Source organism: Pinus tabuliformis, chromosome 5_1 (assembly GCF_031772625.1).
Source record: "Pinus tabuliformis cultivar Carrire ecotype Pingquan chromosome 5_1, CPIR1, whole genome shotgun sequence".
NCBI lineage: Eukaryota > Viridiplantae > Streptophyta > Pinopsida > Pinales > Pinaceae > Pinus > Pinus tabuliformis.
In genome coordinates, this window is record NC_142305.1 from 616,888,362 (window position 1) to 616,960,450 (window position 72,089).

General features: G+C 33.9%; 1 protein-coding gene and 2 long non-coding RNA genes across 6 annotated transcripts; 2 read left to right on the forward strand and 1 right to left on the reverse strand.

Annotated features, from left to right (window-relative positions):
* Positions 1–19,120: 19,120 nt before the first annotated feature.
* On the forward strand, positions 19,121–24,971 carry LOC149166434 (uncharacterized). Its single transcript, XR_016260859.1, has 5 exons — positions 19,121–19,256; positions 19,422–19,458; positions 19,584–19,655; positions 23,732–23,810; positions 23,965–24,971. It is a non-coding gene; the product is annotated as an uncharacterized LOC149166434 (long non-coding RNA).
* Positions 24,972–42,616: 17,645 nt separating this feature from the next.
* Positions 42,617–50,786, forward strand: LOC149166435 (2,3-bisphosphoglycerate-dependent phosphoglycerate mutase 1-like). 3 transcript variants are annotated; one of them, XM_089432591.1, is made up of 8 exons: positions 42,617–42,864; positions 43,900–44,177; positions 44,906–45,129; positions 48,815–48,933; positions 49,060–49,216; positions 49,587–49,688; positions 49,824–49,943; positions 50,112–50,786. In XM_089432591.1, the coding sequence occupies exons 2-8, from the start codon at positions 43,901–43,903 to the stop codon at positions 50,154–50,156; spliced, it is 1,044 nt and encodes a 347-aa protein (XP_089288717.1). In that variant the 5' UTR covers positions 42,617–42,864; position 43,900; the 3' UTR covers positions 50,157–50,786. The 3 variants fall into 3 exon arrangements, with proteins under 3 accessions (XP_089288717.1, XP_089288718.1, XP_089288716.1); XM_089432592.1 differs by lacking the exon at positions 42,617–42,864 and adding an exon at positions 43,014–43,188; XM_089432590.1 differs by lacking the exon at positions 42,617–42,864 and having other exon boundaries at positions 43,871–44,177.
* Positions 50,787–60,627: 9,841 nt separating this feature from the next.
* LOC149166436 (uncharacterized) lies at positions 60,628–62,322 on the reverse strand. 2 transcript variants are annotated; one of them, XR_016260420.1, is made up of 3 exons: positions 61,981–62,322; positions 61,670–61,868; positions 60,628–61,578 (listed from the first exon to the last, which is right to left on the reverse strand). It is a non-coding gene; the product is annotated as an uncharacterized LOC149166436 (long non-coding RNA). The 2 variants fall into 2 exon arrangements; XR_016260419.1 differs by having other exon boundaries at positions 60,628–61,868.
* Between the last annotated feature and the right edge of the window lie 9,767 nt (positions 62,323–72,089).

The following is a 72,089-nucleotide window of genomic DNA, read 5'->3' on the forward strand; positions in this document are numbered from 1 at the left end:
CCAATGACCTCTTAGGAGGAAACACATGCTCTTAACCATTAGACCCACTCAAGCTATATAATTATAATCCATTTAAACAATACTAGATTCATCTTAAATTCTTAATTATGGATCTACCAAATTCCCAAAGGGATTAAATCCCTTGATATGCAAACCTCTTTTAGAGTGAAAAGAGATTTGATTCTAGTTGGAACTTTGTAAATTTGTAGTTAAGATGGATCTAGGCTCATTTATTACTGTCATTATTACATCTAGAGGAACTCTACAACTTGTAAAACTTTATGTAAGACTTTATATAATGTAATGATATGTTGACTCTGTCAACATTAAAATTAAAAAAAATTAAACGTTATGTAATGTAATATTATGTTGACTTGGTCAATATTAAAATTAAAAAATAATAATTACATATAAGTTTGACTTAGTTCACGGTATGTGTCTACGGTATTGCATAAACCATGGTATTTGTTATGATGAAGGCTATTTAAAGGCTTGAGGAAATCTATTATGGAATGCAAGGGTGACCATTTAGATCCATCTTAACTCCATACTTAATCCCTTTTATCCCTTGGCAAGTTTAATATAAATCTAGGCCAATTATTAATAATTTTAAAATAATTTATTTATTTTCATTATCAATAAAACATTATAAAAATAACCATTATCATTTTTAAACATTATATTTATATAATATTTTTTTATAAAGTTTTTAATAATAGAATCCAATTTTCAATAATAGTTGTATTTTAGGTTTGGATGTTCAATTAACCACTGTTATTATTTTGTAGCAAAATTAATAGAAAAATGTAGATATATTAATATTATTATTATATAGAATAATAATATTATTGTTTTTAATATTTCTACCAATATTAATTTAGTAGCCCCCGATCGGAGTGTAGCATAATGGAGGAAGTGGGACAGGGGAGATGGGGCCGAGAAACAGGAGGCAGCATCCAAGCGAGTGAAAGGATAGGAGAGGGAAGTGGAGGGAGAGGTCAGGAGAAAGGGCAAGTGGACAGACAGGGCAGGGAAGGAACAGACCCCGAGAGAAGGTTGGTGGAGATGGGTAAGGAGGAAAGCGAGGATGGCAGAGGGCCAATGGGAAGGCAGGTAGAAGGATGGGAGAAAGTGGCAGGACGAGGGACGAGATCATATGGCAAGAGCAGCCGAGAGTAAGTGAGTGTTAATGAGAGAAAGTGTTAGACATGTCGAAGGGTCACCATTCCAAGGTGACGGCATAGGGATCAGTGAGGGGAGTAATGATGACAGACAGGTGGACGAAAATGGAAAGGACAGGAAGGGGAGGGGAATAAAACATAAGGGAAAACAGTCCATAGATAGACACATGCAGAGGGAGGAGACGAGAATTAGAGAGAGGAAAGGTGGCCAAAGAACAACGTTGCAGCTTGAGGACAGAAGCGGAACCAGTTCTGCAAGTTGGTATGTTGCTCCTCTGGCCCTCATCATCTTAAGGAATAGGATGTATTTCTGCATTAATCTAGGAAATTGTACATGATAGGGATTGATTCTGGTAGGGAGGAACCCAGGAATTCATGGGTCCCTGGATAGTCGAAACTTATAAAATGTGTAATGAAAATCTTGGGGAGTAAGTTAGGAGAGGAGGGGGTAGAAACTAGGAATGGAGAGGTTGCCACCACAGTGACCCCAAGAAACGAAACACGAGAGAGCGAGGCCATAATGACTCTTGTTGGGGACTCCTCGAAAAAACCAGAGGGAAAAAATGAAGAACCTCTGAGAGTAAAAAGAATAAAGAAAAGAGGGAAACAGAAAAACAAAATTTCACTAGGGGTGGAAGAGAATAGGGCCAGGGATTTGATGCCTAGACCCCTCGAAAACATCCCCACGACCAAGCCTCCCCGCGACGTAAGGAACAACAACCTAGTCTATCCTGTGGTCGATACTAAGCGGATGCCTCTATCGTGTTGTTTGAGTGATGGATGTCGTCGAGAGAAAAAAATGGCGGTAAGAGAAGTAAGAAGTAGAAGAACCCAAAACTATGAGAGGAGATGGGAAAATCTAAAAGAAACCATGAAAAGCCTTAGTTCTGGCACTAAAAGGGATAACAAATGTGACACAGGTAAATGGGAAATTGTTTGGATGTTTGTTCATTATCAAATTGATAATCGTAATAGTTATGTGATTGGTCTCACCTCAAAATACGCCCAGTACAGTGAGGAGGAGAGCAAACAGAAAGAAGCAACCAACAATAGGTACGCAGACAGCATGGCGACCAGGAAGGGTAAGAGAGACAGAAAGATGGTAGAGGGGGCGAGCGGCTCAAGCAAAGAGGAAAGAAAGAGAGGGCGAAAGTCTTGATGCGAACACATGAAAACCCTCATCGACGCTTACATGGCAGGGAACCCTCCGGAAGTCAGAGCTCAAATTGTTGGTTGGGAGCGAGAACTAAACAACAACATAAGGAACCAAGACATCCCCATGGAGGAATGGGAGAGCATGGTTCCGGACCTAGGGAATTCCCGAGGATGTCACTCTCTATTCAGACAAACAATACAACAGTATTGGGTCATGAAGAACGTGGTGGCCTGGGCTATGACTCTCAATCGGGAACAAGCAGCAAGAAGAGGACCGAAGGTAAAGGAGGGTACCAAGGAAAAGGATCCCGTCAGGGCAGAACTCCTCGGGGAGATTGCAATAGTCTAGATACAAACCTATAGAAACAACTTGGCATTGGGGAGAATTGAACAAACACTTCAAGGCATGAAGAGGAGTGAGATGCTAGGCTTTAGTGCCAAAGCGCCAACCCCAGTAATATCCTCGGATGAGGATTGAAGCAAAGGTCCAGTACATTTTTGTTGAAGTTTTATTATGAATAGTTTATACTTGTTTAAATGGAACAATAGTATAGATAGTAAAGACAATGCTGCTAGATGGATAGAGAAAGACCTTTTTAAATTTTGGACAGGGTTTAACGCAGATAGGTGGCTACTTGGTTTCCTTCGGGTAGGCAAGACCACCTGGAACAAATGGAAGATTTGATTTTGAATAGTTAATATCAACAGAGGCAGCACCACCAAGTTTACAAAAAAAAATATTAATTAAGTAGCATATACAAACTCTATTCCACTTGGTTTTGAACTTGTAATTTTTTAAATGCTCTTAAATATTTTTATCAGAGTTGGACATTCTATTTTGACTCTTTATTTGATTTTACAAAATAAATTATGACATTTTCTTAGAAGAAGAGATTTATTATTTTGGTTGCTTTAATTAATTTACCAAGGAGTAATTTATAATTGACTATTTTAATCTAGATTTTTTTTTCTCTTTCTTATTTTTTGGTGAAGTGAATATTTAAGGTGATACAAATTTCCTTACTCTAGTCTACTTCCACCTACCATTAGGGAAACTAGACCAATGACAAAATCTTAAACTCTTAAACATGTGAGTGTGAGGTCCAAAATCAAAATCAAAATTTACAAGAAGAGAAGAATGATGCAAACCTCTTTTGGAATGCAAACTTGAGGAAAGTTTTGCACCTCCAAAAATTTGATTCATTTATGTTTGGTAAATCTAAAATTAAGATAGATATGCTAGTTCTTAACAATAGTATTTACATTTATATAAATTTCACATATCTATTATAAAAGTATTCTTTTTTTAATTATTTTTTTTATAATAAATATAGTTTTATAGATTCACATTTAACGTATTTTAATATTTTTTCATTTCTTATATGCATATATAAATTTTCTTAATTTAATTCTTTAATATTACGTGCATTTTATGTGTGTGAGAGAAAAAGAATTTATTGTAAGTATGTTTATTAACTGTAAATATTAAATTTTTTTATATGTTTATTAGTTATATGTTTTGAAATATCGTGGTTGCAATAATTATTATTTAAATTTATTTAATGTGATATACATAATTCTTCATTTTTTTGTAATTTTCTTAATAAAAACAAAATTACGATATAAAAAAATAAATAAAGTAAATATTGATTTGATTACAATTTTATTGAACTGACAATATGTTTTATTATTATTATTTGACATTGTCAAGACCTGCTACGTTTTGGATTTTTTTGTCACATTCACATAATTTTTTTGGGCCAAATTTGTAGAAATTCCTTATAGATTCAAATTACAGATTGTAATATGCTTAAACAATTGACTTGGATCTACTCTACTCATTAGCGGAAGCAATAAATGATCGATGAAATCACGAAGCATAAAAGAGAAAGAATTCAATCACACAACACAATAATTTTCTAGGAAAAATCACGGCTAAAAACCCCTGCCATATGTATATTGCATTAATCAGAAAATATGAGAAGATTACAATGCTTTGCTCAAGCTCGAGCAACCTCTGCACTATCTCAATCTATCTCATTGCTTCCTAGGCAAATTCAAGTCAATACTCAGCCAATTCTGTTGCCTGCCAAGCTCCTATTTCCTTGCACATTTTCCTAGGGAATTAGCCCATATTTAATTGGGAAATTCCTCAATTATGAATTTCGCAATCCTTATAGGCCTTCCTCTAATTGTATGCACCACCTATACAATTTAGATGATTATACAACTGATAGTACATTGTCCCTGAACTCTAATCTCAACAGGGTCTTTCTCTAATCTGACATACATGAGTTAATTATGAGTGAATCTTCAGTTTACTGGTTGAGCAATGCTGGTTACACCCCACTACTGGATATCCCACTAATTCCTCCATCAATGGTAACTAGTTTAACTAAATTTAGCTCAGTTAAACTGAATTAATTAATTACAACTCAAAAGAACTCGACCTGGGCCCCTAAAATTAAGGAAGCACTCTACCTAACTCTACACAGACTCCCAACTCAAATTAACTAAGCCAACTAAGTCAAATTAACTTAGTTAACTATTACAAGTTGCTATGAGAATTAGAATTACAATTTAATTCCTAATTTAATTCAAGAACAAAATTAAATTAGGATTTTGTTGATGTTATTTTAACATTTTCTGTTGCTAGTTTCAACAAAATCTTATTTTTTGTTGTTTAAAATAGGTTTTTTACTACATATATGGATTCAACACCCTAAAAAACCTTTGAGGCACTCAGATTGTGAAGAGTTTACAAATCGAACTTGTGATTCTAAGAAATCTCTGCAGGATTCTAGACTAGTTAGACCAAAAAATAAGTCGGAAAACCTTTCAAACTGTAGAACAAATAGACTAAAGTTGATCAATTTCAGTTCAAAGAAGTTTATAAGATTAATTGTTCATGTGGAAAGTGCTACATTGGGGAGACTGGTCGGTCGTTCAAAATAAGACTCAAGGAACATGGGGCTGACATAAAGAAAGAAAGAATTCGCTCCTCTGCTCTTGCTGAACACTCATAAAAAACTAAGCACCACTTATGCCTTGAAAACACTGAAATTATCTCTAGGGAAGATCATTATTTCAAACGCAAGTTTAGGGAAGCTTTGGAGATCATCAAACATCCCAACAATATTAATAGAGATGGAGGGGCCGAGATCAACAATAGTTGGATACCATTAATCTCGATCATTTAGCTTTTCCTTCTCCCCTCCGAATACTCTCTTCCTTGCTTTCCATTCACATTCCTCATCTTCTTTTGTTTTCTCCCTTTTCTCTTTTTCTTCTTCCCCTTGTTCTATATTAATACCTTATCATTATCCTATTTTCCTCCTATCCTTTTAATTGTGCTCTCTTCCTTCCCCCTCCCCCTCTGTGTATATGTTACTTCTTTAACTCATTATTATTCTTTATCATCTATTTATTTATTATTCTTCCTTCCGAGCTTACCCTTTTATATTTTAATGATTTATTTCATTTTAATTTTTAGTCATTGCTTGATTTTATTCTTCCTTAATCCTTTCCTTTCTTTTAAAATTTTCCCATTATTGCTTGGTTTTTATTATTCTATTCTTCTTTATTTTATTATTTTTTGTTACTTTAATTTATATTTTATTATGTCTTTCTTATTCAATTTATTTGTGTTTTTATTCAATTAACTTGTTTTGGTTTGGTTTGATTTTCTTGTATAGCTTCTTATTTTTATTATTTATTGTATTATTATTATTTTTATTATTTATTGTATTATTATTATTATTATTACTATTTTATCTTATTTTTAGTTTTAAGTGATTTTATTTTTAGTTTTATTGATTCTAATTTTATTTTTAAGCTATTTTTTTTAGTATTTTTTGTTTTTGTTTTATTGTCTTTATTTTAATTTTAATTTTATTATTAGTATTATCTAATCTTTATTGTTCTTATATATTGATTGTCTGTCTTTTAAATTGTTTTTCAGTTATTGTTTTTATCCTTTGATTTTTATTCTTATTCCTTAATTATTATAGAGTCGACCCTCAATTGTATCTCTCTTCCCTTCCTTACCCTATTTATACCCTTATTATTTTTGCTCTTCTTCTCTCATCATGACTGTTTTGATGATGAGTCCAGTTGGTGACTCGAAACATAGACCTTCAAAAAATGACACCTGTGGATTCTATTCCGAAATTTCACTCTTCAAATTCTAACCATAGAAGTCTCCAAACAACAAGACTACAACTTATTAATTTTTATTTAATTTTTCATCTTGCATGCCACTACAACATCTCCCTTATACTCTGTTGTAAAATGTCTTCCGATGCAATAAAAGAACTAGATAAAATCATTAGAGAAACAAAAACTATTCATAAGGAATGTGACAAGGTTAAAGGATTGACCTCAATTGGCTCTTTGCCATGTCGATGTGACCTTCCTAGGTTCGGTGGTAGGCCTAGATGTTCTTCAATCCTTTGCAAGTGGTAGTCCAAAGACTTCATGTGGATTTGGAGCTCATCAAGCATCAACATGATCTCCTCCTTAGCTTCATTCCAATCAAGTAGAACCAATCCCCACAAAGTTTTCATATGCCAATGAAGATCCATTATGTGCATATACTAATTTTGACGATTCAAGTATGACCTGTGTCAGGAATCCATGTTGTCATCTCCAATACAACATTCACATTCAACAAACATCCACATTCACCAATTATTTCTCATTCAACGTCACTCAACCCAATTTGAATAACCCGAGGATTCTGACAGTGATAATGTTTTGTAGAGGACTTTGCCTGTTGATGAGCCCAAACTCCTCCTTTGGCCTTGTAGTATGTGGTGGCTCATTTATAGTGTGCATGTTGTCAAGGCATCCTCAATACTGTTAATTATAACCACAACTTAGTGCCCCAAGAACGAGCAACATGCAGAGTGGAATTGCATAAGAAACTAGTGGCGTGGAGAGAAATCATTGCAACTATCTTCCAAATGGAGAGGGGTAGAATGTCAAGGCCGTTGAGAAGTCAGGTTGGGCTTAAGGAGATTGGGAGAGGAAAGCATAACAAAAACTCAACTCATAGAGTGAAATTGAATAGGGAAAAAAACCAAGAAAAGCAGCAAGAGGACTGAAGAGGCTTGATGGACGTGCATAAGTGGTTGGCTAAGAAAATGCATAAAAAATGATGAGTCGAGGCACATTATAGACATTAGTTCAAGAATCATAGTGACTATAATGTGTTGACGAAGCTCCATTACCCCCTCTTGGACAATGATTGCCAAAGTAAAACGATAGAGACCATATACAACTATACCCAAACATGATGCTTTAGTGAATTATTAAATGGAGTTTGACTTATCCCCACCTTCTATTGTAAAGTAAAATGGCTAACCAACCATTCCCTTATCTCTTCCCCTCTCACCCATACAAAATATTTTTGTCAAAAAAACCTATTGACTTTTTTTTAATAATAATAATAATAATAATATATAATTTAAGTAGATTAAAGGAATTGGTTCTTTATTAATGTGAAATATTACTCATATCTATTCGTCTTTAAAAATGTAGTGAAAACTTTAACAATCACGGATTGGACTTTTGAAACACTTCAATGTTTGTGCTTGCTCAAGCTTTAGGGATGACTGCCTCTTCACCCTAAAGTGAATTATATCCTAATGATACCAACACACCAAAAGGGAGGCACCCTCGTTTCCAACAACCCTTTTGTTCAACTACCCCACATGGTACAAGGAGTGACTTTTGTACACTAACATGACAATCTCCATTTTTAATATCATTAAATTGGTAGTTGTATTTCATCGCGTTCCTCAACTGTATTTTAAATTAAGTTCTGAATGGTAGCAACATTAAATAAACCTAATATTCAAAAGAGAAAACCTAATATTCAAAAGAGAGTGATTGAGTTAAACAAAATAATTTTAAATATTTTATAATTTATTAAAATAATTTTATACAATATATTAAATAATATTTATTTAATTTAATAAATTAAAATAATATATATTTTTATATATGGAATATTACAATAAAAATTTTAATATTTGAGTTTAGGCTTTTGTGATTCATGTTTAAATGGTTGAGAAATTTTTCGCAGTAATTATATAGGAGAAATTTTGTTGATGCTTTTTGAATTAATATAAAATCTTGTCCAATTGATGAATTACACTAATTAATTCGAAGTATAATCGAATTAAATCTTGTGTTATGGATGAATCACACTCATTAATTCGAAACAGGTCGATAAATTTTCTTTTATATAATTATTGTCAAAAATTTCTCAATAATTTTTGAAAAAATTATAATTAAATAATTTCATTTTAATTATTTAATTAAATAATTGAGATTCGATGTATTCATTATTATTTTTTTACTTTCAAAAATCAGGTTGACGTGAGTGGTTTACTATGATGGCCATAGGGAGAAAATGTTTTTCCTGATTACGAAGCATGAGGTTGAAACTATCCAATGGTTGTTTTGGCGAAATTCTATGACCTATACAAGGGATCTATATTCAAAAGTTATAGGCATTTGGTTTATTATTATTATGCTGATTATTTGAGAATATTAATGTAGAATTAATATAAAATAACATGTTTATATGATGTTATAATTTAATATTATTTTTTAATAATTATGTTTTATAATTGAGGCTTTTGTTATTTGAATTAGGTTGATTTTTTTTTAATGTCATGTTTTGAGTCAACGGGTGTAATTAATCATTACAAATAAAAGATGATAATAAAATACATTTATTGGTTCGAAATTTCAATTTTGGAACAATTTTTTTAATCTAATAGATTAGAAAAAAGAAAATCAAAACATATATATATACTGATGAGAAATTATATATAGATGAATATTTTAAAATAATGTTAAATTTTTTATTTCTATTCATATCTATAAAAGTATCATGGAAAAATACATAAATTTCTTATTTGTAATAATTTAATTTTTTTTTGTTTATTATTTTATGTGAGTCTCAAGATGATTATATGACTAATTTATGGTTTGAGTTGTTATGACCCAAGGGTATTTATGTTGTCAAAATCACTCAAGAATCGCACTCCGCCTAGGCCACTCCAACCCTTAGCATGGCTAGATTTTTTCCCACAGAGTTTTGAAGTAGTGACCTTTACACTACAAAATGCCTTAATAGTTAATAATCTAAATTATTAATTTCATGCATTTAAAAAAAATATTCTCATGCAATTAATTTTACCATCCCATAAAACTTAAACAAACCAACAAGAACCCACAAGGATCATTTGTTTTGTTATTACTCGGTAGTGGTTTGGTAGCTAAAACTGACCATGATCATTTGCTATTATTGATTAATGGTTTGGTAGCTAAAAATGGCCACAATAAAGGATTTGCAATGTGTTTTCATTTAATTCAATATTGAATAGTCATTGGTTCTTATGTTTTTTTTTTTTTGTAAGTAAAAGCTATTTGTATTATGCTTGTGGTACAAAAATTATATTCGTCGGAGCACTGAGGCTCAACAAAAATCAACCATGATCAGAAGCCATGACACTGAGAATCACGATATTAAAAAAATAGGAGGAAGCATATGCCCACAAATGAGAAACCATAAGTTCTCTTGGCATGTTCTTTGCAACCAAACATACAAAAACATTGAGGAATATGAAAACATAGAGACATTGTGATCACAAAGATAACTACCTTGAGAGATGAGCTTTGCCCAACTAGCGCTCTAGAGGGTCTTCTTGGACCACTGGGCAAGGCTTGTAATAGTTTGTGTCATCAAGAAGGAGGTGCCCTATGGAAGCAAGCTAACTTGATGGCGTTGGTTGCGCTAATTGTTGTGGGTAAAAAAGGCACGATGGTTGCTAACTTAGCCACCCTTGTTGCTATAGTGGCCCAAGCCAGCTAGAGCAGTCTTTGAGTCATTGTGAGTCTACTAACACCTTGGTAAAGGGCTACGAAGCTTGGCATGTTGCACTTCGGTCTGAGTTGGGGAGAGAAAAGAGAAATCATCCAATGAGTTGATTGAGGGAGACACAGATGCTTGGAGACATTAGAAAAATTTTGAGGTCTAAAATGGACCTCACAAGGAATATTATAACATAATAGTGGAAATAATAAAATAATATTAGATTACATCATCAAATTTTAGAGCGAAAAAAGAAAAAAACTACTTTTTCAACTCATATTTTCAACATATATCCCTAAGATTTTACTCAAATTTCGAGTAGGAGCACTTGCTCGATGCAAAATCTAATTCCTCATCCAAAGAGTACCCGTGCTGCATACTTTCGATGGGCCCTGCTACATAAAAGATGAGAAATACATGAAAAACATGATTGCAAGTATAGAACATGAGTGCTTCTTGGATAAGGAATTAAATTTTGCATCCAACGAGTGCTTCAGCTCAAAATTTAAGTAAAATCATAGGTTGAAAATATGAGTTGAAAAAATAATTTTTTATTTTTTAATATGTTTACTTTTTTACTCAAAAATGGTGAATCATCCCCCATGCTTGACATCATCATCTTGAATCCTATTGGTTTTTATAAAGTTAATTTTGGTTGTACATTTTTGTTTTGAGGCCCATTTTAGACCTTAAAATTTCTCTAATATTGCATGCCTATGAGGGTAGCAATTTGGCAATTAGCAGCTTTGACATGGTGTGGGTGAAACTCCATATCCAACATGTTTCCCTCCAACAACACATTGACGTCATCCTGGTCCTTGCTGTGGTGAATGAGGATTGCGTAGTGCCTAGAGGTGGTCTCCTCTAAGTGGAAGCTCCTGAGTTTCTTCTTAACAACCATTATGTAGTAGCGATTAGGGATATTACAACCAAAATGCTAGTCACCCTATCCATGCCAAGGTGGGGGGTGACTTCCCCTTCCCCTACCTCATATGTGGGGTGCCCTTGTTCCCTCACCATGTTTACACTTAGCTTTGTCTCAATGTTTGTCACCTTAATTTTGTCGCCCTCTGCGAGCTGTTGTGATGATGAACGACTTTTTTGTCCTAGAGCCAAAGGCTTATACCGTGGTGTTCATCTCGCTAGATGGTCGGACTAGTGTACCAAATCTCAATGCACCATAAATGCTAAGGGAGAGTGTGCTTGCCATGGCCTCCTTGTCTCAGACCCAACACTCCATGGAAGGCGTGCCAATAACGCCACCAAATTCTTGCAACAAATTCTTGCCATTGCCTCCTTGTCTTAGACCTATTTTAGAAACACGGTAAGGTGAACATAATGTTGATGAATGGAGATGTGCTTCAGAAATTTTATCCAAAGAAGTTATGGTCTCAGTTGAAAGAGGTCAACTACCAATTGAATCAAGAAATAACGATTAACTGAATGGTCGAAATACTAAAAAAGAAGAAGAAGGAAAAATCGATTCATTGTTTTCAATGGTATCAAAAGGATGACTAAACAACATTCTTCAATGATCTTCTACTTGATAAGATCAAATAATCAATTGGATTTGGACTCTTTAGAGTATCCCATCATGATGGAAGCATGACTCCTTGCATCCAATTTCTTCTTGAAATCATCAAAAATATGCACCTAAGCAATAGATCCAAAAAGTATGAGGTGACCAACTAAGGGCTTCTTACCACACTAATGTTGAACTAGAGTCATATAACTAACATCTCTAGTTGAAACAAAATTTAGGACATAATTGGCACAATAGACAACTCCATCCCACAACTTTTTCGGTAAATATTTGGCCTATTAGAGACATAGAACCATCTTGAATGAGGTTCAATTATTAGTTTTTTTCCACTCCATTCTATTGAGGAGTATGAGGGATCGACCTATATGTCAAGTGCTACCTAGTTGAACAATATTTTCTTCAAGTTGTTGATTGGCATATTCTCCTCCATTATTAGATTATGTATATTTAATAGGTTGATCATATTATTTTTCAGTCAATGCCCTAAATTCCTTGAAAATTTCAAAGACATGACTCTTATTCTTCAAGAATAGAATGAAGTAAACATTGAAAAATCATTAATAAATGTCAGAAAATGCTTCACACATGTCAACAAAGTCTTATTAATGCAACAAAGGTCATTGTGAATCAATTCTAGTGGTTTTTGCACATGCCATGCTTTCTTAGAGTCAAAAGATGCTTGATGATGTTTTCTCAAAGCACATCCCCTATAGACTCCATTAGGTGAAAGAACCTTTTGGTAAACAACAATGATGTTCTATGTTTCCATTATCTTCAAACTTTGAAAATTTAGATGTCCAAATCATTCATGCCAAAGTCTACTTTAATCATTAGTCTATGTAATAAGAGTATTCATTTCAACATCTAGTTGGGATAAGTCACGAAACTTATACTATCCATCCTTTGAGTTGAGAATCCCTTTAGAAACAATTGACTTATATTTCTTCAGGTCTTTAACAATTACCAAATTGGGAAAAATTCAACACTTTTACCAGTGTGGTTAGTTGAGAAACCAACAATAGATTCACACTCAAACTAAGCACATGATAAACAATCAATATTCTACCATGTCAACAAGGTACGTCACCGTGACTATCAATTTTAAGAGAAAAACCATCTACTAAGTAAATATTTTGCTCAATAGACTTAACTAGGGACAAAAGCAAAGAAACATCATTTTCCATGTGATGAATGCAACCAGAATCAACAACATATTCATTCTTCATGGTGTGAACGTGCAATACTTGAGTTCTGACTGAAGAAGTGGAGTTGTCAATGGATCAATTGGTCGATTTCTCAGCTGACATTTTTCCTTCAAGTATATCAACCTTTTGCTCCAACTTAGTACTCTTCTTCCAATAGGTTTTCTCCACGTGTCATGTCTTCCCATAATAATGACATGTCTTCTTCTTTCAATTCTTCTTGGTCGATTCAACCAATCATGCTTTCTTTTAACTTTCTAGTTGAGACACTCTTGTCAATTTCCATCCTCCTTCATTGATTTTCCCTTCCCTTTGAGAAAGTAAACCTAGTGTTTACCACCAAACTTCTCTTCATCAAGTAACCTCTATTGGTGCTTGATTAATAAATCATAGAGGGTATCAAAGATGTAATCCTTACCATCTTCCTTGTTTGATCTCTAGTTGGTGTGAAACATGGAACATAACAAATCATAAGATGTTCTTAGATTCTTCAGGACCAATTCAATGAGTTGTTCATCTTTCTTTGGATAGTTCTTATCACAATTGCCTAGCTTCAACTGTAGCTCTTTAACATGAGCTAGATAGTCCTCAATCTTTTCAAAGGAGTGTGGAGTTGTTCATCTTTCTTTGGATAGTTCTTATTGCAATTGCCTAGCTTCAATTGTAGCTCTTTAACATGAGCTAGATAGTCCTCAATCCTTTCAAAAGAGTGTGGATTAAGAGTGATCAACTCTTTCTCTAACTACATGACCTAAATTTCATCAACTTTGTCAAACAACAACCACTACTTCTTCCAAACCTCATGAGGACAATTGTTCCATTCACGTGAAAACAAAATTTTGAGCAATATAGGTCATAATGACCACAACAACCTCATCCTTCTTTCCATCAATGAAAAACTTCATCTAGTTGTCCTTCGGAGTAGGAATAATAATCTCTATATGTTGCTAGAGTCCTTTGCTCTTTAGAAGGATTTCAATATCTGGTGCCCAAATAGAATAATTTTGTCGCTTCAAAATAAAAGATCAACTTTGGAAGCCATTTTCAAAATTTTGATATATTTGATATATCCCAAACTCATTTCCACTCAGTAAATCAATCAACCTAGAGTCAATCACTATAAGATCTGACTCAACATGATTTGCAAATAACAAGGCTAGGTTGAAACTAATAACTTTGATACTATGTTTTCTTGTTGTTGGTAAGTTTGGGTGGGACTACATCATCATATCAAAAAGAGAGATAAACCTAAGAATAGAGAACAAATAACATAGTCTAAAATAAAAATAATAGAAGATAAATAATACTCCAAGATGATGGGTGGTGGCTAAAGACAACATCACAATGCATGATAACAAAACAGTGGTTCATGGTACTCATAATAGTACATGTCCGACCCATAAGGTCCTTTATTTATAGTTTCAAATCTAACCAACTTCCCTAAATTATAGGAGATTTGGTCCACAAAGAAGCATTAATTGTTCCAATTATTTCTATGAAATCCACATTGTTTCAACTAGTCGAATGTTCTAGTTAAATCATTTCTCGTTGGCTAATAGATTATTTGAGCTAACCCAACTATTCAATCAATTCCTTTGACCACTTAGTCAGTGGTCCCATTAGTTGATCAATCAGTCAGTGATCCAATTAGTTGACCACTCAACCAATTGTCCACTAGTTAATTACTCAAACAACTCATTGACAACTTAATAAACTACTCTTCTAGTCAACCACTTAACTGGCTATTGATTGTTAGTCAATCCGTCAATTGTCTATTTCTAAAAATTCCATAAATATAATAAATTAACCGTTACAACCTAAAAAACTAAAAAACTAAACCATTAGGTGAGAAACATTGAAATGAACTTTAAAAAAAAATACAAACTAAAACTCACAACAACAACTATTTCATATCCAATACAAAGCAAATAACATATCTATATATATATAAAACTCACAGCAACAACCATTCCATATCCAATGGAAAGCAAATAAGAGACCAAATTATGTACAAAGTCATCCTCCATGCCGATAGCATAAATTTGGACGGTGTTAAAATGATAAATGGAGAAAGAATAATGGTTTTGGATACTGAAGTAAAGGAGGCGGTGAAATAACATTGATGGTTATTTAATGAGACCAACCACAATAATGGATGACATTGAAGGTTGATAGGTATAAGGAAAAATCATCACTTATACCTACTTTAACTATTATCAATGAAATCAAAATGAATATATATTTTTACGCCGATAGGCCTTCCTTTGGAACAGACTTTCGTCGTCCCTTTGTGTCCCGTGCTGACACGTGGAGAGTTATGCAATTGGCGTTAAGCTGCGGAGAGTTAGCGATTGGCGTTAAGCTGCGGACGACAAGGAAACAGCATACCCTTTCCCGTCGCATCCCGTTCCGTTCCGTCGAGAGACCCACCGCTGGCCCCATTCATGCCGAGCCCTAGGGTAGTAATGGCGCATTCTGTTGCGGTCCCTGTTTTGCGGTTCTGCGGTTTCCGTGCTTCCATGAGCGGGAGCCTTCTTGGATCAAACTACCGGCCGTCTGTCAGGGTATCTTGACCTTGCAAAAACTACGAGCGTAGACCAAGTGTTCCTTCCTGTAAGTGACCAACAAAACATTGATGATTTGAATAGAAAGTTGAATAGGGTAGCAAATGATCTGGAGTCCAGAACCAAAGACAATTCTCGGACAATAAGGGATGTACTGGAGAATGTGTACAGCGATCGGTTCCTGCAATCTTGTGGTGAGATGGACAGGGGATGTCGTCTTCGCGGGTTTGAGACGGTCATCCAGCGTTTGGATATTTTTCCTGTGAATTGTGGGGCACAAGGAGCACATGCTTTTGCTTGATTCGGGACGGGACTCCTTCCAGCAGGCGTCGTTTGAATTTCTAAATGTCCTGGGATTGATCGAGGTTTTTCTCTCACTGGTAATTGGAGTTTTCTTTCAACTATTTTGGGCCCGAGATCAAATGGATTTCCAAATGAAGCTTCCAGAAATTTTATTTTGCTTTCAGGGCTCTCAAATTCGTGTTCTTTTAATCTGAAGCAACAAAATACTTTCTCTTTTCCTTTCATGGTTCTGAAATTTGTGTTTTTTTTTTCTTTTCCTTTCAAAAACAGAGAATTTCAAAATGTTGAAATTTAGTTCAATTCTCGTGATGATTATTAATTTCATGCATTTAATCTTGAAGTCGGTGGATGCGCTCTGCTTTTCCGTGAGTTCAATTCTTGTTTTTTGCCAAAATATGTTTTTTGTGGATTAGTTTTTTCTTCTTTTGCGTTTGATATCGGATGGCACTGATATTTGTTGGTGGTTATTATTTTGTGCAATTGATATTTGACTATCTCTGATTTTTCTCTGGTTGAATTTTCTTGCTTTTATGAATTCCAGTTTTAGGTTTTTAATACTTAATGAAATTTAAGTTTCGTGAAAAAGCTTTTGGCCTTTTCTTTTGTGCACGCAAAGCTCCATTTCATGTAAGTTGTGTAATTGCTTTCATATTTTGCTCAAATTTAGTTTTTTGTTGATACATATAAGTCGCGACTAGTCTCTCTGTGCATTCGATTACTTCATTTTCTTTTGCCATTTTTGTTCGCATGTGGTGTTTAGTTCAAGCCACGAGTGGCATGTGTTAGGGTATGGCCTCTTGCTGGTTGAAATGAGAGGCATATGATTTTTCATATTTACGGAAAGCAGGCGAAAATGCATCGATTAAAGATTCTGATAGAAATTCCAATACGATGTTAACCGTTGGCATAATTGGTTGGATATGGCTGAGTGCATTGGTTAAATATATTTGTGTTTTTTTAATTCCATTGACGGGCTTGACAATACTGGTGCTTAGTATTTGTTTTGAAAGTGCTTCCTTTAAACACCCGAAGCATTCCAATTAGCCCGAATAAATCAGGCACAACCAGTGGCCCGTTCTCACTAGCAAGCAGCCCTCAAGGGGAGGTACATTTCTATCAAAGTTACCCAGTTGTTTCACCTGGTCCCAATTACTTATCTCTGTCTCCAGTGGATTTGAACCTGGGTGGGTAGCTTGACATATCACTGCCTTTGCCCACTGAACCAGGACCCCATTGGCAAGGGAGGGGCTATAGTTTTCGATTGTATGTGAAGGCGTTTACAGTAGAGCCATTTATTTCTGTTTTCATTTAGTTTTACTTCAGATACAACTGAGGCGTAAAAGATCTGTTAGATGGGGTAATAGTTGTCGTCATTTCTGTTGTAACTTGGCACACATCTTTGATTTAAGACCTTTTTCTTTTTAAAATTTTGTTGATGAAATGCACAACTCAGGATACCCACTACACACTTCCCCTCGATCTGTGAGGATCATACTAAGGGCTACACACTTCCCCTCGATTTGTGAGGATCATACTAAGGGCAAACCTGCCAGTTGTAGTTTGGGCAACCTTGTATGGCGGGGACCTCGAGTGAAGTGAGGTCAATATTCGTGGAGGCAGCCAGCCCAGGGACTTGACCCTGTGACCTCCACTGTGACCTCTTTTTTATAATTCACGATACTCAACTACTCAAACTATCCCAATGGGCTATCTTTGAGGTAAGACCTAATTTACAAACTTTGCACATTTGTTATCTGCTGGAGTTTGCCAATACCCATTTTCTAATACTTACTGCCTATCCCATGTTCAAAAATCTTAAGTATTTAATTGATTCATAAAAGCAAAGGTTTTATACATATATACAATCGATTCCATCAATTGGTTGGGATGTGAAAGTTTTACTTATAATGTTTGGTTTCATTTAGAGGCTTGGAACTTTTTACAGTCCTTTATTAACATGCTTGGATTTTGTAAACTCACTTCTTGTTTATTGGATATGATTGAATACTGACTTGTGTTTTTCTAATTGCATTGATATGCATGGCAACTGGAAATTGTTGTTTTCATATTTGATTGTATTGCAAAATTGGCAGTTTTTATCCTACGATATATTAGTGTTTTGGAAGTTGTGTTATTGCTGTATTTGATACTATGATAGGCTTGAGAATTTTTAATTGTATTTTGTGACTTTATCAACAGGTTTGAAATTTTATAATTTATAGATTCTATTGGTTGTCTTGGATGAATTAAATGACAAATTACCATGCTGTTTATCAGGAGATTGACTTTCCCTTGTTTTAACTTTTAACAAAGGGGCCATTTTCTTTGGATAAATAAGTTAAGACTCGAATTTAGCTGCAGCCTGCAGATGATTTGATCTTTTATGTGGGGTCTTTTGCTGGAAATGGCTGTAAGCATAACAAGTGTGTCAGAAGTAGCCTTCAATGACTTGCTATCATGCACTGGCCAAACTGATAGTAAATTGAAATGTATTTGGGACAAGGAATGGATGTGGAAAGGAAAGGGAGATTGTGATTCAGCTTTGGCATTTTCTAGGAGTTACGTTTGCACTCCCACATTGTACTTGTACTGGTTGTATCCTTCAGTCCCATTGACCTATTTATGGTCATTCGTTGGACATTAATAAAATTTTCTTATCTTATCTTATCTAATGTAGTAGCTAAGTGCATCCAAGTGGAGGAAGAGCTGATTATTTTGTTCTGACTGGTTTGAATGAACTTTGATGCAGATATCTAGATTGAGACAACCACATTTTATGGAACTGTGAAAGTCACCTTTCAATGTCATTTGAGTTGTCCTTCATCATCTAACAAGTTTGTTTCCAGAACTGAGTTCATATGGCGTCGGGTTCAATTGAGGGAGATGAAAGATTCGCTAACATGATTCATCGTCAACAATGGCAACAAAAGCAGGAGATGAATGAATTAGTGGAGGCCCAGTCAGTTTCCACTGCTCATGCTGAATTTAGACGAGGTTTAGAGGAGTTTGTTCGGGATCATTTCCATACCTGTATGACTCTTGCTTCCTGCAGTTCTGCTCATGAAAGTGGAATCAATGGGCGTAGAGATTGCATTGATGTTCATCACTTTGATGAGGACCATGATGATGGTGAAGAAGAGGAAGGTGATCAGCTTATACGTAGAAGACGCAGATCTAACATTGAAGAAGATTTAGCCGAGTCTTCTGCAGCAAGAAGACGCCAATCTAGGATCTTGACTAGATGGGCTGCACGACAGGCTCAGGAGATGATCAGAAGTTGTGCTGCTGGATTAATTAATCCAGTTTTGTCTTTGTTTTATTACTTGCATTAAGCTAATAAGCTGTGATTTTCCTGAGCCAGGCGATTTACCTTAATTGTGGTGGCTGCAGCAATGCTGGTTCTGGCATTTCTTGGACTTTGTATGATTTACTACCTGTTTCTAATACCCAAATGCACCATAAGATTGGGACTTCAATTTTATGTCTGAGCATTTGCGCTTATTGAACTTTAAATCTGTTTTCCTTATTATTATTTTTTACTTAATTTTTTGAACTAATCTGATCCCTGTGATTGTTGGTTGGCAGTATTTTCTATTCTTGGACTCAAGACTCTGGTTTACTTGTAAGTTCTATATGTAGAAAAACTTGTTTTTCCCACGAGGATAAAAAATGCATGAAGATATGGTTTGATAAATTAAACCATTAAACATTGTCCTGTTGATTATCTGTTTCTGCTTTGTTTCTCAGTTTGGTACTTGGTGCATGGTTTCTTGTGGCGGGAACATTTATTCTTTGTGGAGTGTTCGTTTTATTAAACAGGTAAGTTGGTTTTATCTCTAAACCCCCGTGGTATTCGTGTCCAAAATATAAGGTGGTCAGCACTTCCAGTAACATATTTGGATTGTCATTGTCAAATACTTGGTTGATATTTTTCCCTTCAAAATAAAAGCCTGTAATGATGTTTTTTCTTGCAGAAAGAAAAACAACAATTAAATTAAAAAGGTTACATTTGATGGATTATTTTTTTGTTCTGCAAAGTTTACCACTATTAAATCTTTGCCTCTTGATATTTTGTTGACATCCAAATAGGCCTTCAGGGTGAAAAAAACCTCCCTTGAAATGTCAATTCTGCTGCTACAATGAATGGTCATTAATATTTTTAATCAATTGAGAATGCCATGAGTGAGATATTTACATTCATTAAGAACTAAATATATGAAAGGGTTCTACATTCATTCATTAGCAGCACTTGCTAATGAAACCTTATCAATTAGTATTACCTGAAAGAAATTAGTTATAGACACCAATGCAATTTGATCAGCCCTTATAATTGGGTTGGATCTCGTTCAAAATGATGAAAGACTTATCCAAAAGGTAGGAAAGGCATATACAAAATACGCATGAATTCTCCCATGAATCTTCCCTTATGTGCCAAAAGGGGAAATATGGAAGAAATTTCCTTTTTGTTCTCTTAGATAACAGTGTGAGATTCTTAGTCTAGGTTCCTCTCTATAGGTTCATTGAGCATGATTTTGATCTAGCTTCCCAGTATTGCTCTTGATCCTTCTTAGATGTAACCTGTAACCATGGGATATTGGCGAGGTAATGTAAGTCTAATGTACGATTAGAATTAGAAAGCACCGATTTGATGAAAGAAAAAAATATTTTGAAATTTTATAACTTGAATACCTCTTGTAGGAAGTCTGCGGTGCCTGCCTTTTCTTTCAGGACATTTGAAACCACAGCTTTCAAAAAATTCCAGCACATTCTCCCTAGGTCCATGGTAGACAATCTGCCCCTCTGATAAGAGTATTATGTCATCAAAGAAATCAAATGTTTCTGGCGCTGGCTGCAACAGAGACATGAGAATTGTTGCATCCATGAGATGGGTAAACTGCTGTAGGCATTTAACTATCTGATACGTGGTCGAGCTGTCAAGTCCTGTCAAGATCTCGTCCATGAAGAGAGTCTTGGTAGGTCCAACAATCATCTCCCCTGATACGTTCTCTAATAACATAATGATATCTAGACTATGTGATTAGTTATATTTTTCTTGTTCTGGCACTGTTTTGGTAGCCTGAGGTATTTATCTATATATTTTTCCAAGCAAAACCTAATATGAACCTGAGGAAAGCTTTGTCACATTTTGGATGGCATTCTTGATAAACCCATCAACATAAACTAGTACACCTGATCAAAAAGCCTTTAATCCAGCACCTGCTATCACAAAAAAGCTTTAATTGACAATGTCCATGGAATTAGATGAATTGAATGGAAAATGTGGACAAATTGTTGAAAAAACATCTGGATGCTGTCACATGATTTGCAGGTCAGTAAACTGGTAAAATGCATTTTGTTGAATATTATTTTTGATAATACCCCATTCATTTTTGATAAAGATAACTGGTTCCTAGTCTGAAAATTAGATTGTCTAATGATAGCTGTAGGTTATGATATCTATACTGTGTGCATATGGATGCCTAAGTATTTTCAGTTGAAAAGCAAAGCTACATACTAATTGTCCATGGCTTAACAAAGATGTTTCTTCAAATGTATCTAGCTTACGGCCATGACAGATCAAAATTAAAGAGAATTTCTTTTGCTCTGCATGATCATCATCTGTAAATACTTCTTCGTGCTCCCAATCATCTCGTGCAAGTTAATTGACCATTCTCAGAGAAAACCAACCACTATTTAGTATTGGGTAGTTAGGTATAGTCTAGAGTTGGGCCCCAAAAATTTTTAGGAGATTGGAAATGCATCACAATGTGATGTTGAATTCGTGTCTGTGAAAGGAATATGTATACATAGTTTTTAGAATAAACTTACTCGACAACTATACCCTACTTTTATGTTGAACCATTTTAGTTTATATTTGTATTAATCATAATACCTCTGGCATAGCTTGTGTCAAACCGTTACTCTTGTTTCCAATGATTCATAAAAAATTACAGATCATAAACAAAGATATTCAATTGGTACAAATGATGTGCAGGCATTGCGAAGTTCCATCTTCCAAATGGTTGTTTGATTATTTTTCCAAACAAAAGTATCTTATTCACTGCAGTGTCCACCTTCAAAAGAGCAGATAAATAATTCCAATTTGCAATCACAAAGGATGATCCAATTTTACTGCAGTGTCCACCTTCAAAAGAGCAGATAAATAATTCCAATTTGCAATCACAAAGGATGATCCGATTTTATGTTGCCTTCCCATGTCAACACTGGCTGCTTCATCATCCCCAAGAATTTTTAGCAGATGCAAGGCATTCCAAAGGGCCTGTCAAGGGGATTCTCTGGACGGGCAGAGTCGGAGCAGAGAAAGATGGTGAAAGAAATAAGAGTGAGGAAATATGACAAGTTGCTGGTAATCAGTATAGAGTATCTCCTGGCACATTTTGTTCACAAAAGTAAGGGTACTTTTGCCCATGGTAATTTGGTTGTGGACCCCTATATTGTGTTTGTGCACCCTCACGCTTGTAGATTTCTGTGGGCTTGTTTTTCTGCATTCAAGGTGGTTCTGTGGTCAGGAAACCTAGAGAGGTCCATGATTTTGTGCTGCAGAACATTTTAGGAGGTAGTAGTTCTGGTAGGATTCTTTCTTATTCCATTGAGGACTGTATCATAACGAGAATCAACCGACAGGGCAACGCAGTTCATGGATGTTATAAGAATTTGACTAGAGTGTGGGAAGATCTGGGAGACATGGTAGTGCAAATACGCTTTTAATTGATACTTCAAATGTGGCCAGGGTTAGAAATCAAGATGGAAATGTCATTTGCCCCATTCCCTACCAATATCATGTGCAGGCTTCTCATGGGCAACTAGAGACCTATCTCTTGCCTTATTTGGAATGTTTGGAATCGGTGCCACGTATTCCTGAATTTATAAATAATTTTCTTGTTTCGCCTGGAAACGGAACTCAGTTGGCAACGGTCTCAATTCGAAGAGGGCAAGGTTATTCCACCACAGAGTCATGGAATTTTAAACAACTGGAATATGTTTCCGAGCAGTGTAACTGAAACTTCTAATTCTCAGTTGCATTAATTTAATACTCAATGCCTTGGGATTAGTAATACTGCCCAACATTTTCCCATTACAAGAACAAACATCTCATTCTCGCAGTCAGTTCCACCTGCTGCTAACTTCGGTATTTTTGAAATGTATCACGGACTCTCGTCAAGCGTATTCTTGGGTTTCAATGATCATATACAGACTTATAGCAACATTAATTATACGAGGGAACTTATTAAGCTGAGTGATGACAATATGAAATATGCGAGGTAACTAAATCGGGGGAACGTTGATTTGCATAACGTGGCCTGTGAGAAGGAAAAATTGGAAAAGACGCTGCAAGAAAGGGAGGACTGTCTACAAAAAGCGGTAGATGCCTTAAAGAAAGTAACTGAAGAAAAGAAAAAGGCAGAAGAGAAAAACGCTGACATATCAAAAACATTTGTAGAAAGGGGTAGGGCTTTGAAACAGGTGAAACTGGAGAAGAACTTAGCAATAAAACAGAGAGAAAACATTATTTGTTCTTTGCGAGGAACTGTCTAAGTTCTGCAAGAAAAGTTAGGAAGCTTTGAGAAGAAAGAGAGAGAAAAATATTTGTCAAGATGGAAGCTGAGAAAGAAACGGCTCAAGTTCAATCTACTTTGACAACTATCACTGAACTGAAACGAGAAGAAAACTGTATTCTCTCTTTCCTCAGTTGTTTCTTCAAGAGTGAAGCGACCAGCGTCCGTCAACACTAGTAGTCTTTTGTTAGTTTGATGTTTATGTCTTGTTATCAGAAATCATATAAATTATCTTTTTTCCTTGCATCAAAATGTTTTATTCATTTTATAAGAGCTTTCAAATGTCTAAAGATTGACAATTGAAAACTGAAAATGCAGCTCTCTTGCTTGTGGACACATGTTTGGCATGTCTTGTATTAGAAAGTGGCTTCAGCGACATGTGAATAACATTGGCAAGGTAAGATTATTCAACCTCGCAATTGTTGATTTCCATGGTCTTGATGTTAAGTGAGCTGGTAAGGCTATGAACTTTTTCAAAAAGATTAAGTTTCTATGTTTTTGTTGCAACCAAATCTTGGGAATTGTAATTTTCTATTTCTGTAAATGTGTAGTGTCCGCAATGCAATAACAAAGCTGAGCTGGATGACATCAGAATTCTTTATGCCCCAGTTATAGCTGTCACTGCTCAACAATAGTGGCAGATCAGTCGTCTTTGTTGCAATACCCACAGTTTCTAGTAGTGTCCACAATGCAATAACAAGGCTGAGCTGGATGACATCAGAATTCTTTATGCCCCAGTTATAGCTGTCACTGCTCAACAATAGTGGCAGATCAGTCGTCTTTGTTGCAATACCCACAGTTTCTATCATCAAGAGACAGCTGAAGATAATATTTTAAAGGCATTAGAAGGCTACTCCCTCCCCAATTCCCATAAATATTTGTTTGGTGAAGGGTAAAGGCTCTGACAGAAAGGAAACCTTGTGAAATTCTAAGGCTCTTTTAATTTTTGTAATGCACCTAAACATCATTTGCTTTCTAATTTTGTATCAGTAACACGATGCTTATCAAAGAAGCACAAAGCATTAGACTAAAAGAACAAAAAGTTAAACAGACAAAAGCTAATTACAAATCTGGATCATTTCCGCCTTACCTGGGGAAATTGTTACCAAATTTTGTTGATTTTAAAAAGATCTACCCTTTTTCAATGAAGGATGTAATAGTCTTAGGTTCTTGGTATGGATCTGCATGCTTTGTACTATTAAGCATCGACAAACATCTTCTAATGTGAAATGCTGTAATAGTCTTAGGTTCTTTGTGTGGACCCGCATTTTTTGTATTAATAATCATAAACAAACATCTTCAATGTGAATATTAATAATGGACAAACATTTTCTAATGTGAAATGCTTGAACTAGGGAAATAACACTTTATCTTGTTAAAGATATATTTGAAGCAGAAGCAGTAGTGCAAATGATATCATGAGAAACAAGCATGTGGAGGTTAAAGAGATTTGAAGCAGAAGCACTACTGCAAATGATATCATGAGAAACATGCATGTGCAGGTGAGTAAAGTTCTTCATCAAAGCAACATGAGCATTTGAAAGTAGGAGTTGTTAAATGTTCTATGTTTTTGTCTTCTCTTTTTTTGATATATTTTTTGAATGGGATGCATCCAAGCATTGAAATTTCAGAAGTTGGGCTTATTGTGCATATGAAATGGCATGTGTTCATGCTTTTGAAATTTTACTCAGAGAAAAGAAAAGATGGATTTGGTATTGCATATGAATGAGATGTATTCTTCATATATGCTTGGCCATCTATAGAGGTTTCTTGATTTTGGGTAATTAACTTACTCTAAAATGAAATAAGACATTCAATGTGTTCCTGAAAATTAATTGCACAATGATCCAGTCCAAGAAAACAAGGTTTTCCACAAACCAATTAACTCTTCTAAAAAAATTTAACAATTTCAATTTAATAATCCTATCGGCCTCTCTTTGTACCTTTTGGGACAATTGCTAGTATATAAAGCTATCGTAAAATGTTATATTTGAAAAATAAATGTATCATAAAACGTTATATCTGAAGGATAAAAACAATCACAATAAATTATACTTTAAAATTTTATAAAAGTTTGATCTGCAATTCGGTTAATGAAGGGAACTTTGAAAAATAAATTTATTATAAAACGTTATAGGTGAAGGATAAAAACAATCACAATAAACTATACTTTATAATTTTATAAAAGTTTGATCTGCAATTTGGGTAATGAAGGGAACAATGAAATTGAGAGCTTAATGAATTCTTCATCGATAGCAAAGTTGTATTTCTCTTTAATCTCTAAATTGAGGTGCTTCGAGTTACCAAAAAGAAGCCTCTCTCTTTAACATCCATGTGCTCCCTTGTGAGTAAACAAGTATCTTTAAAAAAAATATAATTAACTTTTTATAATGTAATTTTTTTAATTATATTTTATAATAAATTAATTATTATTTTTTCAATAAAATATTATAAATATAATTATCATCATTTTAATCCTTATATTTATATATAATGATTTTACTAGTAAAATTTGATTAATTTTAATTAATAATTTATTATTATATTTTTTAATTTATAATTAAAAATAAAAAATAAAAAAATCTAATATTTTATTTTATTTTCAACTAAAAATTACATGAAAAATTTTATAAACAGGTTAAGCCCCACCTTAGACATTGACTCAACAAGTCAATTTAGTTCATTGAATCCTTCATGCAAAGTTGTATTTCTCTCTAATGCTCAAAATAAGATCTTCAACCCACTAATCTCCTTAACCTTTAGGGCTCCACTTACAATTAAACAAGTAATTCTTCTTTTTATGTTCATAAACTTTTAATTCATTTTTTTTAACTTTAAATTTCTTTTTTCGAGTTTACATGTCTATTATTCACCCTGCTACAGGGAGGGTAGCACAAGATTCAAGCCCAAGATCTCCGATTTGGTGAGACTTCATTCCACGACCATCACCATTTGAGCTACCCCAAGTGGACTAACATTTTGACAAAGTCAAATTATATAAAATATAAAAATAAAAATAAAATAAAATTTTAAAAATATTAATGTAATGTAAACATTTTCACTGTAAAAAAAAATACCCTATAAAATAAAAACTAAAATAAAAATGGCCCATGGTATTGATCCATGGTATTGAGAACCCATGGTATTGACCTATGGTATATATGTGGAATGTAACCTATTTAAAGGGGGAAATTAAACCAATCTAGATCCATCTTAACTCTGGATCTACCAAGAGAGGGATCAAATCTCGTTTCACTCTAAAAGAGGTTTGCATGTCAAGAGATTTGATCCCTATGGGCACTTGGTAGATCCATAGTTATCTAGGTCGGTTGTATTATATAATTAATTGTCTTGTGCTCTCCAATTCATTAGGATAGAAATATTGTACAATGTAATATAATGTAAACATTTTGAGTCAATCTAAATAAAATAAAAATAACCTTATATTAAAATAAAAATAACTTTAAACCAAAATAATAAAAATTATTATTATTAAGATAAACTTGACTTGGACAAGTTACTTATGGTTTTTGAACTCCAAGTTTATGAGAACCCATGGTATTCATGTGGAATATAGCATATTTAAAGGTAGAAATTAAACTAGACTAATCCATCTTATATAATGTAAATGTTTTGAGTCAATCTAAATAAAATAAAAATAACTTTAAACCAAAATAACAAAAATTATTACTATTAAGATAAACTTGACTTGGACAAGTTACCTATGGTTTTTGAACTCCAAGTTTATGAGAACTCATGGTATTCATGTGGAATATAGCATATTTAAAGGTAGAAATTAAACCAGACTAATCCATCTTAACTCTGAATCTATCCAGCATTGAGAGGGATCAAATATCTATAGATGCAAACATATTTTAGAGTGAAAAGCATACACACTCTACCACCTCTGGTTTTGAATATGTGACACATGCTCTTTACCATTAAGCCCACTCAAGCTGTATAATTATAATCCATTTAAACCATACTAGATTCATATTAATTAAGGATCTACCAAATTCCCAAAGGGATTAAATCCCTTGATATGCAAACCTCGTTTAGAGTGAAAATAGATTTGATTCCACTTGGCACTTGGTAAATTTGTAGTTAAGATGGATCTAGGCTCATTTATTACTATCATGAGATTTGATTCCACTTGGCACTTGGTAAATTTGTAGTTAAGATGGATCTAGGCCCATTTATTACTATCATTATGACATCGAGAGGAACTCTACAACTTGTAAGACTTTATATAATGCAATGTTATGTTGACTCGATCAACAATAAAATTAAAAAAATAAATTAAACGTTATGTAATTTTATACTATGTTCACTGGGCCAACATTAAAATTAAATAATAATAATAATAATAATAATTACATATAAGCTTGACATAGTTCATGGTATGTGTCCATGGTATTGCATAAACCATGGTATTTGTTATGATGAAGACTATTTAAAAACTTGAACAAATCTATTATAGAATGCAAAAGTGATATTTAGATCCATCTTAACTCCATATTTAACCTTTTTTTGATCCTTGGTAAGTCTAAATTTAATATAAATCCAAGCCAGTTATTAATAATTTTAAAATTATATATTTATTTTCATTATCAATAAAACATTTTAAAAATAACCGTTATCATTTTTAAACATTATATTTATATAATATTTTTTATAAAGTTTTTAATAATACAATTCAATTTTCAATAATAATTATATTATATTTTTTATAAAGTTTTTAATAATACAATTCAATTTTCAATAATAATTATATTTTAATTTTGGAAGTTCAAATGATTTTAAAATCATTTATTTATTTTCATTATCAATAAAACATTATAAAAATAACCATTATCATTTTTAAACATTATATTTATATAATATTTTTTATAAAGTTTTTAACAATACCATTCAATTTCAATAATAGTTATATTTTAATTTTGGAAGTTCAATTAACCAATTATTTAGTAACAAAATTATGTAAAAATGTAGATATACTAATACTATTATTATATAGAATAATAATAATATTGTTTTTAATATTATTATAGATATTAATTTAGTAGCATATATGCACAAACTCTATTCTATTTGGTTTTGAATTTGTGATTTTTTAAGTGCTCTTAACTATTCTTATTAGAGTTGGACATTCTATTTGGACCTTTTATTTGATTTTACAAAATAAATTATGACATTTTCTTCTTTTTATTAGTTTGGTTGATTTAATTAATTTATTAAGGAGTAATTTATAGTTGACTTCTTTAATCTAGATTTTTTTTTTCCTCTCTTCTTTATTTTTGGGTGAAGTTAAATTTTTCTTTTGAATATTTAACGTGATACAAATTTCCTTATTCTAGTTTACTTCGGTCTACCACTAGGGAAACTAGACTAGTGACAAAATCTTAAACTCTTAAACATGTGAGTGTGAGGTCCAAAATCAAAATTAAAATATACAAGAAGAGAAGGATGATACAAACTTCTTTTGGAATGCAAAACTTGAAAAAAGTTTTGCATCTCTAGAAATTTAATGCATCTCCAGAAATTTGATTCATCTATATGTTTGGTAAATCTAAAATTAAAATAAATATTCTAGTTCCTAATAATAGTATTTACATTTATATAAATTTCACATATCTATTATATATATATAATTAAATTTTTGATAATAAATATAGTTTTATAGATTTGTGTTTGACATATTTTAATATTTTTTCAATTCTTATATGTATATATAATTTTTTTTAAATTTAATTCTTTAATATGATGTGCATTTTATGTGTTTATGAGAGAAAGAATGTATTGTAAGTATTAAATTTTTATGTTTATTACGTGTAAATATTAAATTTTTTATATGTTTATTAATTATATGTTTTGAAATATCATGGTTCCAATAATAATTATTTAAATTTATTTAATGTGATATACATAATTCCTTTTTTGTAATTTTATTAATAAAAATAAAATTACGATATAAAAATTAAATTGAAGTAAATATTGATTTTATTACATTTTTATTGAACCGATAATATGTTTTATTATTATTATTTGGTATTGTCTAAATATGCTACTTTTTGGAATTTTTTTTGTCAGATTCAGACAATTTTTTTTGGGCCAAATCTGTAGAAATTCCTTATATATTCAAACTGCAGATTGTAATATGCTTAAACAATTGACTTGAATCTACTCTACTCATCAGCAGAAACAATAAAAGGTCGATGAAATCATGAAGCATAAAAGAGAAAGAATTCAATCACACATAACACCTTAATTTTCTAGGGATAGCCACAACTAAAAACCCCTGCTATATGTATATTGCATTAATAAGAAAATATGAGAAGATTACAATGCTTTGCTCAAGCTTGAGCAACATCTGCACTATCTCTCACTGCTTCCTAGACAAGCTCAAGCCAATACTTAGCCAATTATGTTGCGTGCCAAGCTCCTATTTCCTTGCGCATTTTCCTAGGGAATTAGCCCATATTTAATTGGGAAATTCCTCAATTATGAATTGTGCAATCCTCATAGGTCTTCCTTTGATTGTATGCACCACCTGTACAATTCAGATGATTATACAATTGATAGTACACTGTCCCTGAACTCCAATCTCAACTGGGTATTTCTTTGACTTGACATGCATGAGTTAATTATGAGTGAATCTTCAGTTTACTAGTTGAGCAGTGTAGGTTACACCCCACTACTATAGCTTACACCTACTTCAGGTTACACCCCACTACTGGATCTCCCACTAATTCCTCCATCAGTGGTAACTAGTTTATCTTAATTTATCTCAGTTAAACTAAATTAAATAATTACAACTCAAAAGAATTCAACCTAGGCCCCTAAAATTTAGGAACCACTCTACATGACTCTAGATAGACTCCCAACTCGAATTAACTAAACCAAGTAAGTCAAATTAACTTAGTTAACTATTATAAGTGGCTATGAGAATTAGAATTACAATTTAATTCCTAATTTAATACAAGAAAAAAAATAAATTAGGATTTTTCTTGATGTTATTGTTAACATTTCTTGTTGCTATTTTCAACAAAATCTTAATTTTTGTTGTTTAAAATAGGTTTTTTACTGCATATGTGGATTCAATGCCCAAAAACTTTTGGGGCACTCAGATTGTAAAGAGCTTACAAATAAAACTCGTGATTCTAAGAGATCTCTCTAGGATTCTAGACTAATTAGACCAAAAAATATGTCAGAAAACCTTCCAAAATGTAGAACAAATAGACTAAAGTTGATCAATTTCAGTTTAAAGGAGTTTATAAGATTAATTGTTCGTGTGGAAAGTGCTACATTATGGAGACTGGTCGGTCAGTCAACATAAGACGCAATGAACATGGGGCTGACATAAAGAAAGAAAGAATTCACTCTTTTGCTCTTGCAGAGCAATCATAAAAAACTATGTACCACCTATGCCTTGAAAACACTGAAATTATTTCTCAGGAAGAGCGTTATTTCAAACGCAAGTTTAGGGAAGCTTTGGAGATCATCAAACATCCTGCCAATATTAATAGAGATAGAGGGGCCGGGATTAGCAATAGTTAGATATCATTAATCTCAATCATTTAACTTCTTCTTCTACCCTCTGAATACTCTCCCTCTTGATGTCCATTCACACACCTCCTCTTCTTTTGTTTTCTCCCTTTTCTTTTTTTTTTCTTTCCCCCTTGTTCTATATTAGTATCTTATCATTATCTCATATTCCTCCTCTCCTTTTAGTCGTGCTCTCTTCCTTGCCCCCTCCCCCTCCTTTGTATATGTTGCTTCTTTAATTCATTATTATTCTTTATCATCTATTTATTATTCATCTTTTATATTTTAATGATTTATTTCATTTTAATTTTTAGTCATTGCTTGATTTTATTCTTCCTTAACCCTTTCCCTTTTTTTTTTAAATTTTCCCTTATTTTATTGCTGGGTTTTTATTATTTTATTATGCCTTTCTTATTCAATTAATTTGTTTTCTTATTCAATTAATTTGTTTTGTTTTGTTTTGGTTGTCTTGTGTAGATTCTTATTTTTATTATTTATTGTAATATTATTATTATTTTATCTTATTCTTATTTTTATTTTTAAATGATTTTAATTTTAGTTTTATTGATTCTAATTTATTTTTGACCTATTTTATTTTAGTATTGGTTTTGTTTTTGTTTTTGTTTTTGTTTTGTTTTTTATTAGTATTATTTAATCTTTATTGTTTTTATAGATTGATTGTCTGTCTTTTAAATTGTTTGTTTGTTTGTTTTTTTTTCTTATTCTTTAATTATTATAGAGCCAACCCTCAATTGTATCTCTCTTCCCTTCCTTACCCTATTTATACCTTCATCATTTTTGCTCTTCTTCTTTCATCGTGGTTGTCCTGATGATGAGTCCAGTTGGTGACTTGAAATGTAGACCTTAAAAAATGACACCTATGGATCCTAATCTGAAATTTCACTCTTCAAATTCTAACCACAAAAGTCTCCAAACAACAAGACTACAACTTGTTATTTTTTATTTAATGCTTCATTTTGCATGCCACTACAACATCTCCCTTATACTCTGTTGTAAAACGTCTTTCTATGCAATAAAAGAACTAGATAAAAACATTAGAGAAACAAAAAATATTCATAAGGAATATGATGAGTTTGAAGGATTGACCTCAATTGACTCTTTTCCTTGTCGATAGGACCTTCCTAGGTTCGGTGGTAGGCCTAGATGTTCTTCAATCCTTTGCAAGTGGTAGTCCAAAGTCTTCATGTGGATTTGGAGCTCATCAAGCATCAACATGATCTCCTCCTTAGCTTCATTCCAATCAAGTAGAACCAATCCCCACAATTTTTTCATATGCCAATAAAGATCCACTATGTGCATATATTGATTGTGACGATCACATGTATGACTCATGTCGAGAATTCATGTTGCCACCTCCAATATAATATTCATATTCAACAAACATCCACATTCACCAATTATTTCTCATTCAACATCACTCAACCCAGTTAGAATAACCCGAGGATTCTGGGAGTGATAATGTTTTGTTGAGAACTTTGCATGTTGATGAGTCCAAACTCCTCCTTTGGCCTTCTAGTATGTGGTGGCTCGTTTATAGTGTGCATGTTGTCAAGGCATCCTCCACACTGTTAATTATAACCACAACTTAGTGTCCCAAGAATGAGTAACAAGCATAGTGGAATTGCATAAGGAACTAGTGGAGTGGAGAGCAATCCTTGCAACTATCTTCCAAATGGAGAGGGGTAGAATGTCAAGGGCGTTGAGAAGCCAGGCTGGGCTTAAGGAGATTGAGAGAGGAAAGCATAACAAAAACTCAACTCATAGAGTGAAACTGAATAGGGAAAAAAAACCAGGAAAAGCAGCAAGAGAACTGAAGAGGCTTGATGGACGTGCAAAAGTGGTTGGCTAGGCAAATGCATAAAAAATGATGAATCGAAGCACATTATAGACATTAGTTCAAGGATCATAATGACTAGATATGTTAACGAAGCTCCATTACCTCCTTTTGGACAACGATTGCCAGAGTAAAACGATAGTGACCATATACAACTATACCCAAACAAGATGCTCTAATTAATTATTAAATAGAGTTTGACATATCCCCACTTTCTATTATAAAGTAAAATGGCTAACCAACTTTTCCCTTATCCCTTCCCCACTTTTTCTCTTTTCTTGATTTGAAAAAAAATAAAATAACTCCATTGACTTTTATAATAATAATAATAATAATATAATTTAAGTGTATTAAAGGAATTAGTTCTTTTTAATGTGAAATATTAGACTCGTATCTATTAGTCTTTAACAATGCAGTGAAAACTTTAAAAATCATGTATTCGACTTTTGAAACACTTTTGTGCTTGCCAAAGCTCTACGGATGACTGTCCCTTCACCCTAAAGTGAATTACATCCTAATGATACCAACACACCAAATTAATGATTGGAGGCACTCTCGTTTCCAACAACCCTTTTGTTCAACTACCCCACATGGTACAAGTAGTGACTTCTGTACACTAACATGACAATCTACCATTTTTAATATCATTAAATTGGTAGTTGTATTTCATCGCCTTCTCAACTGTATTTTTAAATAAGTCCTGAATGGTAGCGACATTAAATAAACCTAATATTCAAAAGAGAGTGATTGAGTTAAACAAAATAATTTTAAATATTTTATGATTTATTAAAATAATTTTATACAATATATTAAATAATATTTATTTCTGTGATTTAGGTTTAAATTGTTGAGAAATTTTTGGCAGTAATTATATAAGAAAAAATTTGTCGACTCATTTCGAACCAATCAGTGTGGTTCATTCATAGTACAAGATCTTGTCTTATTAATGTTTCGAACCAATCAGTATGATTCATCAACAATACAAGATCTTGTCTTATCGATGGTTCAAACCAATCATTGTGATTCATCGACAATACAAAATCTTGTCCTATTGATGAATCACACTTATGGATTCGAAACACATCGACAAAACTTCTCTTATATAATCACTGTGGAAAATTTCTCAATAAAATTTTCAATATTTAGATTAAAAAATTGTAATTAAAAAATTTCAGATTCGTTGTATTTATCATTTTCTTTTTTCTTTCAAAAATCAGGTTGACGTGAGTGGTTACTATGATGGCTACACGGAGAAAGTGTTGTTCCTGATTACGAAACGTGATGTTGAAACTATCCCATTGTTGGTTTGGCGAAATTCTATGACCTACTCAAGGGATCTATATTCAAAAGTTATTTGGCATTTGGTTTATTAGAGAGTCGTTTATTATTATGACGCTGATTATTTGACAATATTAATGTAGAATTAATATAAAATAACACGTTTATATGATGCTATAATTTAATATTATTTTTTAATATTTATGTTTTATAATTGAGGCTTATGTTATTTGAATTTGGTTGATTTTTTTTAATGTAATGTGTTGAGTCAACGCGTGTAATTAATCATTCACACCAATAAAAGATGATAATAAAATACATTTATATTTTCAACAAGAAAAGATCTTCGTTGATGGATATTTTCTTCAATATCTGCGCTTTTTTCGAAGATATTCCTACTCCCTCCCCTTTGTCAAATATGTCTCAAGTTTCACCTCCTCAAAGGATGTCTTCCTCTCTGCCAAGGGCTTTTTTTGATGGGGCCGAATAGAAAGGTATGTGCGGCTGCGGTTTTCATATAGTGCCTGACAAAGGATGTTCTTTCTCCATTCATTGGAACGGAGGAAGAGGGACCAACATGATGGCAGAAGCGATGGCCCTCTCTGGTCTCTTGTGTTTTTGTCTCTTTTTAGATCTCCATGATGTCTCTATATATGGTGACTCCCAAGTGCTAATTAATTTTGTTGTCGGAAAAAATTCCATCTCAAAATCTCATCTCGCTGGCTGGTTGGATCAGATCCGTTTTTTATGGAACTCTTTAAATGGTGTTTCTATCAATCACATTCGCAGGGAGCTAAACCAAGAAGCCGACTGTCTTTCTAAAAAAGGCCTTTTGGAGGATCCGGAGTTGTGGCACTTACAGGTTTTCTCAGATGGCATAAATATCTGCATACAGGACTTTCTCCCTCCTTTCTATTAGTCATCAATTTTCATATGTATTATTTCTGTTTTTATATTTGCTGTTCCTTCAACAGTCGAAAGGTTTTATACTCCATATGCTATGAGATTTTTGGGTATTATGTACAGGTCCTTTCTTCCCGCTGATCTTTTCCTGGTTATGGCAGTCAGTTTAAGTTTATCTCAATTATCCTGGCGAAGGATGATATGGTTCCTCTGATCTAGTTTTTTTGTTCTTGAACATATCCAATATATGCTGATCTATGATCCACTGATAATCGGAGTCTATGTCTTTCTAGTTTTTGTCGAACTGTTTGCTTTTTCTGAAGCAACATATGTATATCCTATCTATTTTGTACCATGCAGACTCTTTTATATCTCTTATATAAATAATATTACGCTTTTTCTGCCCTGAAAAAAATACATTTATTGGTTCGAAATTTCAATTTTGGCCCATTTTTTTAATATACATTTATTTATATATATATATATTTGATGGGAAATTATATAGATGAATATTTTAAAACAATGTTAATTTTTTTATTTCTATTTATATATAAAAGTATCATGGAAAATACATAAATTATTTATTTGTAATAAATTTTTAATAATATTTTTTTGTTTACTAGTTTGTGTGAGTTCTGAGATGATTATATGATTAACTTATGGTTTGAGTAGTTATGACCCAAGGTATTTATGTCGTCAAAATCATTCAAGAATCGCATTCCGCCTAGGCCATACCAACCCTTAGTATAGCTAGATTTTTTCCCACATAGTTTCCAAATAGTGACCTTTACACCACAAAATGCCTTAATAGTTAATAATGTAAATTCACATTAATAGTTAATAATGATTTAAATGGAATAACTATGGTAACTATTGAAGTAAATAATAAGTTAAAAATAAATAAATTGGAAAAACATATATGTTTATAAAGAAATCAAATAACATTGGAAATATATGTTTGTGAATAAATTAACTAAAATGTTTTAATAACTTAAATGAAATTACTATGGTAATTATTGAAATAATAATGAGTTTAAAAAATAAACATTAATAAAACTAAAGGAATGAAGAAATATATAGATGTATGAGTAAATTAAATAACATTTTTTTTTGTTGATAAGTGGGTGAATCCTGAAAGGCCATGATTCAGGGGCATCTAAGCCGTCAAAGTCACCCGGGGTGATTCAGGGGCGTCTAAGCCGTAAAAGTCACCCGGGGTGATTCAGGGGCGTCTAAGCCGTTAAAGTCACCCGGGGATCACACTCGGCTTGAGACCATATTTTTTGGTATCAGCGAAACTAGAACCGGTGACCTTTGCTTACGGAGCGCCTTAACATCGCACTCCTTCACCGACTGTTCTATATCTCTTTGATAGAGTAAATTGAATAACATTGAAAACAAAGAGTTGAGGAAATTTGTACACTTAAGGTGAATTAAATAATGAAAATAAAGTATTAAGAAATCTATATAATTATAAGTGAATTGTATAAAAAATCTTAAAATACAGAAAAATATATTTTTATGAAATGTCAATTAAATACATAATATAATTTGATTAATTAATCGATGATATTCTTTTTAATGCAACTTTCAACTAACAACTCCCTACTAACTTAGTAAGTGGTCATTAATGTATACAATTATCCAATCTTAATTAATTTAATAATGAACATTAATATATACTAACAATTTTTAATTAACATTAATTTAAAACTAAATAATTAATAACTTAAATATTATACTAATAAAATTCACATCATAAATTTATTATTATTATTAAAAAAATTGATAAATTTATTATCTATCATTTAAAAAAAATATTTTTTCTATAATTTTGAACATCATATAATTAAATGAATTAACAAAATTTCAAATTTAAGTAAAGACTTCAACATAGGTAAGCTAAAATTTAATGGTATATCACGATCCCTAAAATATATCGTAAAGTATATTGTTAATTTCAAAGGTTATTTATTAAAGTAATTGGTGTTGATCTACATAAATATAAAAGATTGTTTTTGGTTCCATTTGCAAGTTTATCCCAATGCATGATACAGCCTATGTTAATTATAAGGAACCGTTGTTTCTTGATAAAGCTAATATTTTTATGTATTCATTATACCGTAGTTTCAACCTATTTATAAAGTGAAACTTCAAGCCAATATATTCTATGAGCTTAGAAATAATAAAAACGTATATATAATTATAATACATATACGTGATTGGAATAAAATTAAGTTTATATATATATATATATAAATTTATTTATTTATTTTAATAACAATAAGAATATTTGTATTTTGGCAAAATTTGTGTCCATAATATAGTTGTATATTGGGAATTATAATTTAAAGATGTTTCAAGTTTTAGAAGTAGCTAAAATTTCTAAAACTTAAAATATGTTAAATACGTTAAAATTATTTTTTGAAGAGGAATACAATCGACTCTAACAAAACCTAGGTTTTTGGAGGTAAAAACCTTTCAAAAAAATCTATTAAAAAACAAAATATGCAATATATGTTGCGTACTTGAGAATATAATTTTTGATGATAATGTATTTGCTCAGATCAACTGGTTCATTCAAATCTGGAGAGGATGAGGAAGATGTTAATGAAAGACTCTTTGAGATTCTCATGGACTACATGAAGAGTCCAAATGAACAAAAGGAGTTGTTAATAGAAGGTGTGGTGGCAAAAACACCAAATGGGGCTAGAAAGCGTTACAATTTTAGAATTGTTAATTTGTGCATGGTTGCAAATTTCGTAGGTACTAAAGCTAGATAGTCGTCTAAAGCTATCACAAGTACATACGAAGATAAAGGAATGCATTTTCAAGACATTGAAGCAGGACAAAAACTTGTCATGGATATAGAAGAACGTAATCACGATTCTCTTATAAGAAGGAAAGAGAGAAATTTGCCTTATTTAAAAAATCAAGGTGAAGACCATACACAGTTGATGAATAAAGTTTTGAAAGAGAATTTGGAGGATCTTGTTGCTAACATGAACATGACCAAATTGATTTTTGAACAAACATTTACATTAGATCTACTAGAGCTAGTTGTATCCTTCATGTTAAGAATGATATTGTTAAGAAGAAAATTCAATTGATTCACTTGTTGGTGGAGATGGCAGATAACTTCTTCCCGCTTTTCCACCTTACTACGAAGCTCCCATAATTGCTCTCTATAATTGGAGATGGAATTAGATTGTTCATTATGCTGAAATTGCAGTCTCATGAGGTCCATTGCATGCCATCCATGTGATTGTTGAGATAGGCCAAAGCATTGTTCCACTTACTAGCCATAGATAATTTCCAGAATTGGTGGAATTTATATGAGCATGAAGACCAAAAAACTATGCGACCACCCACACTCCAATTCTAAACTTAGTCTTGGAGATTGGGCATCAAAACCATGAACAAGGGAGTGCTCGCCTGGGGAGGAAACCCAACCAACACTACACCAATTCAAGCCACCACCTATCTAGAATAAGGAAACAACATGCATGAGGGGAGAAACTGTAAATCCAATACAAGAGTTTCAATCTATAATCGGTATTTTCCACTACATTATTGAGCCCATCATTCTAAAATGAAGGAGTTGGCAAACCAAGGAAATTGAGCATGAGCCCAACCATCACACATTTGCTAACATTCAATTCACCACAAGGATTAATAAATTCCACACTTAGGAATGGTTCTAAATGAAATATGCTTATGTCGACATATATTATGGAATGCAGATATGACGATCGCCATGACATGAGTTTGATATGGGTTCTCCAAGAGACTGATGTTGATAATGCATGCAACTAAACTTCACTTATCGGGTGCCATGTCTAAAGGCCCCCTCCAACCCCTCTTTTTTTATTATTTTCTGGCACATTGGAAAGGATGAGCCCTTAGGGGACAAAAGAAGCCCTAAGTTGGCCATTCACTCTTAGCTCACTAAACTACAAAGTGCAACCCTCATCGACACTTTGATCTGCTTCTTTTATTTTTACCCCTTAAGAAGTGTACAAAACTTATTGAAGATAAACCTTTTGCAATACTCCTGATGTGATTTAATAAGTTCTCTAAAAGCTTGAGTTTAGGGGAAGTACCTCTTACCATGTGGCGAATGATTAAGAGAGCGTCCCCAATCATAATGAGAGAGGAAATATTTAGTTTTCTAGTATGAAAGAAACTTTGTAAAAGACTATATACTTTTGCCTAATTTTTAATCTTTTTCTAAAACCCCATAAATATTTCAAGAATTTAGTTTTATAAAACCAAAATTATAAAATATATATTTAAAATATATATATTTATTTATATAAAATTATAAATTCAATACCATTTTTATTCATCATATTTTACTTATAAATAAATAAATATATATATATATATATATATATATATATATATATTAAAATTAAAATTAAAATGTATTAATAATAAAAGATAATATATTTATATGGTTCAATGGTTGCATTTCATTATGATTTTCATTCTTTAATATAAATTTATGAAAATCTGCTATTTATACATTGATTTTTATAATTTCATATAAATATATTAAAGAATGAAAATCATACTGAAACACAATCGTTGGAGCATAAAAATATATTATCTTTTATTATTAATAAATTTTAAATTAAACACCTAATATATCTTAAATTAAATACTAATTAAATATTAACCCACTTATAACTAAAAGGGATACATAAAAGCATGTTCACATAAATTCGACATGTTTTTAGGAATTAAAAATATTTAATCACTTTTTAAATTAAAAGTGTGAGAATCTTAAAATATTTAATTAATCTTAAATTATATGTTTTACATATTGGTAAGAAAAATGAACTAAATTTTATAATTATAAAAAATATTTAATCAACATGATTTTAGGAATTAAAAATATTTAGCCACTTTTTAAATTAAAGGATTTTTAAAAGTGTGAGAATCTTAAAATATTTAATTAATATTAAATAATATGTTTTTACATATTGGTATGAAAAATGAACTAAATTTTATAATTATAAAATATTTAATCAAGATGTTTTTAGGAATTAAAAATATTTAGTCACTTTTTAAATTGCAGGTTTATTAAAGGCGTGAGAATCTTAAAATATTTAATTAATCTTAAATTATATGTTTTACATATTGGTAAGAAAAATGAACTAAATTTTATAATTATAAAAAATATTTAAAATTTATAAAATAAAAGGAAAGTTTTATATTAATGAAAATAATAATGGAAAGTTTTGAATTTACTATATGATATGAGTGTGACTTTGAAGGCGCCGGTGAGTAAAAATTATGAACAAAATAATACATGAAGTGTAGGTTAGTTGGTTTTTATTTGGGAGCAAAATATATATTTGGGAGCAAAATATTTTTATAGTGGGAAATATTGGATTATGTATATCATTTACTATTTTTTCTCATGCTTACTTTTACTATGGATATAGGTTAATCGAGAAATCAAACCAAAAATTCCGTAATATTTTACATAATATCTTTGTCAAGTAAGTTAGAAAAATTTTATATTATTAATTACAAAATAATTATACTAAAAAGAAATTTGCATATTAAAAAATTTGATCTCTCAACATTTAGAAATCCATAATTAAAATAAATTTATAATGACCATATGATTAAATATTTTTTTAAACCATTCCAAAAATCTATAATTAATCACTCAAACTAGTAACACATAATAACTTTTTTGAAATTTAAATAAAAAATAAAGGAAAGTAATTATTCTAATTTTTTAAACTAAACATTTGTTTAATAAAAACATTTTTTAAAATAATTTTATATTATTTTTCAATAAAAAATATATATTTTAATTATTTTACATTTAAAAGTAGTATTTTTTAAGTGCGATTTTGTAAAAAAATTGTGGCCAAATCTTAATTTCTGTTATTTAAACTGGCTTTTTCTCTACATATATGGGTTTAGAACCCTCAAAAACCCTTCAAACACTTTTATTGTGAAGAGTTCACCTTTCAAACTTGTGATTTCAATGAATCTCTGCAGGATTCTAAACAAATTAGATTATAAAATAAACCGGAAAAACATTTTAAAAAGCCGCACTTAAAACTTCTCGCATAGGGAAATCCATTTATATAAATATGTAAAATGAATTAATTAATATTTTGCCTCAGCTATCTTTTATAGCCAGTATGACAACTATGTTGTAAAATTAAACAAAGTCTTTGGGTAGAAATCATATAAGAGAAATTTTTGGCCAACGCTTTTCTAACCAACAAGTGTGGTTCATCATCAAAACCAGATCTAACCAACAAGTGTGGTTCATTGTCAAAACCAAGATGTTGTAAAATGTTAATTATTTAAAGCATTATGTAATATAATGTTACATTGACTTTAGACAACCTTGAAATTTAAAAAATGAAAAAGGTTAAAATTAAAAAATAATATTGTATATTTTAATTATATATATTTAAAAATAAAAATTAACTCTAGACTTGATCTCTCTTAGTGTATGGTACATTTCGATTTAAGATGCATCTAAATGGTTTTAATTTTTATTTTTATTCAAATTAAATTTAAAATATATATATATATATATATATATATATATATATATATATATATATATATATATATGAGAGTAATTTGGGCGAAGTCTCAAAAAATTATTATATAATTAATAATAAAATAATAATTAAATATTAAGATTATGGCCAAATCAAATATCAAATTAGTGTATGTGATAGTTTTTTTTGTTTGTGAAAGTTAAATTGGTGTATTTAACTTTTTTATTATATAATTAATAATAATAATTATTATTAAATATTAAGATTATGGCCAAATCAAATATCAAATTAGTGTATGTGATTATCTTGTTTGTGGCACAAGAAACCCACCTCCATCTAACGATTTAATTGTTAAAGTATACAAAAGTGTGGTGGGAAGGTTGATGTTTATGGTGATATGACACGATGTGATTATGTCTTGGGAGTTGAATTAGATGTTACTGATTTTTACTTTATAGTTTAAATAACCATTTTTTTAGTCTTATAAACTAATTTTAGTCTCATGAACATTAAAATATCATTCAATTATACCATTTTTTAGACTTGAACTTATGACTTCACATGAAAAAACACATTTAAAAAAATATTGATCGTAAAATATCTTAAAATAACAATATTGATCCTAAAATATAACTTAAAACAACTTTTGCTTCGTTAAAAACTCATTTTCATAAATACAAAGAAACAGATTATACCCCAAATCCAAAAGCAAATGATAAAAGTGAAGGTCTCTCCCTTTCGAGTAGCTTAATTTTCATTAAATGACAATAATGAATTAGCCTAAATTCAACAACAACAATTAATAATTACTCAACTCAACAAACCTTTGTAATATTTTAAAATTTTAATAAAACAGTGCTTATTAGCTTCAAGTATATTGTGTTCAGGTGAAAAGAATATTCTACACTTGTCCAAATGAAAACGCCACTTGGATATCGGGGACAAAAACAAAATCGCAGTATCCACCGTTCCACCGCTTCCCAACTCCCATTTGACCGGAGCAACCTACCTGCTACCAACCGTACTGCCATACGTATATACGCTTAAAAGAGCAGCGTATTCTCGTTCTTGTACATACGTCCACCAATCTCTTTGTGCTGGTAGGGGAGTGTGAGAAGCGTGAGAGAATTTGGGCGAATTTTGTAAATCCAAGGGCGGCGTTTGCAAAGCTGTTCGTCTCTGTCTCTCCGCTTTGACTGTTACTCTGAAGGTTTTCTCCTCGTGTTAGACTGCGCATCGTGAGCAGTTAATTTTTGTTAAAACGGTAATTGTTTGAATCAGACTACCGGTTTTGATCGAGCCAACGCCGTCGTAAACACATCACGGTATGTATTTCTGAACATTAACGGCAAATGCCGCTTTTTACCTGGTCATTTTGACGAATGCACTAAGGAACTCTTTGATCAGTCGATTTTTTGTGAGGTAACGATCCTGCCAGTTGCAAAGCATACTAAAATTTATGGTCAGGGACCTTTTTCGAGTTTTCACGGGATTTTTTAAAAGGAACTGAGGTTTACATCCAGATATTTACATTTCCATCTTTTTGCGGCGTTGGAGTTTATTTTGATGAATTTGAAGTCATTTTGTTCTTTTTCGTATGTGGAACTACATCCATTTAGGGGATTGAGGCAAAATCTTGAGTAGATCGGGTAATATTCTGGTAAATTTGCTCATGATATGTTAGGTTTGCTTATAGATTCGTTCATTTCGTATTTTGAAATAAGAATCCCCGATTGTCCACCTGTAATGATATCCTGGAAAACGAATTTTAGTTTCGTTTGAAATGAAAAAATGCAAACATTGCGTGTTTATTTAAAATTTTGTAAAAAATACCAAATGATCGTTCACATTTTGCTTAGAAAAAGCTCGTTTAAGTTGCTTGCTCCTTAGATATATTCTGAGAAAATAATTTTTTTTCTTTCTTGCCCTTTGATATATTCTGTAAAGGAGAATTTTAGCTTGCTTTGCTCCTAAATATATTACAGAAAAATATAATTTTAACTTTACTTGAAATTGTGAAAATGTATTGTCATTTATTGCGTTTCGTTACAATTCTAAAAGGTACAAGCTCTTAATATTTTTTTCTATCTGTAACTGTTTGTTAGGTTCTGGTTCGTTATATCTTGTATGAACTAATTCGCTTATCAGATCTTGTACTAAAGCTTGACCATCAGAAATAAAATTCTTAGTTCGATCCTTTCTCGCATAATTTTGAACTTTTGTATAATTTGTCGAGTTTCTTTTGTTTTTGCTAGAATGGATCCCGGAAGGAATTATTGAGTTATTTATTGTCATATGCTTTTTGGTAGGCAGAGGATCAAGAGCTGTGGACATTATAGTTTTGATATGCATGTTTGCAGGATGGCTGTTGCAAATTTACAACCTGCTCGTGCTACTACTCAGGCTTACAATGCACACATTAATCTATCCTGTTCCAATGACTTGCCTAGCACGGCATCTCTGTCATCTTTAAAGAGAAAAAGTTTAACTTACGATTTAATAGCGACTATCAGACCGGGTGCTTTGGTTACTGGAAGAAAGTATGGGAGAACTTGCTTTATATCAGCTCAGGCTTCTCCCGTTTTGGATCCAGTTTTGTCGTCCTTAAAGAATTCAAACGATCCTCCGAAGAAATCCTGTAAGTCATAGTTAGGTTCCAGATCACGGCATTAAATGTTCCACTGCCCATAGGATTTACATCCTTGTAATGGATATGGTCTGTTTCGTAACCCTTAGGACAATGAACTAGATGGCAATATAAAGTGGGATCTGCTAGTGATACTCTGGATCTTATCTAGTATTCTATGAAATGCTTATTGTGCAACATCAAATTTCATGACTGGTCATGGCAAGTTTGTTGTGCCAATTTACCTAGATAACCAACCATCCAAATCAGTTCGTCTATGCATTCTTTGGTTTGCATTTACATGTAATTTTCTCCTTATTTGAAGCTATGATAAGATTTCTATTTGTTTTTTGGATGGTCCCCTGATAGCCCTGCCTCCAGTGAATGGAAACCTTTCATTTTCTGATTTTGGCATTTTGAGCGCATTTTTTACAGCAACTTCCTTTGAACCCAAACACTTTACATTTGGCTTTCCATGGAGCACGTCTTTTCCATGAAACAAAAACATGTCTTATTTTCTGAAAGAGAAACATAATGAAATATTGTAGTGTTTCCATCTTATTTAGTTATTTCAACTAATAATCTATGTTATGTGCATGTTCTTTCAGAAATTAAATAGCAGTTTACACTTGGTTCATAAAAAGAATGATACAAACATGAAACTATCTTTGAATGAGGTAGTCTATATGGTGGATCTATCATTAATTCCAACTCCTTTCTTGGCTTTTTTGGGTTTGCAGCTGAAGCAGCCTTGATTTTGATTCGTCATGGAGAGTCACTGTGGAACGAGAAAAATTTGTTTACAGGGTGTGTTGATGTACCATTGACACAAAGAGGGGTAGAAGAAGCTATTGAAGCTGGAAAGAGGATTAGCAATATTCCTGTTGACGTCATATTTACTTCTGCATTGGTTCGGGCTCAGATGACTGCTATGCTTGCAATGACTCAGCACCGCAGGAAAAAGGTTAGCACCCAAAATCTCCAAATGATGACGGCTTTAATAATTTTGGTTGGGTACTTCACTGTTTTATTTAGTTGCCCTGGTATGAAGGGCAAGGGCAGGTGTTGAATAGGGTTTATATTTTCACATTTTGAAAAATTTGAATGTTTCAATGATGCTACCAAATGTATATCATTATGGGAAAAATGTTCAGAAATAAGGGATCCTCTGTTGAAAATGTAAAATAGACTAATGCGTGCAGTAATCCTTAACGTACTTTTAGTTTCGCTTTTACTTTCTTTTCCTTCTTAGTTTCCTCCACTGCTGATACGTTGAATGGCATCCAAACTGTTTAGAGCTTCATTACGTGGCTATGGCCCCAAGTCCCCCACAGTTGTGCAAGGGAAACATCACTTACAGCTGCATTCATTGAATTGGACAGAGATCGGTTTCACTACCGGTTTCTCTTGACACTGGTAAATGGTGGGGTTTAATCATAGCTATTTAGATAAAGATAAGATAATTTTATTGGTGTTCCACAAATGACCTCAATAAATAGGTCGATGCAACTCAAAAAGTACTTTCACAGCGGGAGTGTCGATGCAACTCAAAAGTACTTTCACAGCGGGAGTGTGAAAATAAATCTTATCACTAATCTATCGAAATCAGGAAATAAGCTAAATAACTAGCCAATAAAAATGAAAGGAGTCGTCTAACGAGGCGGAGGAATTGCCCGAACGGCCAAAAGTGGCCAGAATCCGGGCAAAAAAATTTCAAAAAATCTTGTAGAGGCAGTGTTTGAATCGTGTTTTTGATGGTGGAAATAGATTCAGCACCATCAAAAACTTCTAGGACACCTAAAATTTTGAAATTTAACAACTATAACTTGGATTTACAAAAATCCTTGCCAGATTTTCTCTAAATATGACCAGAATTTCCATAACTTTCCGGGCAACTCCTCCGCCTCGTTAGACTACGCGAAAATAAAAGGTAGTGCGGATACAATACCGTGGTATAGAAATATTGTCAAAGCCATTTGTTGGAAAATAATTTGTTGACAAATGAAAGAAAAGGAGGGAGATTGTTTTTCAAATTTAAACAGACAAATGCATATCGATCTTGAAGCATTCTTCTTCCTCTTCCCTTGTTTTTTTAGTAATTCTCATCCAAAGCTGCTATTTCTGCTCAATCAGCTCAATTCTATGGGATTTCATTACAAAAAGCTTCCCAGCTAACACAGTTAATAGCATCCAAAGTGGTTATAACTTCGTTATCAGGCAATTTTCCATGTGCTTCAGAAGTTGCAAGGGAAACAGTACTTACATGTTCATTCTCTGGGTTGGATAAGATCACTTTCAGTCTCGACTCTTTTAAAATAGTTGGGTTGAATGGCATCTTTCATACAGCACATAGTCTACTGTCATATATGTCATTCTATTCAATGATAGCTAACAATTTTTGTCATTCTATTCAATGAAGTGGAAATGTCAAAATGTTTTTGGATTTTCTAGTATGCTAAAGGTATGTTGCTTGACCTAGCAGCTGAGAAACTAGAGCTGCCTGCTTTTCTAAATAAGTTGTCTTCAAATTGAATTTCCCAGAAAACATGTTCCTTTAGGCCTTAAGTTTTTGAATAGAAATGAAGCTGTATTTTGACTTCTGATATCGTTAACCTTTCCCTCAGTGCTGATCATCACAGTAAAGATGGTTTCAGCAACGCAAAGCGAGTCCCTTATTTGTTGTTCGATTTGATTTGTTTTTTTCTCTTAAACTATGGTTCTAGGAAAAGCAGGTCCTTATACTTTTATATCATTTGTCTATTGCAGATTGACAGTCAATCGTTGAAAGTAGGTTTTAACTGGTTTCTTATCTCTAAATGCATTTTTTATTCTGAGAAATAATATCTATATGTTCGTTGAATATCAAATTTAAGTAACATAATAAATTGATTAAAATTTTCATTCACATGTCAGAGAACTCAGTTATTGTTGAACCCCATAATACATAGAATTGTGTTGAACTGATCTTTGGAAGTGGGCATATCATGATGTGAATCTGTCCCGGTGCCTGGAGGGAAATTGTGGATGTCCTGATCAGTGTTTCAGGAACTGTCCCCCCCACCCCTCGTGGATCAAAACCCGGAACTGCAGCCTGTACGGATCTGTGAGAAAACAGCAAACTGGAATTTTGGAACCACTGTTCGCCTGAAGAAATGAGCTTCCTGGACCTGTGGAACCGTGATGGTTCTGTTTGCAGTTCTGGCAAGTTTCCACTGTGGTTCCCGAGCCGTTCTGGAACCCGCTCCACAGGTGACTTTTTTTTTTCCTTGAGGTTTAAGTAGAGCCTAGGGTGAGTTAGGGGAAAGGGTGGATGAGGTTAAAAACTTAAAGTCCTCTTTCCCCCCTCTTCCTCCTCTCGTTTCCTCATTCTTGCCTCTTTGGCTTGAGCTTGGAGAAGAGAGGAGATAGCAAGCTTTTGAGATCATATTTGTGAGCACGGTTCCACTGCGGTTCCTGAGCAGGTTTAGAACCTGCCCGCATGGTTCCAGCGGTGACTCTTTTTTTTTTTTTACTTGTGGTTTAAGTGGGGCCTAGGGTGAGTTAGGGGAAAGGGAGGATGAGGTTAAAAGGCCTCTTCCTCCTCTCTTTTCCTCATTCTTGCATCTTTGGCTTGAGCTTGGAGAAGAGAGGAGATAGCAAGCTTTTGAGATCATATTTGTGAGAGGTTTGAGGATCGAGTGAAGGAGAGCTTGGAGGAGTGAAGAAGGAGGAGCTTGGAGGAGTCTATAGATGATAGATTAGAATATTAGACTTTAGTGTTGTGAATTTGAACTTTTGAGTCTTCCTAGTTCACTGTGCAGTTGCTGGTGGCCAGGTGGGCTATTTTGTAAACATTATTATTTGGTCATGACTCATGTTGACAGTTGCTCACTTGCTAGATAATTTATTTGAATGTTTTATCTTCTAGCAAGATAATTTATTTGAATGTTTTATCTTCTAAATGTATACTTTCTATTATATGCTTAAAAATTTGATGTAGGTTTGCAATTGCTAGAATCTAGATGGTTGATGCTTGAATAATTTAATTGATGTACTATGGATGCCGTATCTATCTTGATATATATATATATATATATAAAAAAGACACTTTACTTCCAAAAAATGTCCCCGCTTCATGCAACATTGGTCCTGATCATGGCAGGGTTACAACTTTGGTGATTTCTAGTTGCCCATAATTTTAATATAATCTGACTGTATTACTGTGCAGTTGTTGGTGGCCAGGTGGGCTATTTTGTGAACATTATTATTTGGTCATGACTCATGTTGACAGTTTCTCACTTGCTAGATAAGTTATTTGAATGTTTTTATCTTCTAAATGTCTACTTTCTGTTATATGCTTGAAAATTTGATGTATGTTTGTAATTGCTAGAATCTAGATGGTTGATGCTTGAATAATTTAATTGATGTACTATGGATGCCGTATCTATATATATAAGACACTTTACTTCCAAAAAACGTCTCTGCTTCATGCAACATTGGTCCTGATCATGGCAGGGTTACAACTTTGGCAATTAGTTGACCAAATTTTAATATAATCTGTCTGTATTACCAGAAGGATTCTATATCTGGTTTTCATAGTTTAGACAGAAAAACTCTATCATGACGTGCAACAAGACTGAAGCTTGAACATTTCAATGCAATTGGTTCAGGTACCAGTGATAATACATAATGAGAGTGAGCAGGCGAAGGCATGGAGTACAATATACAGTGAAGATACTAAGAAACAGTCTATTCCAGTAATAACAGCTTGGCAACTCAATGAGCGCATGTAAAATACTTTTGGACTTTGGCCTTGGACTTTCTTTTGCTTGTTTTTCTTTTATCATAGACTGTTGATTAGGTCTATTTCTAAATTATTATACTGTTCCGAGCTTAGATTTTCAATGAAATGTAGGTATGGTGAATTGCAAGGACTCAATAAGCAAGAGACAGCTGATAGATTTGGAAAGGAAAAGGTCCATCAATGGCGTCGTAGTTATGATATCCCTCCTCCAAATGGTGAGAGCCTTGAGATGTGTGCAGAACGAGCTGTTGCCTACTTCAAAGACCAGGTATAGAAAACTGCTTGCACTTTAATTGTAGCTGCTTTCTTTTCTTTTACTGATCTTTTATGGAGTGGTAATGGTAGCTAGATATGACTGTCAGTGTCTCTTGGATTTCTTTGCTTTATATTTTTGAATTGATCGTCGGAATGCAAATTCAATTTTAATATTTGTGAAATCGTTATTGGCCATTTATCTCCTTTGGACTCACATAACTTCCACGGCACACTAAATATAGCTGTATGGATGGATGTAGTTTGCTTAGAGGATTTGGGCCTCCATTATCTACAGAATGAAAACCACCATAATTCTTGTTCTGTTTGTTTGAATTCTTTTGAGCAAAGGAGACATTGTAACATCTAGGTATATGCCTTCACAGATTGTGCCTCAACTTCATTGTGGGAAAAACGTGCTGATTGCTGCTCATGGAAATTCTCTGCGGTCTATAATAATGTATCTGGACAAGTTATCTTCTCAGGAGGTCTATTGATCATTTAACATGCCTCTAGATTATGATCTTTTCATTACAGATTCTTTTAGGATTGTGATATTCTTCTTTTGATCTGTCCGACTTGTTCTAGCGATCAGAGTTGACTTGAAGCTTTCATTAACACAGGTTATAAGTCTAGAGCTATCCACCGGGATCCCCATGCTTTATATCTTCAAGGAAGGCAAATTTCTTAGAAGAGGAAGTCCTATTGGACCTTCAGAAGCTGGAGTTTATGCTGTTACGAAGGTATATTTTATCTTTCATTATATCATCTGATCTGCAGTGTTAGTTGTCCCGCAGAAATGTCATTGATTTATGCTAATGTTAACTTAATAAGAATATATTGAAACTGCTGTTAATATATCTTTGTCACTGTGGATAGAAATTGAGTCATCATGAACTGGTGTGATGCAGAATTTGGCTCTTTACAGGCAAAAGCTTGATGATATGATACACTGATGTTGTGAACTAGTTTTCTTTCATACAGCAGTGCAGTTGTTCCCTACTCTATCAGCAAAAAGGAGAACAAATTTATTTGCCTATGTAAAATCAGGCGTTCTTTTGGTGATGAATCAAGATGCTACAGAGACCTTGCTTGTTGATTTTAGCTTTACAAGCTGCTGTTCGGTTTGTCTTTGTAGCTTTGATGGGTTATCAGCATACATTTGTTAGGAAAGATAATCTGAATAAATGATGTTCCACCCAATTTCATGATCAAATTAAAGATTTAGGCCAAGTGGAGTGCATCTTATTATCATTATGATTTATAAACTGGAAAGCAGTAGCACATGGAAACTGGAGTACCTTTGAAAGTGGGTAAACAGTTCTATTGTGAAGTCAAACACATTTCGTGGATGCTAGTATTAGACTTAGTATTAATGGGAAGTTCTGTCAACATACACCATATGTTAGAGTGGATATCATTTGAAGCTGGGTGTTAGGTTAGGTCAGTGTTAAAGAAATATTGTATGCTAGTCATTGTTTTGTTTCCATAATGTACTGGTAGTGTATTCTGTTCAGGACTCATTTTCTTTCATCATGTACTGGCATAATATGCAATTAATAAATGAATCAACTGGTTACATGTTCTATGTTTTTGGTTAGAGGTATGGAGACCTCTTCAATGCAATAAGGAGATAAGAATGTTCGAGCTCGGGTGTCCTGCACATAAGAGTATGTTTATGATCTTATGTTGAAATTTATTCTTGTTGAAATTCGTAATTTTTGGGGTACTAATCATGGAGGTCACATTTTAGCCTTTCAGGGATTTTGCATTGTATAAAAATAGGGAAGCATGGCACTTCAAAAACTGCACTGTCCTCAAATGGAATGAAAATGGTTTAGTGCTGATACAGAACTGAGGCCTTCCACATTTCTGAGCACTTTTAGGTTTACTTTTGTATTAGAGACTCAGTAATCTATGAATATGACGAACCTCTAGTGGTTATTATTATGACTTAGTATTATATTTTATTATCTTGGACTGTTCCAAGTTTATTATATATTATGTCTTGCAGACACGGTCAACTATAATTATGTTCATCCCCTGTTTGATTGTATGCTCTCTGGTTGAATATAGGAGCAATATGTGTTTATCTCAGCATATTCTTAAGATACTTGCACTTTTATTTATTGTATCATTTGATTATATGTTCCCTGGCTGAATATAGGAGGAATACGTGTTTATCTCAGCATATTCATAAGTTAATTGCACTTTTATTTATTGTATCATTTGGTAGTAGAGCAGTACACTTTGGGCTTCCGTAGCATCCTACAAATTGCTTGTCGATGGGAGCAAGTTAAAGACGAAGGGAAGTCCTCTTTCTGCATTGAATTTAACTGTGCAGCCACACCCACCGGCATCAGACCAATTAGCACATAACATATCTTCTGTGCAGCTCTTTGAGAGCGATTTTATCCTCTTGGTTATTGTGAAAGTCTTTGGGCACATTGCCTGCAACGGTACAGTGAACTCTTTTTCAAATTTCAAGTCCAGCTTTCCATCTTTGTTGTAGAATAGGTACTTCTTATAAAATTTAATTTTGTGGCTTGTCACCTTCTTTACGTCATGAAGTGGCTATGGTTACTAGTTGTACTTCTTGTATTGCATTTCAAGAAACCACCCTGGTAGCTGAGTGGAAATTGGGCAAGCAACCTTTCTATCAATTAGATCCACTTCTTGTTCCAACACTCTTCCCACATCACTACTCTCCAACAAAGTCCAGCCCTCTTTGCCTCAATGTCTAGGTCACTCCACTAGATTCCTACCCTCCTTGTCTCAACGTCTAGGTCAATATTGCAACTTCCATAAGAGCACAATATTGCAACTTCCATAAGAGCACAACGCATTCTATCTATGAATATTGCATATTTCAACACCAAACTAGTGAAAACATTGTTTTCAAACCGCATGTAGCTCCGTCTTTTGCCCTAGAAAATGAAATTGTGACAGATGTGGATTGCCTCCACATGGCACTTGATTATTGCCCAATAGCGTTTACAACTTGTTGTTTATCCATGATCGTCATCAAGGATTGCATAGCTTCATTCTAGATAATGACAATCAAGTAACCTTGTCTCTTCAACATTGGTCAAAGCCTTCTATCTTCCCATAATCGCTCACCTTGCACCATATCATCTTCATCGAATAAAAAAAGGAGGTCAACATTCGTTGGTCTTAGACATATGGCCTACTTTTTGACATTGGACCTCACTTTAAAGACATCGTCCCGTGTAATGTTATTCCCCTAGATTGCTTGGACATCATCTTGAGCAAACTAAATCAATTTGACCGTTATGTCCAAATGAAAGTAACTAGCATTTGCATCAGATGTTGCAAAGGAAACGCCGTAAGGCATAAATTCGAGAAGCATTATGACATATAAAGAATCATTGAAGATGAAAATTAGTAAGTGGTGGGTAAAGACCTAATACCCAAAGCCCACTGCATTAAATAGGTCTTGTTTTTGGAAAATTTTTGGCTATTACATCTTGCCAAAAAAAAACTTCTCATTTATAGCGGGCTATGGAATAACTTTAACCAGGGGACAATACTGAATACTATTGCAGGTATTGAGGAGGAGCAGAATGTTGTCCTCATTAGTAAGATGAATAAGGGAATCATTAAAAGAGGAACTAAGAAGGGTTAAAAAGGGTTATTTACAGTTCTCCATTGTGGGCTTTTTCTGTATCTCAATGTGTATGGTAAGTGTTCAACACTCTATCTGCTTTCAATGACTTCAATTTGCATATTCGTAAAAGGAGTTTCTGCTGCTGTTTAAGCTAACATCCTCTTTTTGGTTGGATTTATTTATGTGAGCAAGGTGCTATTCATTCTTTTGGCTCTCTTTAGTTCCCTTAGTTGTAAGTGGACAAAAATGTTGGACTTATATGACACTGAAACAAAGAACCATTGAGCTATCACAGTTTATAAATAATCATATAACAGAGGTAACCATATCAACCAAAATTTGTAATGCATCAGGGTCATGGTCGACTCCCTGAGACCAAATAAAAACTAGAGAAGCCACTGTCATGACCCCGGTAGAGAGCCACAACAAAACCTGAGTCGTTTGGGGAGAATGGAGTCTCGGCATAAAAGCCAGAGAAGCCATTGTCATGACCCCGACAGAGAGCGGCAGTAAAACCTGAGTCGTTTGGGGAGAATGGAGCTCCCGGAAAGGGTTCGCTGACTAGTGCTCCCAAGAAAACCAATGTGGCGAGGAATAGGCTCGCGGCGTCTAACCAAACATTGGATGACAATATACCTGCAACAATGACGTGAAATGATTTACAATGAAGTTTCTATGGGTAAATAAGACATTGGAGTTTCAATCTAGCAGAACTAAAAGAAAGGATGAGAAAAATCTTTCTTACTTAGTATGCTCCCATCAAGTGAACCACAATGCATGCATTGGAAAATTCAATAAGTCAGTAAGGCTCATAGAATCCAAATTTTGTCAATAAGTTTCTAGGTGCATTTTCCCCAAAATCTGCATAACCCTAAAAAGCACATAACATATAGAAGGTAGTTGTTATTCTTAGTGACAACAAATTTGCTTTTGTGTCTTCGCTAAACATTAATGAATATCTAATAGAAGAATAAGTATTGATTTATGGGTTCCCCCCCTGTGAGGCTTTTCCCTCGTCTTTGACTAAAAACTTTGGTGTCCTTATTGTGTATGTTTTTCTTCTCTTATTCCTTTATGTTCCGCTAAATTTTTCAATTTATTGTTCTCTCTACATTATTTCTAATGATGATATGATGTTATGGGGAGAACGTAATATGAAAACATTGAACAAGTTTAAAAATGCAATTATCTACAACAAAGAACAAATTAGCCCTAAAAATTTACATTCCACTCCCCCTTCCTCTCTCTCCACTCTCTCCTCTTTTTATCTCCCGTCTCTCTACCTCTCCATCTCCCTTCATCTTTCTTACTCATTATCCCTCTTCCTTCATCCCACTCTCTCTATCCCTCTCCCTCTTCTATCCATCTTTCCCTCTTTCCCCTCTCTCTTTCTCTCACTCTTTCTCTTCCTCCACTCTTTCCCTCTCCCTCTATTTATCTCTCTCCCTCCCTCTTGTCTCCCCATTTCTTACTTCTTTCTCTCCATTTCCCACAATCACTCTCTCTCTCTCTCTCTCTCTCCTTTTCTATTTTCCTCTCTCCCTTCCTCCTTCCCTCCCTCCATACCGCCTTTCTCTTTCATATTCTCTTCTATTTCTCTCCAACCTTTCTTCAAATTCTCTACCTCCTCACTCTTACTCACTCTTTTCTTCCCCCTTTTCCCTCTCTCTCTCTCTCCACCTCCCTCCCTATTTTTATGCATCTATTTATATAATTTTTTCTAAGTTTTTCTCTATGTTCCTCTATCTCTCTCTCCCTCTCAACCTCCCAAACTCTATGTCCCTCCCTCCTTCCTTCCACCTCCCCTTCTCTCCCTTTTCACTCTTCTCTTTAGAATAAGATGCATAATATATAATTGGAATCTAACAATTATGTAACAATGCAAAACATCAAACCTACAATAAAAATGTTTATAGAAATATTTAGCATAAGCTAAATAATTACGAAATCTTAATAACAATTACATCAATTTGATATTTATTTTATAATAAACCTTAGAGAGGAAAATAGAGAAAAAGATTGAGAGAAAGGGAGAGAGGGGGAGTGATAGAGGGAAAGGGAGAGAGAATTAAGAGGGGAGAGAGAGAGAGTTAATATATATATATATATATAGAGAGAGGGGGGTGAGAGAGAGAGTTAATATATATATATATATATATATATAGAGGGGGGTGAGAGAAAGAGAGAGTTAATATATATATATATATATATATATATATCCCCTCTTAATTCTCTCTCTCCCTTTCCCTCTATCACTCCCCCTCTCTCCCTCTCCCTCAATCTCTCTCTATTTGCCTCTCTACCTCCCTTGTTCCCTCTCTCCATACCCCCTTTCTCTTTCATATTCTCTCCAACCTCTCTTCGAATTCTCTACCTCCTCACTCTCACTCACTCTCTTCTTCCCCCTTTTTCCTTTCTCTCTCCCTCTCCCTCTCCCTCTCCCTCCCTATTTCTATAAATTTATTTATCTAAATTTTTCTAGGTTTTTCTCCATGTTCCTCTATCTCTCTCTCTCCCTCTCAACCTCCAAAATTCTATGTCCCTTCCTCCCTCCTTCTACCTCCCCTTCTCTCCCTTTCCACTCCTCTCTAGAATAAGATGCATACTATATAATTGGAATATAACAATGCAAAACATCAAACCTACAATAAAAATGTTTATAGAAATATTAAACATAAGCTAAATAATTACTAAATCTTAATAACAATTACATCAATTTGATATTTATTTTATATTAACCCTTACTCTCTCTATATATATAAACTATTTAGAAATAGATATTAATATTAATAATCTTCTCGAAGCCACCATCCCTCTTGGTAGAGATGGAGTTAAGATGATCTATTAATCACTCCCTTAAAATAAGATATATTCCACATGAATATCATGGGTTGTTATAAACCTAAAGCTCAAAAACCACTAGTAATTTGACAAAGTCAAGTTTATCTTAATTGCCCAACAAAAATTAATAAAATTAATATCCTTAAATTTTAATTTTAATTATTTTAATTTAAAATTACTTTTATTTCAACAACACTAATTTTATTTTATTTTGAATTAATAAAAATATTTAAAAAGACATTACAACAATTAAAAAAAATAAACAGTAATTAATAAAAAAATATTAAAATAACAAATTGCATCTATGCTTGAAACTAAATTAAGAAAATAAAAAATAATGAAAATTTAAATTACAATTTTACCAACTAAATTTTAAAATCACAATTTAAACTAAACCAAATTTTAAAATCACAATTTAAACTAAACCAAATTTTAAAATCACAATTTAAACTAAACCGATACATCATTCTTCTTCAGCTGGTATAAACCTATACAGTCATATGTAAAAGCCAGTGCCATGTCATTCATTTTCAGAAACTAAATCAAATTTTAAAATCACAATTTAAACTAAACCGATACATCATTCTTCTTCAGCTGATATAAACCTATATAGTCATATGTAAAAGCCAATACCATGTCATTCATTTTCAGAAACTAAACCAAATTTTAAAATCACAATTTAAACTAAACCGATACATCATTCTTCTTCCGCTGGTATAAACCTATACAGTGATATGTAAAAGCCAATGTCATGTCATTCATTTTCAGCTGGTATACAAACTCCACGTATATCAAAATAAATTGATACACAATCATATTTAGCCAGTATTATTCTTCTCCATCGGGATACAAACAAATCGGATTTTTTAATATATTTATTTATTTATTTGATATTGAATTTGAAACAAAGATTTTATTAAAGCTAAAGGCGAAAACCTTAGAGTTTAAGTTACTAATTTTTTAAAATTTAAGATATTTAAGAAATTTAACACGCAATCCAAGAACAAGTATATGATAAAAGAAAAAAAAATTAGCTAAACAAATTCCGGCTTTTAATGTGTTTCATGTTTACAAGTATATGATAAAAAAAAAAAAAATTAACTAAACAAATTTCGGCTTTTAATGTGTTTCATGTTTAGATATAGATATTTGAATTTGAAAAAAAAAATCTTATTTTTTGAAAAAAAAATCCTATTAAAAAGGCATTTTGTTGTTACAGTTTCAGACTTTGAAAACTAATTACCTACTAAATATTCATTGAGAATGCATTTTGTTGCTCCAGTGTTCAAACTTTAAAAAGTTGATTACCAATAATATTTTGTTTGTACAACAAGGCCAAACCTTAGGAAGTTGATTACCAACCAGATATTCATTAGTAAAAATTCAAGACATTCAAAATTTCTGAGCTACAAAGCAAGAACCATTCTATAAAACTAATAACAACTTTATCTAAATAATTGAGTTATACAATGAAGTCCACCAATAAAGATAAATAACAAGGGTCACCGTAATGAGAGATTGACATACTTCTCAAGACTGATACTGAAAATAAAAAAAAGGCAGCCGTGTCATACGCTTCCTTGCAAATGCTTTTCTGAGAATCATACGCTTCCTTGCAAGTGCTTTTCTGAGAATAATGGTGGATATAATTCAGTGCTATTTTGAAAATAATGTAGATTTAATTCAGTATAATCATAACTTAAAAAAATAAATAAAATAACCCATGCAATTTGAGCAAAATGTAAATTAAGTGGATAACACTTCATTGGAAAATGGCAGCACAAAGAGCAAATGCAATTCAAGTGAATGAATTGACAACACACAGGTACACATATGAATATGAAATGACAAAGTTACTAGGCTTGTAATTTAGGAAAATGCAATCCTCAGTGGATTTCAATTAGAATCTATGCTGATGTAGAACTAAAATGGAAAAGAAATTTGCATATAATCATCATGTTTATGCAACGCAGATAAACAACCGATGGTATTTTTGGGCAGTGACAGTCAGTGTTTATAGAAGGAAATGTCACTGTTAGTTCAAGAGGGTCTTGGTGGTTTCTAATACAATTTATGTGTTAAGTTTTTTTTTTTTTTTAGCAATTTTTGTCCTGGTTTCTATTAAGATCTATGTGTTGAGTTTTTTTTTTTTTTAGCAATTTCTATCCTATTTTTCTATATGTCCCAATTTATTTGTTAATGGAATAGCAATGGTACTGTTTTTTTGTATGGAGGAAAAGGGTAAACAACTGATATATGGGGTTGTATTATATAGTGCACAAAAAAGGGCAAATGGCATAAGAAATATAAAAAATGAAAGGGAGCTATCCCATCATCCCCTCACGAATTGAGGGGAAGCCAGAGAGGAGAATGTTCCAGTGTTAAATATGGTTGAACCCGCCAGAAAACCAAAGAGTTGGGTACAATTTCAGTGTACTTTGGCAGCACTACAAGAGGTAGCAGAAGAGCCCATAACTCTTGGAAAAATGCATAATGGAAAAGAAGCTTGCAACTATTGTGCAACAGAAGACCAAGCCAGCGAATTAAAGGAAACAGAGGCGATTGTAGTTTGACCTAATGTTAGGCCTGGAAAAAAATATTTAAAAATAAAAGTAAAATTTGTGAATTGTGTTGAAAAATTGAAAGTCCGATCTAGTGAAAAGGAGATTGCCATTCTTGTATTTATTGTAAGAAGGAAAGGCCTGGAGGCTGGATGCATATAATTTGATTTCCTTGTTAATTAAAACAAACCAGACCATCTATATTGTTTATTTAGCACCTATATCTGCCCATGCATTTTTTGTCCGTGCTGTTATGAACTAGGAAAGTCTTTTGCTTAAATGTTTGTTGTTATGAACTGGGAAAGTTGTAATAGAGCATGAGGAGGATGTTTCATCCTACACCGGAATGTGTTTATGATAAACTCACCACCTAACTTTATCTTGGGGGCAATACATTTGGCCATATATCAGTCCTCTTGTACATACACAATAGCTATCATGGAATCCAAATTCCCTAAACATTCAGCTTAGACGAGGCTCAAACAGCCATGAGGTCTTGTTAGCAGTGCAACAGGGAATTTTGATGTCTATAGAAAATTAGATATGACAAACCATTGGTAATATTTACCAGGATTCCGAAAGATCATCAAGTTTAAATAAACATTGGAATAAAATCACTACCTACAAAATACAGAAATAAAACCACTGCGCACAACAGATCTTGCCATGACATATCATCAAAATTTGGAATGCGCAACAAATTTGGCACAAGGCATATATCTTTTATGAGGTTAATTCCCTGGACTTTTCTCTAGCTTTCAGTGATTTGTTTTCCTACAGCAGTGATATTTCTGAAGAATTACAGAGGCTGGCAACAATTTCATCCCCACCTCCAGTTTTCCGTCCAAAGGAGACTGCATCTCTGGCCAATTGGATAGGTAGATTTGTGAAGTCATACATTTAGAAGAACATGGGCAAAGTGGGAGTGCACGACATGTATCACCATTATTAAAAACAGTTGCAACATCAGGTACTCTTGAAACTGAAAATTTGGAGATTATTTTTAAAAGTTTGGTAGAAGATTTGGAATCAACATCAACGAAGTTGCAGAGGAAGGCAGCAGCACATTTGAGGTTATATGCAAAAAAAACATGGAGAATAGGATTATGATAGCTAAATCCTTTAGTATCATTGTTACGTTCTGTGGATCCTCTAACACAGGAAAATGCAGTCACTGCTCTGTTGAAATTGTCTCTTTATGAAAACAACAAGTTTGAAATAACATAAGCTATCAAGCCCCTTACACATGTACTAAAGTCAGGAACATCAACAACGAAAGAGAATGCAGCTTGTACCCTTTTGAGTCTGTCACTCATAGAGGATAATAAGAATAGGAGCTTCCGGTGCGATTCCTTCCTTGGTAGCTCTTCTTATTAATGGTTCCTTAAGAGGGAAAAAAGATGCAGCTACAACCCTTTAACCTTATAAGCTTATGGAGAATCAGGGTCCAAGGCATGCAGTTTTTCCCTTGGAGTCTGTGATCTCCATTTCAATGCATCATGTTTTCTTCTTGTCTCTGTTGGGACTTCCAAAAAAAAACTGACCGTAATATGAAAATAAGCAGTTCAATATATACCAACTTCAACAGAAAGGGAAAAGAAAAGCCATACCTGAAAACTTGAATGAATGCAGGTTCTAGAGATTATAGGTGTCTTCTTCACTGAACTGGATCTTGGTGCTCCTGTAGCTGTTCGGCTGCACAAGAAAAGATCTTGGTGCTCCTTTAGCAAAAGAATCTGGAACCTAATCCTTTAAGTCTCCTTGGATATTTTGTGCTTTAGTCTATCTACAGATTTATTAGACTTGTTTAACCAACTTGTTAACCTGATAATATCATGATGTCTGTGGGCGCTGATCCCCCATTCCAAGCACTATTCATATAATAAGTCACAGTTTGATTGCAACAATTCTCTGTCCAACAGTTGTCCGAATGTTTTGAGAAAGAACAATAGTGGTGTTTTGAGAAAGAACAATAGTGGTAGCCAGAGTGATTCAAATAGCCTTGGGAGGCCTGTTCCTAGATCTATGAGAACCTTCCGTTCCCGAGCAGAGCTTTTAGTGGTCCTTGACCTTCTATTCAAACTCGGATTATAAAAGTGTTGACTAAAATTTGGATTATAAAAGTGTTGATTTTCTAATATGAAACCATAGATGAAATGTGAGAGGATACATCCTTGATGAAGGGGCTTTTCTCTCTCCTGAAGACACTGGAAATAGACTAAAAAGTGAGAAACGAGTTCATGAATTAACCTAAAAAATCTCATTCCCAGGTTAGTTAATCTGTGAGTACAGTTGCAGTTCCTGTTTCTCATAGTTGTGTGATGTTTTCTTTTTGAAGTTTTGTCTCTCTTGCAACCATTTCACTCTAGTTTTCTACGCCAAGAGCATTTCCTCTAATAGACCCTGCTACTATCTACAGATTTATTAGACTTGTTTAACCAACTTGTTGACCTGATAATATCATGATGTCTGTGGCCGCCGATCCCCATTCCAAGCACTATTCATATAATAAGTCACAGTTTGATTGCAACAATTCTCTGTCCAACAGTTGTCCGAATGTTTTGAGAAAGAACAATAGTGGTAGCCAGAGTGATTCAAATAGCCTTGGGAGGCCTGTTCCTAGATCTATGAGAACCTTCCGTTCCCGATTTGATGAGGGAGTAGGTAAAGCCAAAGCCAAAGCAGTGGAAAGCAGAGCTTTTAGAAGAACATGGGCAAAGTAGGAGCGCGTGGAATGTATCGCCATTATTAAAAACAGTTGCAACATCATGTACTCTTGAAACTGAAAATTTGGAGATTATTTATATAAGTTTGGTAGAAGATTTGGAATCAACATCAACGGAGTTGCAAAGGAAGGCAGTAGCACAGTTGAGGTTATATACAAAAAAATAACTTGGAGAATAGGATTATGATAGCTAATGTAGGGGTTGTAAATCCTTTAGTATCATTGTTACATTCTGTGGATCCTCTAACACAGGAAAATGCAGCCACTGCTCTGTTGAATTTGTCTCTTTATGAAAACAACAAGTTTGAAATAACAGAAGCTGGAGCTATCAAGCCCCTTATACATGTACTAAAGTCAGGAACATCAATAGCGAAAGAGAATGCAACTTGTACTCTTTTGAGTCTGTCACTCATAGAGGATAATAAAGTTACAATAAGAGCTTCCGGTGCGATTCCTCCCTTGGTAGCTCTGCTTATTAATGGTTCCTTAAGAGGGAAAAAAGATGCAGCTACAACCCTTTAACCTTATAAGCTTATGGAGAATAAAGGTCCAAGGCATGCAGTTCTTCCCTTGGAGTCTGTAACCTCCATTTCAATGCATATCTACATGCTTTCTTCTTGTCTCTGTTGGGACTTCAAAAAAAGCTGACCGTAATATGAAAATAAGTAGTTCAAAATATACCAACTTCAACAGAAAGGAAAAGAGAAGCCATACCTGAAAACTTGAATGAATGCAAGTTCCAGAGATTATAGGTGTCTTCGCTAAACTGGATCTTGGTGCTCCTGTAGCTGTTCGGCTGCACAAGAAAAGATATTAGTGCTCCTGTAGCTGTTTGGCTTCACAAGAAAATAGTTGTTCTGCTTCACGATCTCCCTTAATACATGCCCTGGTGCGGCTTTCATACTCTGTGCAGCTACACAAGGTAAAACCCTATCAATATCGAAAAAATAAAATTTTATATTCATAATACTGGAAGCAGAATTCACATTCTGAGCAGGAAAATGCCAACTAAGCTAATGGAATACCATGGTGGAGGGCTTCAATGAGACATTTCGTGAACACGAAACCTTCTCTCGTAGAGACAAGCTAGACAACGACAAGCAAGAAACTTGCTAGACAGGAATGCAAATGAGAGGAGGGTTTCTGCCATGGTCATCAACCTTCATTCTGCAACGCAAGCCCGTTGCAAGCCATGGCCATCAACTTTCATTCGGTAATGCAATCCTGTTTCAAGCCATGCTGTTCTACCTTCACTCTGTAACGCAAGCTTTCAGGTTCGCTGGTCGAAGAAAAAGAACTCTGCAACGCAAACCATGGCCGTTTACATTCAGGTTCGTTGTTCAAAGAAAAAGATGAAGTTTATACTGTTATTGTTTCAGTTATAACTACATTTTTTTTAATGAACGGTGACAAATATTTTAATCGTCTCACATCAGATCAGAGACAAGTAAGATGCCCTGTTCGCCCTGATCTATGCACAAAAATATCTGAAGTCGTTGGGACTCATATTAAATAACGAGATCCACATTAGGAATATCAAGACCAGATGCAGTGACATCAGTAGCAATCAGCACACTAAAACACTCCTCACGAAAGCCAGCAAGAGTCCTCTCTCGCTGATTCTGTGAGATATCACCCTGAAGAGGTTCACATGTAAGTACCCGACCCAGTGCCACCAGCAAACTATCCGCATCTGACTTTGTTTGAGTGAAAAAAATACATTTTCCCCCTTTGGCATATTCAGTTATCAATGGGTTGAGAATCGAACATTTCCCATAGGTGGATGCAGCAATATAAGAAAGTGAGATTTCTTCTGCTTACTTCTGAGATGATTCACCAACACCATCGATAACAACAGGATCATTTAAATATTTCCTTGAAAGCTTTTGCACCCAGACATGCATTGTAGCAGAAAAAAAGCATACTCTGACGCCTTTTCGGCCATCTTTCCATAATCTCTTCATCCATTCCGAGCTTGGCAACATCAACCGTTCATTGTCACCGCCGACTTTCCTTTTGGCTTCGAGTTCGGTATTTTGTCCGAGGCGTCTCGACCTCCTGACGCCCAAGATGCGTGCCTCTCATCCTCTGCGATTCCATATTCCACCAGGGATAGTAATATCTGGTTGTTCCCTTCAGCTTCTCGCTCGGGAACAATCCAATGGATGATATTAACTTAATCGTCTAACACAACGATTGAATGGCTCACGATTGCACACGTTGGCATGAGAGGGTACTTAGTCTCAGAGGGAACGCCTTACGGCGTAAATAGTCTAGATTTTGTTGTTTTTCCACTCCATTTGTCTTCACGTTGGTCAATGTAGTTTGCCAAATCACACTCCACAAGCGTCATGGTTAGACATTGTAGCCCACCATGACCTCCTCACAACTACTAAATTCGTACTAGGGTGTCTTCACTAAATCTTACGGTTTGCCACCACCTTGTCACATTCAACATGACATTAACTTGCTCTTGGGAGCCTCTTTGCCCCATGCCCAAACACATTTCCTGTTCCCAATGGAGAGTGCAAAAGAAAGAATAACTCCTGACCCAAGCACTTGTGCAACAAGGATCAATCCAACCAATGTCTTCTCCTTGTAGTTCTTTTTCCTTCATCATACCTAAGGAAACATTTGATGAATGGTGCTTGGTTACAAATTATCGTGCACTCAATAAAATTACAAACAATGATAGGTACCCTTTACTTCATGTTGAAGATTTAGTGAACCAACTTGTGAGTGCATGCTTCTTTACCAAGATGGACCTAACAAAGGGTTATCATCTAAGTCACCGGATTCGTCCTAAACCCCCTGCGAATCCCGAATCCGGCGAATCTGACACAATTCGGTCCGGATTCGTGTCCAAATCACAGGACATGTCGTGTTCGAGGGCGTGTCGCGATTTTCAAAAACGTGTCGCGATTTTAGGACACGTGTCCGGTTTCCAGGACTCGCTAAGCTCAGCGCGTGAATGAAAAGGGCGTGTTTGCTCATTAAAATTGTCATTTGGCAAGTGATTTGTGCTGTTGGAGCAAGGAGTAAAGCATTTTGGCAGCTTCATGATCAAGTCTAGGCCCTAGTATTAATATGCTATTCATGGTAATGTTAAATTCTTAAAGTAAAAGTGACATTCTCCTTAATCTTCATTTTCATCCTTTTACTTAAATTTTTAACATTACCATGAAATGACTTAGGATGTTTGAGAGTGGTTCCGGCCTCATTGGATTTCATATGGAGAAAGTAGAATTTTAGATTTCATTCAAAATCCAGCAGAATTATCAGTTTTTCAGGATTTTAGGATTGGGGGATTGCAATGTTTCCATTGAATTTTGTCATGTATTAGGGTATGGAACTCGTATTTAATCAAGAGCACCAAAGCTTCTGAATATGTCGCTCCCACTCCCGTTTTCGCTCCCGCTCCCAAGTAACACTGTTCCTGATGATATGGGTCTGGACACCACTGTTGAGTTGGCATTGGCCAACATGGATCTCAATGATCCAGTGCTAGAGCCTGTTAGATTTGATGACTTAGAGGGGTCAACCTCCATACCAGCAAATGCTGAGGCGACTATGGATACAGCGGAGTAGGAGGATGTAGAGGAGAGTAGTAGGGACCATGATGATGGGGACAGTGATGCTGATTGATGCCTTGAGGCTTGTATACCTGTAGTTGTTTTATATTTTCTATTTCTATTTGCCATTGGCATTGCACCAACAATACCTATGTAACACATTTTGATTTGATGACTTAATGAGAAAACTACAGTTGTCAGTGTGTTTATCTTACTATCTTGTAGTTGTAAGTTGTCTTTCAGTTATGAATTATGAATCATGATTTAAATTTTTAATAGATTTATCATTTATGTGACCAGTACCACTGACATTTATTTGAATTTTGTATGTACTATGCATGCTAATAGCTATAGATGAAGATCTATGTTTGAAATCAATAAATTTGTATCATTAATTAAAATTTGTGTAAGAAATATGATAATATCTAATTTTTAATATATATGTATATTTTTTAAATATATATATATATTTTAATAAAATAATATATAACGTGTCCTAATGTGTCTTGTTCCGGGGGGTCAGCGTGTCCGAATCTGACACCACGAATCTCGAATCCTACATGTCCCGAATCCCCGTGTCAGGTGACTTAGGGTATCATTAAGTGTGCATGAATGTCATTGACAATTGGAAAGCTATGTTCAAGACCAAATTTGGTTTATATGAATTGTTTGTAATGCTGCCAATCAATTGTTACCACTTAGCAGGTCGATAAACCAATCACTTGTTGATACTTAGCTAGTTGATAAACCATGATGGTTTCCATTGCAAGGGTTACCTCTCTGTTAATGTTCAGATGGACTTAGCCCCCCTCCTTTTTATGATCTTCCCACTTAGCTTGATCCAACAACACAACTTTTTCTTTTATCCCCCATTTTAGCTTGCCCACTTTGAACCCAATTTTCTCCTCATTCCTTGGGAGTTAGACAAAGTGCCATATACCATTGGAAAAGTCTTTGAGAGGGTTATCTGGAAAGGTCTTTGAGAGGGTTATCTAACTAGACACATTTCATGTTCAAACACTTGCAAAGATAAACTACCCAAATGACTTTATCGATGACAAGCAATGAGAATGGATCCTCAAAGCAATAATGACATCATGAACACTCAACATTCTCCTCATGAGCTTGACAAAAATGTCAACACATTCAACAATCTGCCAACACATGCAACCATAGGCAAGTTCACAAAAGTAACTTCCAAGACACAAAATAACTCCTCAAGGCATGTTCTTTAATAGGGTGATAAAGTGCTTTAGTTATTTCATAGAAGTCTTGTACCGTGCAACGTGTGGTGTGTGATTTCATTCTTGGGTGGAAAATCTCGTAGACCTCCACTTTGAAATTGCATCTATACAATATCGTATTTCTTCCCTCACACTAGGAGATTTTTCCATCCGACATCGTCTCACAGAACATCTCTTAACCCTCCAACATCAACTTTCCAAAATCACACAACCAAGTGTGGTGAATCTTGGCGCCTACTATCCAAGTGACATACCTACCACGTCTGCACAGATTTCCATTACACCCTCATCCAACATTCCACCAAAGAGAAAGTTTCCTTGCAGATCTACTATAAGTAGAGAATAAGTAATATTTCTTCATAAGAGAAAATCCTATGGGTTTAAGAAAGCTACTCCCATCATTGAGAATCTCTTAGGTGAAGAAGAAGAACTAGACCAAGTTAGTAAAATGCAAGGAGAAATATTGCATCTAGAAACCACCATTGAAGAAAAAAGAGTTCTGGTTAAAGAAATTCTAGCCAGTATGAGAGTTGAACAAAAGGAATTGGACGAAAAATAGAAACAAATTGCAGAACTAAAAGATTCAACGATGATATAAGAATTTGAAGATGTGCTCAAAGAAGAAGAAGATCATAACCAAGAGTAGCAAGCATTACAATGCATACCAGAAGATCACCAACCATAACCAGGTACATCTATTCTCCAGATGAAGGGCTTTGAAGATAGGATTGTTATTAGAGTATATGTCAAAGTCAGTGGTTATAAATAATACTCTCTTGATGCACAACTAGACACAAGATCACCAACCATAACCAGGTACATCTATTCTCCAGATGAAGGGCTTTGAAGATAGGATTTTTATTAGAGTATATGTCAAACTCAGTGGTTATAAATAATACTCTCTTGATGCACAACTAGACATAAGAACTATGAATTCCTGTGCAAAACATAGTGCCATTCCTGAATATTATTGGCAACCCAAAAACTTGCCATTCATAGCTGTAAATAAGAAGTTAATGACTATCAAAGCTATGGCTCCCGATTTCCCAACTATTCTTAATCAAATTCCTACATCTATAAATTTGTATAGTTTTAATACAGGTAGTGATGTTTTGTTGGGACAAGATTTTGTAAGGAGACATCTTCCTCTTATTGTGGAAGAAAACTATATTTTCCTCAACATCCAAGGAAGAACTGTAAAAATTCAGAGCAAGTTCATCTATGTAAATAGAATTGTAGACCTTATCCCAGATATAGTCGAATGTTCTCTTGGTAAGCTAGCAAAGATCAACAAATTAATCAGAAATGCTGAGATCTAAGGGCGATAATACATCAGAGAAATAAAAGAGAAAATTGAAGTAGAATGTACAACAGATGCACCCAATGCATTTTGGCAAATATAGAAATAATTTGTGGATCTTCCCTACAAAGAAAATTACCTTGGAACACCTCAAAAATCATCAACAAACCAAATGTCCCCACCAGAGCTTGAACTCTGTAAAAAAAGAGATTGTTGAACTATTAGAAAGAAAGTTGATTGAGCCATGCAGAAGCCCTTAGGCTTGCCCATCATTCTATGTCAACCAGCATTCATAACAAAAGAGAGGTAAAACTCGTATGGTAATTAACTATAGAGAATTAAACGATGCTTTGTTGCCTATCAGGTATCCTCTGCCATCTAAAGAAGCTTTATTTCAGAAAATTAGTAATAATAACGTGTTTAGCAAATTTGACCTTAAGAGTAGATTTTGGCAGATAGGGATCAAACCATCTGACAGATACAAGATTGGTTTTGTGGTACCACATGTGTAGTTCCAATGGTGAGTAATTCCCTTTGGATTGAAGAATGCACCCTCTGAATTCCAGAAAAAGAATGGTAGACATTTTTGGAGATTTGAAATATGTTATTGTTTATATTGATGACTTACTAATTTGTTATTCAGACTTAAAAGAACATAGAAAGCACTTGGAGATAGTTCACCACAAGATTTTTAAGCATGGGTTAGTCCTCAGAAAGCCTAAGCTTGAGTTTGAAAAAACTAGAATTGAATATTTTGGATTAATCCTATTCCAAGGCAAAGTTGAATTGTAAGAACACGTGTTAAAATTTTTAATGAACTTCCAGATGCCATTTATGACCGCAAACAATTGTAGAGGTTCTTGGGAAGCCTCAATCACATTAGGCAGTTTTATGAAATTCAATCCAAAGATGTCAAGGTCCTACAAAAGATGTTCAGAGGAATAGAATGGACCCCATCTATAACGATTCAAATTATTAAACAAAAGGTCCAAAATCTGCCAAGTCTGGTTCTTCCAAGACATGAATTGACCTATATTTTAGAAATAGATGCATCCAATGAAGTATGGACGAGATTTTTGATGCAAAAGCATGTAAAAAGGGAAGAAGTTTTCTCATATGCATCAAGATGTTTTAATGACACTGAACTCAGGTATCCATCTTCTCATAAAGAAATCCTTCTCATAAAAAATGGAATCAAAAGATTCAGGTTGTTCCTGAATCCAGTAAGATTCATTGTAAGAATAGACTTTAAACATATGGCTGGAATGATTAGAAACAAAAGATCGCTAGAATAAGGGAACAATAGGATACTAAGATGGAGCCTATGGTTGGATGGATTCAACTTTGAGATTGAATATGAAGAGGGAAAAGATAATTCTTTAGCAGATTTTCTCACAAGAGAAGCAACTCCGAAAGAAATTAAGATGTTCAACTGTTAATCAACTTCAACTTCATTAACACCTCCCTCTGCTCCAAAGGGGTTTCAGTGGGTTTTAATATGTAAATATTGTCATATGTCATTTTTTTTCAATGTCTCATAGATAGGGTCAAGGAGATTCTTGCATATGAATATATTCTTGAAAAATGGGTTAATAGTAGCCATAGTAATGTAAATAATATTATGTATTTTATAGAGTCACCCAAAATGTTTTAAGGGGCCATTAGATTTGCACCTTTTGCAGGAAAAATATATATTTGTTTGTACGAGCCATGGTTGAGATATGTAGACTATTGTAATATCTTCATGTACACTAAATATGCCAATAGAGTTTGGCTAATGTTTGAATGTAGTTCTCTGTGTAACCCCTATAATCAATGGTCACCTTGGTTCAAAATACTGCTACATGACTGGTACCCGAGGGAAGGAATATTCTAGACCATCAGGAAAAATGAACTTATTGATTATCTTCGAGAAGATATCAGAACAACAACACAATCGAAGGCATGGTTTCGCTTCCATATAGAACATTTGTTCAACATTCTTAAAGTACATACTATTCAGCCACCAGAGAAACCCATCTACAGGGAAATATCTCAATTCTTTGGATTGATTTGTAACCCTGTAGATGAGAGGGTACCTAGTATGTATGGATCTCCTTTCTTTTCGTGTTATAATATCATGCCACCTCATGTAGAATCCCATTTGTCATCAATCCCGCAACATCTATATTGCTCAAGTGACAATGATAATTATGGATATCCAAGCGACTGGCAAAATCTTTGTAAGGAAGCATGGTGGATTGTATTTCATGTCTAGTCACCTGACAGTGAGTGTGACCGGTACCGTGGGATTTCGATAAAATCTCCACTGTGTAAATATTAGGAGATATTTTTAGGACAATTTAAATGACCAAGTGGAGGGGTTTGTCCTCCAAATTAAAACCTCAGGTTAACTTTCCGGACGAATATTTGAAACTCAGAGCACTTCTCCGACTTTTGGTGGGATTTGACCCACATTTCAGAGAATCTACGGAAAAGTTTAGATTTGAGATCTATAGTTTGTACACTTTATGTAGACAGGTCAGATTTCGAGAATATGCTTGATGCTCTCTTGAAATCCTATAAATAAGGAAAATGTATCGCCATTTAGGCATTCGAGTCTGTGTTTTCTGAGCTCTCTCTCTCTCTAAAGCTCTATGTCATTCTGTCTTAGGTTGAGTTTGACAAGCCTGCGCATGTGCACTTTGATGCATATGTGAATCTAAAGTGGTGGGACTCCTAGGAAGTATTGAGTTTGAGACTTTTCTAAGGTTGATCCGCGCCTCTGATCGAAGTTTGTAAATTTATGAATATGGAATCATAAACACTGTTATAACTTCTCTTGTTGCTTGCTCTGAGATTGATTGTGTTCGAAAGGTCTGGCTTGTTGAGTCACCTAGAGGAATTGTGCCTATATGTGTGACTAAATAACATGAGTACTTGAAATTAGTTAATCTCAGGAGAGATAGCTTAAAATTCATCTATATGCACATGAAGGTTGGGCTGAGTGTTATTTAAACTCAAGAGGATTCACTATGTATCGCAGGAGTTCCTGTTGACATACATATATTTGCATATATGACAGATCCTGTAAATATTTCTAAGTGCCAAAGGCTTATCAAAAGGGCCGCTTTCGTTATGTGACGGATGGAATTCTCATCTCGCCCCGATGATAAAGCCTTGTAACGAGGTCGATGGAAGGGAGCCTGGCCGGGCTAGAGTTGTCAACATGACATTAGGGCTAGAAATATCAGCTTGATGTCAAGATGACATCATCTTGGAGCCTCAGGATTTCATATTTTGGGGAAATTTGTTCTGTGCACATAAGAGAAGGGCCAAGAGTGATGGGGCTAGGTAATGGAGAAATCCCCAACAAGAGACAAAATTTGTTATTATCTTAGGACCTCAGGGTCTCAGACCTCGGAGGATCCCTATGTGTGGCATATGTCATGGAAGGAAAAGGAGCGGGGGATGAGAGACATGAAATCCCTTATTTGGTAATTAACTTAAAATATCCATGTATCGCCTCAGGCTAAAAAATGAAGTGTCACGTTATGCTACCGAGGAAGAGGGGAAGGCTAAGATTGAGAGTGGTTATAACGGGAAAGGGCCACAATGCACACTAGGAGCTGGCCTTTTGGGCCCCATCCTTGAGTGACTTGGCGTGTGATGTAGAGCAATGTGTGGGCACTGCATGGGGACCATGTGTGTGTCACATGGTAGAGTCCACTGACATGGCAAAGGGTTATTGGCCAAATCTTTGAACAACCATAACTTTTGATCCGTAGGTCATACTGGGATAAAACTTACATCACTGGAAAGCTCTTGTCGAGCCTAGTGCAATTTTAGTATTAGTTTTTAAATTTGAAGTTGGAAGTCAAGGAAAGTTTGTGACACCATTTCCATAATGAGATCTTAGAATTTGGGTTAGGACAAAGTAACACCTCCCATTCAACTTTGAAAGTCTAAGTGGGTGGAGGGAGCGTTACAGTAATGTTGAGTACACCTTTTACAATGTTCATGACTGTCCGATGATGGATGGTGAACTTCTTGATAGTAAACTCACTTTCAATAATATCCATAAACACGCTGAAAAGTGACACTCATATGCATAATCATGTAGGGAATCTGATGTTAACATGGTTTTTTAGTGATATTTTCACCCTTTCTTGGGGTTCTTTTCATCATTTATCTCAATGAAATTCGATTTTTTACCAAGGCATTATAGGAATGCATGGGAGGAACAAAAGGGACATCTTCCCTAAGTATCAAGCATTATACATGACAATAAGCTTCAAGCAAGAGATCTATATTTCTTAGTAGTGCTCTATTTGATATATCAAGTTTTCCATTGATGCAATAGGTATCTGCACAGTTCCTCATAATGTTGTCACTATTGAATTGGTCTTTTCCTTACACAACCGCAAATCTAAAGAGTTTTTCGGGTACCATGAGTTTCTACGACAAATTTATTCACCAATTCTCCAACATTTCCCATTTATTGCATAAATTATCAGAGTAGAAACATTTTGATTTGACTTTAGAGATGGAACATGCATTTGAGAAATTTAAACGAACTCTATATTCAAATTCTATATTATAACTTCTAGACCTCAGATACCTCTCATCCACTCTCTAGTCAGTGCATTCATTCATTTAGTTTGCTAATCTAATGAAGGTGGGTAATCTATTATGAGGTACATCAACTATTTTTATATTTGAGTGCTTTCATGTAATGATCAAAGGAATTCTAGTATGGATCACAGGTTGAATTGAATGATATATAGCTATTGGTTGTACACTTGTTCCCTTGCTTCACCTTGGTTGTTATCACTTATCCCTATTCTAATGTGGCCTTTCTTTTATTGTTTAGGAGGGGTCCAACCATCGTGACCACAAAGATTCAACCAGAAGAGTTAGAGGAACCTAAAGAGGGAGAATGCCTCTTCCATTCATAGATGTGGGTGAAGGGGATCGAGAATGCCTCTTCTCTTCATAGATGTGGGTGAAGGGGACCCAAATACATTTCATTGTTAATA

Bases quoted from the DNA above. Each gene is read 5' to 3' on its own strand.
- LOC149166435 (XM_089432590.1), top strand. From the start codon at position 43,886: ATGCATGTTTGCAGGATGGCTGTTGCAAATTTACAACCTGCTCGTGCT. The intron at 45,130-48,814 runs GTTAGCACCCAA...CAATTGGTTCAG, and splicing joins CTCAGCACCGCAGGAAAAAG to GTACCAGTGATAATACATAA. The intron at 49,217-49,586 runs GTATAGAAAACT...ATGCCTTCACAG, and splicing joins TTGCCTACTTCAAAGACCAG to ATTGTGCCTCAACTTCATTG.